The sequence below is a fragment of the Canis lupus genome, chromosome 5 (genome assembly GCF_011100685.1).
Source record: "Canis lupus familiaris isolate Mischka breed German Shepherd chromosome 5, alternate assembly UU_Cfam_GSD_1.0, whole genome shotgun sequence".
NCBI lineage: Eukaryota > Metazoa > Chordata > Mammalia > Carnivora > Canidae > Canis > Canis lupus.
Genome location: NC_049226.1, coordinates 9,016,275 through 9,072,500, shown reverse-complemented (window position 1 = coordinate 9,072,500; position 56,226 = coordinate 9,016,275). Strand labels below are relative to the sequence as shown.

Sequence of the window (56,226 nt, the reverse complement as noted above, 5' to 3'; positions counted from 1 at the left end):
ACCTCCCTCAAAGGCCTTTGCCTTTCCTGGGGCCGCATCCTAGGCTCCAAAGGGTCTTCATCCTCAAAGCTGGTGGCACCACTGCCACCCCCCCACCATCGCCAGCCCTCGGAGACCCCAGGTCCCAGGAATCGGGAAGGAGAGCGAATCTTGACCGCCGCATTTAATCCTGGAGCTGTGTCCAGAGAGGAGCCTGCCCTCTGAACCCCAGGGCTCAGCACTCTATTCCCTGGGGCGAGTGGGAATTTAGGCACAGCTTCTCCCCACCCCATCCCGCACCTCCCCAGGAAGCAGGTTTCTTGTTCCTTTCAGCCCAGTTTCCCTTCCTGGGCACCCGGTGAGATGTACGTGTCCCTCCCACCCCCACCGCCAGGCTGCAGGCAGGGAGGGGAGTGCGCGCAGGCTGCATGGGCCCGCAGGCAGCTCGAGGGGTACTCCCTAGGTCCCCGCTCTCATGGAGCCCGAGCCTCCCTCAATCCCAGAGCATCCACAGACAGAGACCCCACCTCTGGGCGGTGAGGAGTCTCGAGCCCCGCAAGCCCCGCAAGTATATGACACCTTAGAGCCTCACCTCCCAGAGCCCGGAAACCAGGAGGCTTTCAAAGAAGTGGTTTCCAAGGAAGACACTGTTCAAAGCCATGCTATCAAAAAAAAAAAAAAAAAATCCGTGGCCAAATTAATCTAGGATGAACTGCATATTCTATTCTGCTGGTGGGGTTCCAGAAGGCACAGGAGTAAAGGAAAGGCTCTGAGAAACCTGTTTATCCTGTTCCCCAGATTTATTTGCCTTCCCCCCCCCCAAGTAGTATCTATTCGAGTTTTGCTAATATTCCACAAAACACACTGTAGGCGACCCTATTGGGAGAAACCAGAGTAGCCTGCCCCAGCCTCTCCCACCTCTTGCTCAGTTTTTCTATCAGGTTCTGACAGCTTTTCAACCATGCCACCAATGATAAAGGGGTTTCCCAAATCATTTGAGATGCAGCTGGCAGTGTTATGAGGAGGAGCAACCTCTGTCCAAGCCCTCTCCGGGCCCAGGAGAAGATGTGCCTCGATCCCTGTGGAGGTACGGGACAGTGCAGGGTGGGACCGGGGTGCTGGCGTCGGGGCCCTGGAAGCCGTTCCAGACAATGTCTGGCCCCAACCCCTATCCCAGCGGGGACAGACCTTCCAGGTTGGAAGGTTCCGGCTCACAGGAGCCGAGGGCCAGAGCTACGTTCCCTTGACGGGAGACCCCTGGGCCAGTTGGGGGCAACGGCTCCGGCACACCCCAACCCGCTCAGACTCACTCATCCAGCTGATGTGTATTTATAGAGCCCCACCTCGGTCTCCCACCTCCGTCTCCAGCAGCTTCAGGTGCAGGGGATACACCTGCGGGCATCAAAGCTCTGGCCCCCAGGAGTTTACGTTCTAGGAGAACAGGCAACTGAATGTGTGCTGGTGACATCACCCTCACGGTGAAAATACGACCTCCTCCTGGGACCCTGACCTCAGACGTCATCATTCAGAGCTGCAAACAAGACTTTCGAGTCCGATGTGGCACTCAGGTCAAATTGAGCTCCCAGACGTGTTTTGTTTGGACCACATACTGTTTCTAAAAAAAATTTTGTGCCAACATTTGAAAGACAGAGAACTGCCACCCAGGACCTATATTCCTAACACGGCCACGGGGTGTAATCCTGTCATCGCTACCCCTTACGACGCGCTCTCCAGGTTATCACAACACTGGCCATAAGCGTGCTCCCCCCAACACTGACACTTGTTACCAGGCTGTCACTGTCGGGTTGACTCGTTGGTTAGTTATCCTCCCCGCCCCCGCCTTTTTTTTTTTTTTTTTGCCTTTTTTTGACTTTCCTTCCAATATTTGCATTCTTGCTTCTTAAGAAGGAGCTATTCCCTCTACTCACTGCTCCATCAAGCATGAGAAAACAAGACAGTTCAGGAGGCTTGGCCTTTGACAAAAAGGGAAAAAAAAATATCCAAGAGAACGTATCTGTGGAAGTGAAGATATTCCGACGTTTCATTGCAAAGCGTTCCTTGTGTCCTACATCCAGACATCTTCGCTCCGGCTACCTGCCTCTCTGGCCTCAATAGGGAAACCGGAATCTTGGGACATAAAACCCACCAGGGCTGCTTGTTATATATGCAGATCTGGTCCCATGACCAACTGTTTCCCAGATTCCAAGGCAAGATGCCTGAGGACTTTGGGAAGCGTTGCTCTCAGAAAATAATTTTCAGGGCACCTGGGCAGCTCAGTCGGGTAAGCATCCGACTCCGGATTTCAGCTCAGGTTATGACCTCAGGGTCGAGGGATCGAGCCCTGCACCAGGCTCTACACTGGGTATGGAGCCTATTTAAGATCATCTCTCTCCCTCCCTCGGCCCCTTCCTTCCTGCTGTCCTCTCTCTCTCAAAAAAAGAAAAGAAGGTAGTTTTATTTTGCCTTTTAGAAGTTACTTGTTTATAGCTGCTCCCTTTACCTTCCTTTTGCTATAGAGACAACAACCCCGTCATTCAGCCAGTAGGATTCGCAGGTGCCTATTGTGGTGTGCCTGGCACCATACAGGGGACAGAGGATAATTCAACTTTGCAGAGCGTCGCAGGGCGAGGGACCACCAAGGACTGGCCGAGAGAACGCTGATCGATCGCATCATACTCTGTGCATTTCCACTTTGGCATCTTATTTCCACCCCACGGATGAGGCAGATTTTATTATACCACTTTCGATTGTACAGATCTTATAGTTTTATATTTCTCAGCCTCTCTCTGGGCCAATCTCATTTAGCCCCCTTGCAAATTAAATGCATCTCATTAAAGCGAACCCATTTAGGACAATGCCCTTCAGGTGTGTGCATCTTTGTACATCTTTCATTTTAAGACAAGTGTTTGATTTATTTTTCATCTCATTACACTCTTTAAAATTATGTGCATCTCATTACACTCAGCGCGGTGAGACGACTTATTTCAGGTGTAGACATTACACCCAGTATTATCAGGCAAGGATTTTTTTTTTTTTCATTTCATTACAAGCCTTACAATTTATGTACATCTCATTACAATCAGCCATTTAAGACAATTCCCTTCAGTTGTGTATATCTCATTATACCTTTTCATTTTCAGGGTTTTTTTTTTCTCATCTTATTACACCCAAGCATTATTCAGAGAACTCATGTCAGGTGTGCATATCTCACACCCACCTGTTATTTCATGAAATTCAGGGTGGTGGTTTCCCCCGTAGTATCACAAATTTTTATTACGGGGACCTCAGTTAAGGCTGGCTCTGCCCTCCCGGGGGCCTCCCAAGCTCCTTTGTAGGGAGAGGACGAGCCCTGGGTTCTCCTAGATCTGGTCAAGACTGCTAACAATTCCCTCTCACCAACCATCTAAATTAACTTCCTCACCTGCACACTGAGAGGTTAGAAGAGATGGTTGCTAAGCTGCCCTCGGCTGATGCTCCATGAAACTAGTCCTGTGGAAGATGACATGGGTCCCCAGCTTCTCCTGGTGGGGGGACTCCTCCCATCTTGGGACAGCCCCCACCCCTGCTGGAGAAGCTGAGACTGACATCACTATCCAGGCTTCCACAGGCCAGTGGGCTGCATGCTTCTTGCTGCCCTTCTGACGGGTCTCACTGTGTCACACGGGGTCACATTTTGGAAGGAGATGCAATAACTCGGCTCCCAGACTCTGCCTCAGCACTTCAGGGCCCAGTGGCATCTCTGCCTCTCATGCAGCGTCCCCACCACCACCCCTGCAACACCCCCAGGAGGTCAGCCTGGAATGCCTAGAATTGCTGGGCAGCTGTCTGGAGCTGCAGGTGCCCAATTCTGTTCTCTGCTAAATCAGAGTCTCCTGGGCTGGGCCCAAGGTAGGTGCATCGTAGACAGCCCCCCAGCTGTCCAACCCCTGCCCCATCCAGGACCAATCTCAGAAAGGGATCTGCGGTAGCCCTGAGCAGAAAATGCTTGATGCTCTGATTATTGCCCCTTTTGGGGTTGTTTGCCCAGAGCAGGGATCCAAGCGCAGGAGCAAAAAAATCATTTCTTGGCCCCCAGAATGGGTCAGGAAACCCAACCTGCTCACCCCATACGGGAATCCCACCCACGGCCCACCATCTATTGTTACCTGCCTTTACCGCCCACCCCCAGCCTTGGGGAGCCCCATGCCTCCCGGGCAGAAAGGCTGCATCGCACACAGAGCCACCCCATCCCTCCAATTTCCACCATGGTCCGAGATCTGCCTTCTGAAGACACCCCTCCAGAGTGTTCAAAGGTGGTCCTCAAGGCCTAGTCAATGTGTGGGAACAGCACTTTAGAAGACCCTGCAATGCCCTTCTCGAACCTCTTGAAAGAGTCCGCACGCCTCCCACCTGTCTGGCCTAGTCACAGGGCACGTGAGGCTTCTCTGTGTCTGGGGTGCTCTGCGTGTTCTCTCTTCCGTCTCTCTACCTGTCTCCTTAGCAGTAAAAATAGAATCTTTCCGCTAAGTGCAATAGTACATTGGACTTTTCACCCTCCCTCCTGCATCACTCCCCTTGAATGAACCTGCTGAGAAATCAGAATATGATCCAGCTCCAGCCTCTTTGCTTTGTCTCCTGGTCCCGGGGCTGCTGGCACCCGGAGACCTCTGGCCGTAGAATCGGCAGGTGCCAGCGCTCCCCGGGCCACCGGCGGGCAGGATTTGGTGAGGACAGAGGGCACGGCTGACTCGAGGGGAGTAGCCCACACCTTCTCTTGCCTTGTCTTGTGTTTTCAGGCCTCTGCACCTACTGGATTGAGAACATGATCACGTCCCCAACAACAGAGAGAACATAGCACCTGGCCCTTTCTCTTTGTTCCTCAAAGTTTACTAGTAAAAAGTCACGATGTATTGAGTACTTAGCATCTATGCAAGACACTGCATTCAGAATAACCCTGGGGGAATTACTGATATTAATATTCCCATTTTTAAAATGAGGAAACTGGGGCTCAGAGAAATTATTTTCTCAAAAATAATTTAGAGGACGCCTGGGTGGCTCAGTGGTTGAGCGTATTCTCAGATGCTCAGGGCGTGATCCCAGGGTCCTGGGATCGGGTCTCACATCAGGCTCCCTGCAGGGAGCCTGCTTCTCCCTCTGCCTGTGTCTCTGCCTCTCTCTGTGTGTCTCTCATGAATACATAAAATCTAAGAAAAATAGAATTATTTAGCTAATGTGGGGGCGCCTGGGTGGTGCAGACGGTTGAGCATCCGCCCTCAGTTTTGGCTCACTCAGGTCACGACCTCAGGCTTGTGGGATTGAACCCTGTGTCGGGCCCCACGCACAGTGTGGAGTCTGCTTTACTCTCTCTCTCTCTCTGCTCCTCCCTCTGCTCTCAAGTGCGGTCTCTATCTTTCAAATAAATAAATCTTTTTTAAAAATTATTTAGTTGATATGTAGTTGAGCTGGGATTTGAACCCAAGGGCAAAACCCATGCTCCTCCTGTGAGGTAACCTGTCTCTCTAAGCCCCAGCTTGACCAGGGCTGGCCTTCAGGGTCAAAGGCAGAGGACCCCCTGGTCCCTGAAATCTGGGAGGTGCCTGCAGCCCTGCACCTGCCTCCACTTCTCTCCTCCAAGGACCCGCATGCAGCAGCATTCACCGCCCGGCTCCGAGCCTTAGCCCGCCTGCCCCGCAGCAGGGCACCCACCCTGTAGCCCACCAGCGCCTCACTGGAACCGGCTACCCTGGGGCGAGCAGGGACCCCACCTCTGCACGCTTCTCTAGGGGCTGCGCTAAGGCAGGATGCACCCCCGGGGCTCATCTTCGGGAAGAGGCCGCTGTTGACCATCCACAAACTGAGATAAAGAAGTGGGCAATGCCAAGGCCACACAGCCTGTCACTGACGGCCGCCCGGATGTGCCATCGAGACCTCGGGGTGAAGTCAGGAACTCCTGGGGCCCCCCGATCTGTTGGTGATGGGGGCGACACCCAAGCCTCCTCTCCTATCTGTGGGTGACTCCTTCCCTGCTCTCAGGGAAGGCGAGGCTCTTGGGTTTTCAGACTTGACTGCCCAGAGTAAGGGCAAGACCAGGATGGAGGAGGAGGAAGGACCAAGGAAAGGGGGGAATGGCCTCGGAGACCGCGTCCCCACACAGCATGGACAGGCCCAGGATCCCGGGACCCCTCCACAGGGAGAAAACCCAAGCGACGCCGCTGGAGGAGGAGGGAGGAGAGGACCAGGTGGGAAGGGAGATGCTCCGCCTGGAGCCAGACCCCCGCCCCGGGCTCTTCCCCTGGCTTCTGGGGTCCTGGTTCTGCAGTGCACTTGCCTGCTCCCCGTGCAGAGCGGGAGAGCGAGCGAGGAGGGGCTTCAGGGAGGGGAAAGAGGGCGAGGGAGAGAGGACCTGGATGTGCAAGTGTCTCTGGGGCTTTTCAGACAAAGCTATTATCAAAATGCCAACCAGCTCCTGCCTGGCCAATTTGCATATTCCATGCTGTGCTCTTTGAAGCGGGATGAATATGCATGAGGGCTTGGGCGGGGTGCGGAGCTGCGGGGCTGCGTGCTAAGGTGGCTCATTGTTCTTCTGAAAGAAAGGCAGCGAGAGGAAGCCAAGGCACCTTGGGGTCCACAGAGGGGCACGGCGCTCCCCCCAGCTCGGGCAGGAAGCCGAGCGACAGGCCTCAGCCTCTCCAGGAACTCAGCAGGCGCCAGCAGGACCACTGCCCTGCCCCGAGGGCAGCATGTCATCGCTCTGCCCCCACGCGTGCCCATCTCGGAGGCCTGCGCGGCGACTGGGGCCACCTCTCCGGGCTCCCGGGGGGCGAGGCGGCCCCTCCCCATTAGTGCTCCGCTGCAAGGCAGGCTGGGCGCCCCGGGGTGCCCCGGCCCTCGGCCTTTGGTCAGACCCCCAACGCGGCCCGCCGCGCCTAGGTGCCGTGGGTGCCACGGTCCCAGGGTGCCCACGGAGGGGCACTGGGTGCACGTCGGACCTGATCTGTCCTTCGTCCTGAGAGCCCTGCAGGGCACACCTCCTCTCTGACCATCCACCCCCCTTCTTCCCTGGCCACCGGCTGGACAAAGTCACCCTCCCGACCATCCAGCGAGGCAGGAAAAAGCTCTCCTGAATTTTTAGAAGCCAATTTGTCCCACAAGCATCAGGGGCGCCACCCTCCCTGTTAGCTCTTCCTGCTGGGTTGTATCTGCCTCCCTCCCGAAATAGAGACAAGACACACAGAGGCTGTGTCTGGCTCCCCAGCGGAGTTTCCTTACCGGGACCTGATCACGGGGCACTGGGCAACACCTCGTGGGGACCTTTAACTGGCAGGAGGTTAGAGCCCACCTGCCCGAGGCCCGGGCGCCCCATTCCCCTCGCCGTGTCCCGCGCCCATTCCCCTGACTGGTCCCGCGCCCGGCCATCAAGGCTGACTGCAGTCGTAGGTGTCACGGCACCTGGGGGCACCTTGGCCGCGTCACTGCACCCCAAGCATGAGCAGAGGGGCGTGTGGGGGGTGGAGAATCGCGTTCTCCTGCTGACCACGCTGCACACTCGCTCTTGCAAGGCTTCTCCAGACCTTGGATGCCAATAACGATTGCCTGGAGAGCCTGTTAAAAATGCAGATTCCGATTCGGGAGGTTTGGGGCGAGATGTTTCTAACAGCAATTCGATGCTGTCCGTGCTGGGCGCCACATGTTGAAGAGCAAGGAATTGAGGGAAGGGCAATGCAAAATCGTGGCGATTCGACTGAACCGTCCCACTAAGGCTGCCGATGTGGACAAAAGGCGAGAAAAGAGGACCCCCGGTCACCAGCTTTCCCTACTCACCTCCCCTAGCTTGAGTGGATCCCTGACACTTGAGATTTATTTTTAACTGCCAGCAGCTTTGATTAGCTTGTCTCTGCTGCCTCAGACACCTGCTGGCAGGATACGTTCGGGGGGAAAGGAGTGGCTGACCCAGATCTGACAAATCCAAGCCAGGAAGGAAAGCTCTGGAGGATTCTCTGCTTCCCTTTAGCTGAGGCAGGTGAAAAACCCCACAGCTGGCAAGTGACCTCCCGTCACCGATGACCCTTTGCATCCTTAACCACGGTGCCACTGAATGCAGAACTGAAGTCACCCCTTTCTGGCAAAGCACCAAGACTTAGGTCAGGGTGTCAGCCCCTAAGTATTTACATGGGCACCTATGGTTGCTTCGACCTCCTCCCAGCAGCCAGGGCTCGGCCTGTGTAGTTCTGCATGAGGTAGATGCCTGAGTTAGGCCTGCAGGGACGGGGGCAGCTTCCCTGGAGGGGTGGGCCCCCCTCACCCCAAGGTCGGATGGCTACTGCTCAGCAACAAGGCTGCCAGAAAAGCACAGGCCCAACAAGTGAGAGGCAAGGCACCCAGAAGGCCTTCTATTGTCGCCCACGTCGACCCACAGCCTTCTGCCGACGTGATAAAGTATGGCTTTCTGTTTGTTGTATGCGGTTAAGGCAAACCCTACCAAGAGCAAGTGGAGGGTGACAGTCTGACTCCACCACTTGTGAACGTCTCTCCTCCCAGGTCTCCTCTCATCTGTAAAATCTGGGTGACGCCATGGCCTACTTACCATGGAGGGTCGCCACGATGTGAGACTAGCTTATGAAGCCATAAGGTCAGTGGCAGGCACAGGGCAAGGGCTCCATAAAGCTTTTTGCTTTAAGACGGGGCTGTGGGAACTCACAGGGCTATGATCCCTGTAGGAGGGACACCTGGGTGGCTCGGGGGTTGAGCGGCTGCCTTTGGCTCAGGGCGTGATCCCAGGGTCCGGGGATCGAGCCTGCTTCTCCCTCTGCCTTGTCCCTGCCTCTCTCTGTGTCTCTCAGGAATAAATAAGCATAATCTTAAAAAAAAAAAAAAAAAAAAAAAACGACGGGGCTGTGGGAACTCACAGGGCTATGATCATTCAAGCCAGAAGACGGAAGCCAAGCGAGTTCAAGGTGTGGTGAAATCACGCCAGCACCCCAGCAAGGGGACAGCGCCCACCTGCGGGGCAGCCCAGGCCAGCAGCTGCCTGCCACCGAGGCTGGGACACCAAGTGGGGTCGGGGACACCAAGTGGGGTCGGGGCCGCCGGCCCCCTGGGGCTGCGGGAAGGGCAGACGGAGGGCACGCACGGCCGCAGGATACCGTTCCCAGGGCCCTGGGGGCGTTCGGGCGGCAGCCGCAGCCCCCCAAGCCAGGATCACCCAGCAGAGCTGACTCCCTCCGCGCCCCGGGTCCCTGTGGAGGGGCTGGCAAGGGCCAGCGTGGCCACCTCACCAGGAGGCACATGCTACTCGAGACTCACTCCCCACCTGCTGACTCCCCCATCGCCCCACTGCTCTGACACCCCCCACCCATAGATCCTACAAGACATCGTGCAGCTCCCTTGACAGCTGCCAAGCAGCCGGATCTTGGGGCTCCGGGGGTGGCCTCCTCCCTCTGTGCCTCGTGCAGCCCGAGTCTGGCCCACGGCAGGGCCTCGCTCTGACCCCCCAACACCCGGTCGTCCGCCGTAGGCCCCGGGACACCATGCAAAGGCAACGAGGCGGCCTGCCCCTGCGGGTTTGAAACACCACACTCCAAAGCACATGAAGAATATTAATTAAATGAAGGTTTATTTCAAAATTAGTCTTAGAGTGTAAGCTGTGTTCGAGGGCTGGAGCCAGACTACATAATGCGCGGTGAGAGCGGCCGCCTTCCTCCGACGGCGGAGAGGCCCCCACCGGCCCTGCCCCTCGGTCATGCATCCAATGATCACTAGGACTAGAAGCCAACAGCAAAGGACCCCGCGCGCTTGCTCATGTTTAATCCAGGTTAAGGTATACACGTTTAAATACACGTCGGAGGTTACGTGGTGTCATGCAGTCCCTGTGATAGAATGACTCTTGCTCCGTGACCTCCGCAGCAAGGCTGCCCCCGAGGGCAGGGTTAGGTGGGACAGAGCACTGCAAAGAGAAGGGGAGAGGAGAGAGGTCAAAGCACGCGTGGGGCAGGCCCTGCCAGCGCAGGATGCCCCTGGCCCAGAGGCAGAGAGCCGCCCCCAGGAACCAGGGGACACCTGGGATCACGTGTCTTCCTTCCAGAAGAAGGTATAGATGATCAGGTCTCCGGTGCTCGTCTGCCTGGGTTCAAACCGCGGATCCGGCCTGTGCTAATCCCACGACCTTGGGGAAGTGGCTCCCACCCCTCTGTGCTCTGCCTCTGCCTACCTCACAGGGTGGTTCAGAAGCAAATAGAGAGTGCTCAGTAAATGTTAACTAGTTTTATGAATTCACTGACATTTCCGTGGATCACGGTGGGGAAAGGGGTCCAGCCCTCGGGCTCCCAGACTTTCCAAACCCATTTCCACAAAACTCCTTTGAGAAATTTGCTTTGAAAGCCCTTAAGAGCCAGAAGTTCTTCCCAATGCTGAGCCTGCCATCCTCCTGCAGAAATTCAAGACTAATCTTTCTGATCCTTATGGAAACAATACAACTCTGAGATCCTTAACTGAGATCCGTGAGCCTACTGGAACCGTACCCAGCGTTGTGTGTGTGTGTGGAGCAAAGCTAAATGAAATAAAGGATCCAGACAGCGGATGACTATCAGCGGTGGATACTGTTACGGCCTGAATGTCCGGGTGCCCCCCCAAATTCCCATGTTGAAGCCCTAACCGCCCCATATTTGGAGATGGAGCCTCCAAGGAGGTGAGTTATAGGATGGGGCTCTGCTCTGATAATATTAGTGTCCTTCTAAGAGGAGACACCAGAGAGCTCTAGCGTTCTCCACATGCACACAACGGAGGCCACCTGTGGACACAGCAAGACGGTGGCTCCCCGCAAGCCAAGAAGGGAGCCCTTGCTGGCAACTGGATTTGCTGGCACCTCGATCGTGGACTTCTAGCCTCTGTAACTGTGAGAAAATACATTTCTGTTGTTGAAGCCACCCCATGGTATTTTGTTTTAGCAGCCTGAGCAAACTAATATGATATAAATGTCACACAAAGAACGACAACTGGAGAATATGTGTCTCTTAATGGAAGTTTAGCTCCACCGATAATGTAATGCTTACTGGAGACTGAGTGTGATCAAGCCTCTAGCTCTGCCAGCTAACAGGAAATAAAAAAAAAAATTAAAAAAAAAAGGAAGAATGTATTAAATTAAACCATGAGGACACGACTAACTAGCAGAAGCCAAAACCAGGAAATTCTATGGGGCAAACAGCCTGGTTTCCCCCAAGAAATAAATTTCAAGGGACAAGAGGAAAGGAAGGGGAATACATATATATAAAGAGACTTAGGGGACACCTGGGTGGCTCAGCGGTTAAGCATCTGCCTTCTGCTCAGGGCGTGATCCTGGAGACTGGGGATCGAGTCCCACGTCGGGTTCCATGCAGGGAGCCTGCTTCTCCCTCTGCCTGTTTCTCTGCCTCTCTCTCTCTCTCTCTCTCTCTCTCTGTGTCTCTCATGAATAAATAAATAAAATCTTTTTTTTTAAATAATAATAATATGGAGGGGAGAAGCTGGGTAGGGGTGTAAGTGAACAGAGATCAGCCATGAGTCAATGATCACTGAAGCAGGATGTTGAGCACATGAGAGTTCATTATTCTGGGTACTTGACTCCTACATATGTTAAAAGTTTCCTTAATAAAACAAGTGTTAGGAAAGGATGTAGACTTCAAGCAGCTGAGACTAGTAAAGGCAGCCCCAGGCTCTGTTTCTCCCCACGAAATAGCCTGAACTCCACAGAGCTTTCACAATCAGCCTTGTGCTGGTTTGGCTGCTGCAATGCGGAGTCGCTCTGGTGACTCCAGGGTGAAGGACTCTCCCCTGGCCTCCCGGCAACAAGCAAAGACAAAAACCCGTCCCTGTGAGGGCCTCACAAGCGCCTACTGGTGGCCCCCAGCCCTGCGTGGTCTGGGCGAGCAGGAGGCTTTGAGAAGCCTGCAGAAGGGCAGGTTCCAGGCCTCTGGTGGGAGGCCTGGGCGAGGGGTTGCCAGGGAGCCCTGCACCAGGGGGGCCAGGGGCTGCTCTCACCTTTTAAAATGTAGTCCGTTAGCAAAGTGGGCACCTTCTCATTATCCTCCTTCATGGCAAAGAGAACTAAGGAAGGAGAGAGAGAGAGAGAGAAAGAAAGAAAGAGAGATGAGCTGAGATGCCAGCAGAGCAGAAAGCTCACTTCTAGGCAGACAACCCACCAACCCAGAGTGGGAAATGATTCAAGGAAACCAGACATTCGCTGAGTAAGGAGCAAACGCCTAGAAGCTTCTGTCAAGAAGCATGTCAGCATGCTGGTGGAGTAAAATACATCCAAAAAGTCACAGTGGCTTGTTGGTGACTTTTTCTTTTATCTTTTACTTTTTTTTTTTTTTTTTTTTGCTCATCTATAACCTCCACATGATTTCCTAAGTATATATCTTTAATAAGCATGAAAAGAAATAAAGCAATTTAAAAAAGAATCAGCTTTCAGATGCAATCTAAATATTAAGAATGACAGTCATCACATTACTGAATCACCAGTAAAACTCTCTCTCTCTCTTTTTTCTAAAAATTGTATTTATTTATTCATGAGAGACACAGAGACACAGGCAGAAGGAGAGGCAGGCTCCCTGTGGGGAGCCCGATGTGGGACTTGATCCCAGGACCCCAGGATCACACCCTGAGCTGAAGGCAGATGCTCAACCGCTGAGCCATCCAGGTGCCCCAAAACTCTCTTTAAAGACATTCTATTCATGTAAAGAGACATTAGAAAAATTTCTCTAATTATTATAATATTAAATTATTATTCAAATTTATTCAAAACAAATGAACTTACTTTAACAAATTTTTTTTTTCTATTTTGTGCCCAGTACAGGGCCAGACTTTGTGGAAATGCAAAAGAATTATGGACTCTTAAGGAGCTCGTAGATTTCTCATTGAGACGCTTCATGATTTACACACATATAAGGCAAACAGGAGGGAAGTTACTGAAGCATAAAGGCTTTTTTTATAGAGGTTTTGAAAATAGCTTTTTCTGTTACTAAACGAGGTAGCACTTTCTCATGTTCATAATTCACATTGTGGAAGTCAGCTTTGTGGGATATCCTTTAAGAACGTTTTTGGACTTTACAATATTAAAAAAAAAAAAAAAAAACGAGGGGAGGAGAAAGCCCACCATATAGGATTCTTCATCACAGATTCTTTAAACACGGTGTGTCTATCCCAGGTGGTCTTACCTAGCTCTATGAAAAATGAAGAGAGGGATCTGTGGGCACAAGACATATTTATCAGTAAAGCAAGAAGACTATAGAACATGATGCATTAACTTTTAAATGAATAAATAAATGCTAATATTCATGAAGAAATGCCTGGAAGAATGTGCATGAAACTGTTAAGGGTGGTCACCCCTGGGTGTGAGACCACAGGGGATGTTCCTTTCTACATCATACTTCTGCAGGGTCTGGCTCTCTTCAATGAGCACGAAATGCTTTTTCTGCAAGCAGAGAAAGCAATACAGGTGGGCCGACACAGATAACTGGGGGGAGGCAACCTCAGCCTGGACAGTACCGGGTTCCCCCAGGGGTTTCCATGGCCTAGGTCTCCACTGATCACCCTGTCTCGCTTCAAATCAGGATCATGAAACTTGACTCCAAAGATTGGGAGTGGGTGATGAATGGAGCCTGGGGGGCGTGAGGCAGTGACCAGGTCCAGAGAAAAGCAAGAGCCTGAACCTGAGGCCCTCCAGGTGGTAGTTTTTTTATTTCTACCGTAGTTTCAGATGTGTATTCAAGTCAACCTAACAGGCTGGAAATACCTGATGACTGAACGTGGGCAACACAAAATGCCCAACAAGGAGACCCCAGCAGGGAGCCTGGGGGTGTTCAGTGGGTTAAGCGTCTGCCTTCTGCTCAGGTCATGATCTCAGGGGCCCTGCTCATCGGGGAGTCTGCTTCTGCTCCTTGCCCTGCTCAAGTGTGCTCTCTCCCCCTCTCAAAAAAATAAATCAATAAAATAAAAAGTACGGGGAAACGCCTGGATGGCTCAATGGTTGAGCATCTGCCTTCGGCTCAGGGCATGATCCTGGGGTCCTGGGATCGAGTTCCACATTGGGTTCCCTGCAGGGAAACTGCCTCTCCCTCTACCTGTGTCTCTTCCTCTCTCTCTGTGTCTCTCCTGAATAAATAAATAAATCTTTAAAAAACAGAAGAGGAAGAAAAAGAAGACAGCTGTAAAAATGCAATCCTTGCATTCAGCCAACATGTGTCTTAAGTTCACTCCCCAAATCCAAAAGGTATAGGAGTTGTCCGGTCCCAAGACCTGGTCTGGGGCCTATGTCCTTAGTTCAGGAGTCAAGAGGAGACATTCACAAATCCATACGACGATTTGCCCAGAAAAAAAAAAGAGAGAGAGAGAGAGCTTTTATAACCTGCAGCTGAATTCACATGCAGGAAAGACCCTTCTTTCTTTTAAAAGGAATAAAATATTGGATTGTGGTGTACCCACATGATAGAAGAGAGAGCCATAAAAAGAATGTTAACCAAATGTTAACTGATAGGAGTAAAATCATGATACAAAATTTTATAGCCAGTATAATCCCGAGTATGTGGAGAAGACATAAAACATTATGGCTGAAAACACCAAAATAGTAACCACTGTGGAGGGGACAATGAATTATTTATTTTCTTTTGTTCACTGTTCTGTATTTCCAAACTATTCTAAATGATGGATACACTCCAATTAAAATTTTTTAAAACGAACTGGGAAACATGTAAATAAACCCACTGTTTCTTAATTAAAATGAAAGGATTTTGCGCTGAATTCCTGAATGGGTATCTGTACTAAATTTATAGCTCTTCTTTTAAAAAAAAAAAAAAACATGATAGAGTACTTTATATGTATCAACCTCCATAATCTGTCCAAATTATTTTCCAACTGCTTACTACTTGTGAAAACACAAACACCTATAAATGTCAGTTCGCTTCTGGCTGTTCCCTTGGACAAAAAAAAAAAATCTGAGTGCATATTTATGCAAAGAAAGGAGTTGAAAATGAGTGACGAGGAAGCCAATGTACTTTGAATTTAAAATTCCAGATTCTCAAGGACGCGGTATCCCTGGATGTAGGCAGGGTTTGTTTACCAGAACCGCCTGCTTTGGTTCTTCAAATTGATAAAAATGAAAATGTTTGGTCACCTTTATAGCACGGGGGGGGGGGGGGGGGGGGGGGCGGGGAGCTTGGGGACACTTGCAGGTATCTATCCTCAGCTGAACAGAAGAAACTCCTCTTGCCCCTCCTCCCCCCGGGGTATCCAGTGGCCCTGCGCTGGCCCCCAGCTCAAGCCACTGCCTCCGAGGCAGGGTGACGCTGGGCTGGGTGGCCCGGTTACTATGTCACTCAGTGAGGCACTCGGTTGCCAGGGAGATGGGCGTTCTTGGGATTCACTGAGCTGCCACGCCACCTCGCCACCTCGGCCTAGGATTTTTCTCTTCCTAAAAGATGCAGGCTGACACTGATGGCTAATACCATGTGCCCCGAGCCCTTGGGGCGTTGTTGTGTTTGATGTATGTAAAGAGATTTTGCCTACAAAAGGCTCTTTATCACACATTGGTTCCTCCCGTAGCTCAGGGTGTTGATTAATATTTGACAATAGAGCAGAGAAGAGGAGGCAGTCAGTTCCTGGAAGGAAGACTGTTCTTTCCAATCAGGCTCACTCACCCGCCACCGCCACTGCCACTGAAGAAGAAACCTTGCTTCTCCTTAAAAATGCAGACCAAGCCCCCTGCTGCGGGGCCATGAGGTGGGACAAAGCAAACCTCAAGTTGCCGCCAGAAGGACAGACAAGGCAGAGAAGGCGAGGCTTTGAGGCCTGCTGGGGAGCCAGGGCCTGCACACCAGTCCTGCCCCCACCTGCCGCCGACCCCTCTCCCCAGCTCATTCCTTCCTGGCAAAGCTCTGCCCTTTACAGGGAACCAGGGAGCAAACAAGACAGCTCTGGGTGCCACTACAGAGGACTTTGGCTTTGTCCCCTGTAGGGGAACGTGATGCACAGGCTGACCCAGCTAACGCTGCTCTTGGGGAAACCTGAGGCCTCAGACCCCAGGGGTACCTCTTGCAGCGGGGCAGGCAGGCAGGCAGGGAGGGAGGGAGGGAAACGAGCAGCCCATCTCGCTGGGGATGACAGGAACTCACTGTTTGTCAGCATCTGGAGATCTTCCACCGACGGGGGCAAGGCTTTCTTCTCGTAAGGGATGACCGTGTTCAGATACTACGAGACAAACACGGCACACAGGCCTTCAGACACAAGCACGGCCCCTCTGCGGTAAGATCCGTCGGCCATCCGCATGCGGACTGTGATTTTGCCTAACAAACATGCTCCCCGAAGGCGACACTCAGTGACACCCACGATCCTCTGCACAGCGCTGCTTCAGGACCCCTAGGACCCCTTCCCTGTCTCTGGGGGACATCTCTAAAACTAAGACTTAACCCTATTAGCCCTCCCTTCCATACAATACACTCTTCGGATGCTTAGAAGCTTGGGGATATTTAGGAGTCCTGGTGAGCTGTGCCTCCTTCAGGCTGAGCGCAGGGAACATTTCAAGGGGAGATGGTACTTCCTTATCCTGTGCCGGGTGATACGAAATCCAAGGGTCTCCCTTTTGTCAAAAATGACAGGGGAGAGAACCTCGACCCCGCCCTCGGTCTTGGACGTTGGGTTTGCTCCCTCTGCTGGATATGAGGTGCTTATACAAATAGATCATCCCCCCCAGAACAGGGTACCAGAGAGATCCTGGAGGTTGTGGGGGACCCTGGGGGGCTGAGGGTGAAGAGCCCCAGACCCAAAGGCCAAAGACATATGTTTGGCCCCTCGAGGTGTGGCCTTGAGAGGAGACCTAATCCCTCTGGGGTCTTAGCTCTCACCCCTGCAAAATGTGGCAATTGGGCCAGATGTTCCCCAAATCACTTCCCATGTTGCGGTGCTAGAATGCCAGCCCTTAGGATCCAGCTATGAATGTGTCTAACACACGCATACAACCAGGTAACTTAGTCCACGATCTCAAACGCATCCATTTATGCACATGCCTGTTCTATCAGGTTACGCCCTTTGGTGAGGGCAGGGCCAGGACCCACTCATCTTTGAACCTGAGGGCTTGGCAGCCGCTCAAAAAAGAAATTAAAAAAAGAAAAAAGTTCACCCTTTAAAAGACACTGTGTGTCCCTCCCTAAGAGTGCAAGAAGGTGCTAAGACCTCTCTGCCCGAGGGCTGGGATAATCCCAGGGGATCGCCACGTCCCGTTCTGCGGGGGAAGCCAGGTGGCAAGGGGCCCAGAGGGTTTCTGGGAGCCGGGGAACTGCTCATACCTGTTTGTCCGTTCCTGAGGAGCCGAAGGTCTGGCGGATGCCGCTCTGCAGAATGTTGGAGATGCCTTCCACGCTGAAGCGCTGCGGAGAGTGGGGGGTGCTCAAGAACAAGTGCTTCCCGCCCCATCGTCATCACCCCCTGGGGACTTCGGTGTCCTCCCTAAGCTACCCAGACCCACGGCTACCACCGGGTCCCAGATAACACCCGGTCTAAAACATAGGCCAACACGGAAGCCTGAGCTTTGCAAGAACCAGCTGTTGAGTCTCAAAGACTCTTTAACTCCGTCATCCCTCAGGGCAGCGGGTGGCCCCTGCACATCCCTGGTTTCCTCATTCCAGCTTCCAGGTGTACAGAGAATAAAGCAGGATGGTCCACCTGGGGCAGATGACGCCACAAGCATCTTAGGGAGGAGAACACAACGTCCGCAGAGCTACTGTCCTTATCCGGGAAGCCTTTCCCAGAATGCACAAGCCTCGGCCTGAATCAGTAGGTCTGGGACAGGGCCCAGGCCAAGGTATTTTGCAAAAGCTCCTTGGATGATTCCCCTGAGCCTCCCTGACCGAGAACCGCTGGTTGGAACCCTGTCAACATACCAGTAAGGCGTCAGAGTTTTCAATCCTGAGACACCCCACCGACACCTGGAGGAGGTGAGGCAGGACTGGGAGCAGGGGGATTCTGACCCCGAGTCTCAGGGCTCATCACCCCTCTTTCCAAGGGCTTGCCTCGGGAGCACATGCCACAGGCAAGGATTTTCCGATGTCCGCGACCCGTCTCCCCAGCTAGACCGAGGTCCTCGAGGGGAGTAAAGGAGACGGGGTGCCTTCTCCGTCGTCAGGGCCCTAGTGCGTGCCCGGGTCCTGCTTGCAGTCACCGCTCGGTCCCCGTCTTGCCAGTGCCGGGCCCCACGCGCCCCCTCTCCCCGCTGGGGGCTCACGTACCTTGAGAGGCATCTGGCTTCCCTTCTCTATCCGGCTGCTCTGCAGGCTCAGACCTTTCTCTTTCCGCCTCTTCTTCATCAGCTCCCGCTGCTCCTTCTGCTTGTTCTGAACCTCGATGAGCACCGTGATGAAGGAGTTCTTCACCTCCTTCTCAAACTCCAGCTCGTCCCGGCGGGCCAGCTGCTGCACCAGCTCCTCCGAGAAGTCCCGGATGGCGCCCTCCACCTGGTCCAGCAGCTCGGTCAGCTCCGACCCCGACAGGTGCCTCAGGCCTGCGGGGGCAGACGGCCCGCGGGTGACGGCTGCGTCCCAGCCACGGCCCACGCCCACCCAGCGGCTCCCGGGCGCTGCCCAGGGCTCCCTGCACCCCAGCTCCTTACGGGGCGGGAATTCAGGGCCGTGCCGGGAAGGAAGGGGCCCGTGTGCCAGCAGCAAAGTGAACACTGCTCTTGGGGAAACAAAGAGGGAAAAGGAAACAGCCCCCAGGGGGGCCCGTGGACCCTGTTCACAAAACTGTGCATAGACAGACGTGTGGCTTTGTGATCCCGGAGTCCTCCTCCTATTTTTCCCCTGTTCCTATGAGATCCCTAGTGCGAAGCAGGTGAAGGATCAGGGGGAGAAAACATTAAGAGGAGGTTTCTGGCATGTGTGCTGAGAGCAGTAGAAAGGTGGTGTGTGTCCCAAGAACAGAGCAAGATACACCCGGCCAGCAAAACAAGCACAGGGATCCAAGGCCCTCTGCACCCCTGTGGCCCTGGGTGGCGGGTGCAGATATTAGGGAATATAGGAAACATGTGGCCGGCTGGCTACAAATATTAAAAAATGCAAAAAAAAAAAAAAAAAAAAAAAAAAAAAAAAAAAAAAACAAATATTAAAAAATGCACCCCAGGGCAGCCCCGGTGGGTCAGTGGTTGAGCGCCACCTTCAGCCCAGGGCCTGATCCTGGAGAACGGGGATCAAGTACCTCGTCGGGCTCCCTGCATGGAGCCTGCTTCATCCTGCACCATTATCCCTCCAGACTGATGGCTTTTGTACTCAATTTTGCCCTCACTGTGTCACATCTTTTCCTATGTCTCTGCTTGTGTCTCTGCCTCTCTCTCTCTCTCTTTCTCTCTCATGAATAAATAAATAAAAATCTTTTTTTAAAAAATGCAATAAATAAATAAATAAATGCACCCTGGAGGAACCCCTGGATGGCTCAGTGGTTGAGCGTCTGCTTTGGCTCAGGTTGTGATCCTGGGACTGAGTCCCATATCGGGTTCCCTGCAGGGAGCCTGCTCCACCCTCTGCCTATGTCTCTGTATCTCTCATGAATAAATAAATAAAATCTTAAAAAAAAATGCACCATGGCTAGTTGGTACAGAGTCTGCCATTAGAGAAAAGGAAAGGGAACCTGAGATGCTGCAATACAGAGGACTGTATCTTAAGTTTTTGTCCCTTAAGATTTCTTCACTGAAAATAGATCAGGGTGGGGGGAGTGTGTCCTGTTGGCTCTGTTTGTAGAGCATGCAACTCTCGGTCCCAAGATTCGGAGTTCAAGCCCCAGGCTGGGCAGAGAGCCTACTTACAAAAAAAAAAAAAAAAAAATTGACTGGAATGGGGGTTTGGGTGGAACATCTTTTCAAATTGGTCCCTAACATCTTTTGTTTTTGCCCCAGAATCCGTTTTGCTTTTCTGTTCTGTTTCTGCTGTGGCCTGTGGATGTGCTGACTCGGTTCGACCTCCTCCTTTATTCTGCTCTTTGGAGCTGTCCTCCTCCTTCTGCGTTTGCCATTTCACTGTACACTTCAGCTGTTTTCCGGAGTCTTCCGCCGAGCGCAGCTATGTTTGGGGCCTTTGTGTGGCTGAGAACGGCCTGAATGCAGCTCCGCAGCCAAATCTGCCCCATCATTCCGAGCACATTCCTTCTGCTTTTGCCCTCGCCCAGCCTCTACTCCCTTAGGGCCACAGGGTCTCATTTTCAGGACACATTTCCTCAGATCAGGCCTCGATTTTTACCACCACTCTATCTGGACCTTGACACCTACCCAGCCCTCCTTCCCTTGGCGGCGAGCGCGGGCCCCTCCTGCAGCATGGGCACCATTATCCCTCCAGACTGATGGCTTTTGTACTCAATTTTGCCTTTACCGTGTCACATCTTTTCATTTCACGCCTCATCCACCTCTTTCTTTGCGTGATCATAATTACCATGAACCTGTGTCAGAGAGCTAACACGACACAGATCAGGAGTGTGGGATTCTGGAGTGAACCTGCCCCGCTTCACATGTGGGCTCCACCCCTCACCACCTGGATGTGGTGTCAGGGCAGATACAAAAAAAAATAGGAGGCTTGGCTCTCCCTGCTGAAAATAAGGACAGCAAGTTTCTCTCCCCTTCACCTGCCTGTTCTTTGTGAACACCCTCCTCTGTCCTTTGCAGATGGACGCCAATCATTTTAATGGCAAAATAAGCCTCTTGTCAGCCTCGGGACTCAGGAATGTTTCCTCAAGCACCCGGGAGTCACAGCTTGGAAAAGTAATCATCGAGGAAGATGACAGGCCCCTAACTAGTCCCCCTTCTCCAGATTGCTAAACCGATTTAATGAAATGGGTTGTATCCACTTAGCTGCAGACGAGAGTAGGATTTCTTTCTGGCTTTGCAATCCCTTTAGCGACTTGCCTGTGATGGGCGCTCGGTTCTGGCTTAATGCTTATTCAATAGTAAAATTGTTCTCTTTCTCTTCTCCTTCTGTGGAGAGGTTTTCTGGGTGGGGAGGAGATTTTGTTTTTTGTTTGTTTGTTTTATTTTTTTAAGATTTTATTTATTTATTCATGAAAGACACAGAGAGAGAGAGAGAGAGAGAGAGAGACACAGGCAGAGGGAGAAGTAGGCTCCATGCAGGAAGCCCAACCCAGGACTCTATCCCGGGTCCCTGGGATCATGCCCTGGGCTGAAGGCAGTGCTAAACTGCTAAGCCACTCAGGCTGCCCTAGATTTTGTTTTTAATTATATTTCCCCTAATAGTGGCATCGAACAAGTCACTTAGCCTCTCAGCATACTCAATTACCCCAATCCTAATGGAGTTGGTGTGGGGATGAAATGAGATTATGCACAGAAATTCTTTGAACAGGGTCTGGCACGTAGCAGGCATTCCAAAAATATCAGCTCTCGTGATTATTACCTTTTTTGTTGATTTTATGGTAGTATCATTTTGGACAGCGGGTTTCCGATTTCTTCTACTTAATCTGCTTTAGTCTTGTTCTTTGGTTAGTTTTACCATTTTGATTTTGCTCGATTGCCTTTCCCCCATCCCACCCCCCAAAATTGCTAACTTCTGTCCTGACACCCAGTTGGAAAGGCATTGCCAACTCCCTGGATTTGAGGTCCTATTAGCTACATGGGAAGCCTGTGCCCACGGCCTGGCCTGCAGGCAGCAGTGTTCATCGTTGGCACACCCACCTGCCAGGCCCCTCACCTTCGTAGGACCAGTTGTTGTTGAAGGTCTGGGTCAAGGCCTGCATCTCCTGCAGGAGGACCGAGTCTGCCTGGGAGGAGGTTTCTCCCTCATCCTCCTCTTCTAGAACCTCCTCTTCTTCCTCAGGGTCTGGGGAGTTCTGCATCATTTCTTCAATCTCCTCAATCACCTGAAGAAGGTACGCAAGAGAATGCTAACTCTGTTCTCTGCTGGAGGAACATTCCAGCTCGAATTTTGATCAGTTAAGGGTGTTTCTACATTGCTGCCTGTAAAATTCCTAAAGCAATATTGTTATTTAATACATATTGAACAATAATAAAAATAGATCTGACCAAAGGCTTCCATACACTCTTTCGTTAATGTAAGGTACTCTTTCATGTGCAATCTCTTCCAAGAACACCATTTAGACGAGTGCTTTATAGAAAATAAACTCCTCTTTCGGGAAACAAAGCAGAGCTGCCTAGAAGGGAACATTTACTTCAATCTGCTGAGCACTTCATTTCTAAGTGGGAAAGTACTTTATCCACCCAATTTTAACACAAAACCCAGTCCATTAATTGCTCACAGTGCTTACGCTGTTCCTAGAACAACTCAAAATGGGGAGACTTTTTTATGTAGAGGAAATTTCTCCAGAAGTCACCTAGATAGAAACTAAAGCTGCCCAGCCACCAGAGCAAACCAGGATGAGAAAATAACAAAAGGATAGGTAGGGTCTGGAGAGCAGGAAAGAGCTGAGAAACCCAGCCATAATCTAGACTCTTAATACAGATCAGCCCCTAGAAGAGAGAGCTAAATCAGAGGACTGCCAGAGGAATATGGGCAAGCTGCTCCGTTCATTAATTGTTTACACATAAAGAAAATGGAAGAGGCAAAGATAGCATGAAAGGCATCCGCAGATGGGTCTGGTCACGACCGGGCACGCATACATTTGTCTGTCCTCGATTCTGTGATGGATTCAGGCTCCAGACCAATGGGCTGTGCTCTCCCTGAGGCAGCCTTTTCTTCCCGTTAGCTGGACCAAGGACGAGCGGACTGAGGGTAACCACCTCGAGAATTTCTCTTTTAATCCCACCCCGTCTCACCTCCACTCAGCAAATTTAGGGGATATTTAGTCTTTGCTTACCGACAGCCTTTATAAAATGCAAGCCAATGACAAACCCCCTTTACAATTTTATGGTTGAGTTTCTCCTTCTCCCAGAGTACTTATCACTGACTTTGAATTACTGAATTGTTTCTTTACAATTCACAAGAATAACTGTTAGCCCCAATTCTCTTCCTATCTGGTGCCCTCCAATCTCTTGATCCTTACCTGTTTACATCTATCTGCATTTTTATCACAGATAGGAAAGAGTTCCTTTTGCTGAAAAGCACTTTCTGGCACCAAAGGCTCCTGGTGGAGCTTTTTCAGAACTACTTTGTCAACAGTGTGTATGGTGCCTGTCCCCCAAGTAATAAATGACTCAAGCCAAAATATAACTAATTCAATCAAATGTCAAACACTACCTTTTTTTTTTTAAACAAAGACACAACTGTCTGTTAAGACTCCTTCTAGAAGGCTCGACATTTTAGGTGTTCTACGAAATATGAGAAAATACTCATCATACAACAGTCACTTCTATTTTTGCAAGAATATGTGTTTGGGATCTTTTATTTAAGCGTCTTGACTCTTAATGAGATTGTACTCAGAGGCTTAGCAAGAAGCAAAGCCAGTCAACACTGGGCCTCTTTCTGGCTGTAATCAAACACAAACCCCACCCAACCCAAGGGTCAGGAATTATGTTCCCTATTTACTGCAGGTGGGTAAACTGAGACAGAGAGAGAAATGAAATCCCTGCTCAAAGACACTAGGAGTCATCGACACAGCCACGGCGAGACCATGTATTTTTCTTCTGCTTTAAATGGACATGACAAGTATGTACTTAAACTTTTTCTTGATCCAAAGAACAAAAAGTCCCAAGAACCAAGAGAAATATTCATACCTGATCTGCTGTGAGTAGAGGCTCCTCATTGATACCAGAATCATGTTCACTCTTCTCATTGAACTCTTCCTCTTCTTTCTCATGGATCTGAAGGGGGGGTGGGGGGTGGAATTCTGATTGATCATCAGCAGAACTAGGGTTCTGTTTACTGTCTGGTCTCTAGAACAGAGGACGCAGACTGAGAGGCCCCTCCGGCCATCCACTGTGTGACGAGGGAATCTGAAGAGATGCCCAGAGTTTCATCAAATTTCAAACACACCCTTTCTGTGCAACATGCATCCCTGAGTCCAGCGCCGTCGAAAAGGACAATGAGGGATGTCTGACTCAAAGGGAGGAGCACTGCTCTTTAACCCACAGGTAGATTGTCCCTGCATGAACAAGGAGCCTTGTCAAGGTGAGTGATGCCACAACCACTTCCTGCAGCAAAGGCACTCTTATTTATACAAGGAGTTTCAATCCGGGCTCCCCCAGATTGAAACAACTTCCTCTGGGGGTTGTTTCCAGAGTTAGTTGTCTGAGGCATTTTAAGGGGTACGCTGTTCTGGTTCAGAAAGTTAAGCTTTTAGAACTTGATGCAATGCCATCCTGTGACTGGAATCTAGGCAGGGTGTCACAGCTGCTAAGGATGCAGTGAATCCACACGGGACGTGCCACAGAACCACCTGACCACACGAATAGAAGCACACACCAAACAACAAAAAACATAGAAACATGTGCCCTGTTCCTCCAAAATTCCACAATACCAAGTAAAATTCTGAAAGTTCACAACCACTAAGAGTCTAGATGTTGAAATCCACCAAGATAGTCACAGCATATCTGGCTTTACTAATCACATCCCTAACGGCCACAGTCTGGCATTTATGTTCAAATCCGGCACAAAATAAACCACTAAACCACCTAACCCTTTGCCTATGTCCAGAAGTCTACTTAGAAAGTCCTCTGGGGGCTGGCAAAGAGTGCCTCCAGGAAATCTTGCTGCAGAGACACCTCTCATCCAGGAATCAAGTTTTACGTGCTCCTCGATAGCTGGCATGCTGATCTGCCTCCTTCCCGGAGATTACACTTCCCCTGCTCCAATAGAAAACACCCAGTTTCATCCCAAGCAATCATGTCAGAGATAATCTGTCCTCAGAAACATCTCCCCTATTCCTTGAGCCCCACCTTGGCAAACTCCCCTGACGAAACACATCACCTTCTATCTACGTTTGCTTAAAACCAGGACTATGTCATTAAAAAATTAATCAAATGTATCTCAAATGCCATCTGCGCTCACCCTGGATAAGGGGTAGGGCAGGGAGGTAAGGGGATCATTTGAGGGGCTTGTGTGCCAGATGGCGACATCTATTTCTGCTGGCGAACCCATATGCTCCTCTCTCCGCCAAGTCTACCACCTGTGGTAGCAGCCTGGCTTCCGCACATCCCGCTCTACAGAGTGAAGCTCTTGAAGCCACAGTTTGTTCACAACCACACTCCTAGGGCAAACCTTCTCAGGGCCAGAAAGGCCTGTGCTGGAAGTTAGGCTCACCCTGGGAAACAGAGTTGTTTTCTGTTTGGATTCTTTTTTATAAGCGAGTGTTAAGTCTATAACCAGATTTTTTTTTTTTTTTGACAGTAAGTCTATTCTAAAAATGGAAGGTTTACGTTTTCTGAGATATGGCTAATTTTCACTGGCTGTTAATAGTGCATCGTTGAGCTAAGCCATCTCCCTTCACGAGGACTTCCGTCTGAGTTCCAGGCTGAAGGTGGAGAGGGAGGTTCTAGTTTAAATGTTAGTGCACCTGAGTAGTGGCATGGATGTCTCTTGGAGGGAGCTTTCTCTTGTCTCCCCGTCTCTGGCACAAAGCTGACAGGTCTCATTTGTCAGGCTTAGGTAAAAAGAGATCTGAAAATCAACTATAATCAATGACAAGTGGGCAGCCGGGGTGGCTCAGCGGTTTAGTGCCACCTGCAGCCCAGGGTGTGATCCTGGAGACCCAGGATCGAGTCTCACATCGGGCTCCCTGCCTGGAGCCTGCTTCTCCCTCTGCCTATGTCTTTGCCTCTCTCTCTATGTTTCTCATGAATAAATAAATAAAATCTTTAAAAAAAAAAAATGACAAGTTACTCTGAGTTCCTAGTATTGTGGGAAGTGCACCTACGCCACATTTTCTCAGACCTCAGAAGTCTGCCATTAAAAAGTAAAATGAAAGGAGAAGCAAACACAAAAGTATCTGCAGAAAGCCCTGGCTCCTCCGCTCTCCCGTGTGTGAATGATTCCCTGCCTCTGCTTCCACGACATCGGCCTCCTCCCTGGCCTTCCTCCTCCCTTTTGGCTCTCATGCTCCCATCCTTCCCCACCCTCTCTAGGGCTTGTCCCCCATTTTCCCCCAGTCCTAGCAGATTCTGTTCCACTCTAATAGTTTCTGTCACTTCTCAATGAGCCCTCTTTCCTTGCAAATTTACAGAATCCCTACCTGCCCTTCGTTACGAGGACAATATCTTGTGCAGAGGGTAAAGCAGGGTGAGGACTAACAGGACAAAAAAAAAGAGTTTTGAGAAATGATGGCACTTATGTATACGGGTAGGATCACGTGAGTTCCACACACACATGCACATGGAGGAGTACATTACACTTTTATTCTTAACATAGGACAGAGACCTAGAAATCGCTATGGGGAGTTCCTTTAGCCTCTGGTGTAACAATGGGAAGGCCAAAGCCACAAACAACCCTCAGGCCAGGTCATCTGGGGCTGAGTTTCTGCAGAGACTAAAACTCAAGTTGTTTCCATACTGTAGAAGTTGAACTATGGCTCTTCCAAGAAAAATCACTCTTCCAAGTGACTTCTTTCCAGAACGGAGAAAAGAAGACCTCAAGCCAGGAAAGGTCTGGCCATCCTTCTCAGCAAGCTGTTTCTTCCTCCTGCTCTCAGTAAAGGCTGTGCCCTTAAAGCCATAATGTGGTAGCTTAAAGCCTGACAGTTAATGCAGGGAACCTTCCCTGGAGCCTAGAATGCTGCTAAATCTTGCCGCACAGTAGTCTGAGCGAGGACTCCAATGACACTGAGTCCTTGTGCTCAATAGTGACTATTAGCCAGTGTCTCTTGGCAGAGCAATCCAGATGATTCTATTCACAATAAAGGGAGTCTCTACTGCATTATATTTCCCTGCCCTTATCACAATTGTTCCACATAGGTGGTTGCCTTTCGACCAGAATTAGAGAACAAAGATCTATTTTCACCTTCCGTGAAAAAAAAAATCAACATGCACCAGCCCAAGGAAAGGACAGCTACATCCTTTCATGCTTGTGAACAACCAGGAAACATCTGTGTGGGGTTAAGTCAATGCCTCTGAATCCCCACGGTGAGATGCACCAGAGCACAGCAAACAGCATGTAGACAACAGACGTTTCTTGAAAGAATTAATGAACAAGGAGGAATGGTAACACTATCACCTCATATAGTCAATCCACCACCAAATACAACTTAGCTGCTTCATTACCTGGAAAACAGAAGGGCGGAATGCACTGTCCTGAACTGTCTTTCCTCTTGTCCAAGACAACCACCACCTGCTATTAATTACAGTCATAGGGACGAAAGAGACCATCTTTTATATCAGTCAGGAACAGAATACTTATTAGTTGAAAAACCCAATAAATGTGGAGAACTGTAAATAATGATACTACTATATAGCTTAAGCATATTATTTTGACCTAAAAATGTAAACATATACTTATTTTTTCCCCAAGCTCCTAAAGTAAGGCCAACACCTTATTCTCCATGATAGGTCTTTGAGTAGAGGTTCCACATTGTCTTTCTTCTTTCATCAACACTAGAACACAATTTTATTTTTAATTAATTTATTTATTTGAGGAAAGAGACAAAGAGAGCATGAGCAGGAGGGGCAAAGGGAGAAACTCAAGCAGACTCCATGCTGTGTAGCCCAACCCTGGGCTCAATCTCACAACCCTGAGATCATGACCTGAGCCGAAATCAAGATTTAGAAACGTAACTGACTGCAGCACCCAGGCACCCTAGAACACATTTTTTTTTAATGGTCTCCCGTTTCCTTTTATTTTTTTTTTTAATAGCAGAAGGAAGACACATAGGAGATTGAGCACACACATTTATCTCCTCTTCCTCCTGATACCCTACTAAAGTGAGTGCAAAAGGGCCAAAAGGGAATATTGCACAGGTACAAAATGAACCCAAGGAAAGACAACAGCAAACAAGATGCTAGAAAGCAGATGTTTAGCTAGTAGCCTAGAGGGTTTAAGCCCAATGAGAGGAAGCTTCCCAAAGTATGTGCTTTCACTCCAAAAATGATGAAAGGCTCTGGAATTGGAGACTTCGAGGGGCACGGGGAAGTGGGGCTGTAAAAGGAAGGATCTGCCAGGATTCTTCATAAGAGCAGTGAAACCCCAGGTTTCTTCTCCTGTCCCACGTAGAGAGGCAACTACTGCCCTCTCACCATCAAAAGAAGTGGAGATTTCACTCTTGAGCTAAGGAAGACCTGGACTCAAGAGACACCAGGCCACCTGTAAGCTGGGGAAAGGGATCTTACCCAAAACAGAGGGATTAAGTGTAAGTCTACATACTCACCAGAGACCCTCAGCCTCCTGCCCTGATTAGGCTCCAAGGATGCTGGCAGTCAGGCTTATGCTCCTCAAGCAAAACACTGGAGGAATTCACTTAGTGGTCAGTACATTTCTGTTACACACCCAAGAAAAAAGATCTATAGATACATGCTAATATTTGGAGTCTCCAAACAAATGACCAGGTCCTTACTGATTGCTACAGTGGAGACTAGCAAGAGACAAGCCCTGCCCTCACAGGAAAAGCTCTGGGAGTCTAGTCTCACTTTTAAATATGCCCAAGGATTGCCAAATATTTGCAGATAATCCCCAACATGAAAACAGGGACTAAAACAAATACAAAGGAAAGGTAAATCAAAAGCAATACAGAGGGCAGAAGAAACTCCTTCCTATCACTGCTGCCCTCACAGGAACACCAAGAAAATATTACTTCCTTAAAACAGGCTTATTGGGGCACCTGGGTGGCTCAAGTGCTTAAGCAATCTGCCTTCACATTCAGGGCATGATCCTGGGGTCCTGGGATCAAGTCCCACATCGGGCTCCCTGCATGGATGGAGCCTGCTCCTCCCTCTGCCTATATCTCTGCCTCTCTCTCTGCATCTCTCATGAATAAATAAAATCTTTAAAAAAAATAGCTTGTTTAGTAGAATTAATTTTTTTAAACAATTTTTTAAAACAAGAAAGAGTTCTTACAAATTAAAATTATGGGGACTCCTGAATAGCTCAATCAGTTAAGCATCTGCCTTCAGTTAGGGTCAGATCATGATCCCAGGGTCCTGGGATCCAGCCCCATATTGGGCTCTCTGCTCAGTGAGGAGCCTGCTTCTCCCTCTCCCTCTGCCTGCCACTCCTCCTGCTTGTTCACTCGCTCTCTCTTCCTCTCTCTTAAATAAATAAATTATTTTTAAAAACAAAAAAAGAAATTTAAATTATGGTAGCAAAACCTATTTTCAATAGAAGAATTGAAGATAAGGCTGAGAAAATCACCTAAAGAGCAAAACAAAGTAAGTCAATAGAGGGGAGAAAAAGCAAAAGACGGGTTTAAGTCCAACACTTGAATAAAAGGAATTCCAAAGGCAAAAACAGAAGAGACAGTCTCTTTCGGCCACAAAAGAGTAGCTAGTACTGAACTTACCCTGCCACATACAACTATAAATCTGGACAAAAATCTAAGAGCTGATTGTTTTGAGGCACTGGGCACAGACAGTACAAGGCTGTGATCATTGAAACAAGGGAAAACATGAAATAAATGAAAGCTGAGAATCTGTCACCTGTGAACTAACACTACAAGAAATACTACAGAAAGTTTTTTGGCCTGAAAGGAAATGATTAAAAATCAGATCTACAGGAAAAAATAAATAACACCAGAAATGGTAAATATTTTTTTTTTTGGTAAATATTTTTAAATTGTGGTTTTTACTTCCATTTAATTTCTTAACTGTCTAAAACAAAAATAATAACTTGTGTTGTGGGGTACATAATGTGGATTGTAGTAAAATGTATGACAACAATAACACAAAGGATGACAGGGATACATTTATACTGTTAAGAGTGTGTTATATTTTATGTGAAGTAGCATAATATTAACCCTAAATTGACTATGATAACTTAATAATGCAGAATGTAATCCTTAGAATAGTCAGTAAAAAGCCAAAAATAAAACAAACAAACAAAAAAACCACACACACACAGAGGTATAGCTAAAATCCAATGGAAGAAAGAAAATGGAATACCAAAAAGTTTGATTAACCCAAAATAAGGCAGGGAAGGTGGAACAGAGGAAAATCAACAACAATAAAAAACCCAGATAGGACAAATAGAAATGCAAGATCATACCCCTAAACACAAACTATTAAAGTTACTTTAAGGCAGCCGGGTGGCTCAGCGGTTTAGCACCACCTTCAGCTCAGGGCATGATCCTGGAGACCCGGGATCGAGTCCCACGTCGGGCTCCCTGCATGGAGCCTGCTTCTCCCTCTGCTTGTGTCTCTGCCTCTCTCTCTCTCCCTGTGTCTCTCATGAATAAATAAATAAATACAAATTTCAAAAAATAAAGTTACTCTAAATGTTAATGAACTAAATGATATGCAAATTAACTAAACTCAATAAACCAAAAAGCATAGATATGCAATCTATGAAAGATACACTTTAAACGTAAAGATACAGACAGGTGAAAAGTAAAAGGATTGATAGAAACATGATACCATCTAGTAACTACCACTAGTAATTATGCTACTTGGGGTATTTACCCAAAGAAAATAAAAACACTAATTCAAAATGATAAATGCACTATGTTTATTGCCGCATTATTTACAATAGTCAAGGTATGGCAGCAGTCCAAGTGTCTATTGATAGATGAACGGATAAAGATGTGGTGTGTGTGTGCATGTGTGTGTGTGATGAAATATTACTCAACCACAAAAAAGAATGAGATCTTGTCATTTGTGACAACATACATGGACCCAGAGGGAATTATGCTAAGTGAAATAAGTCACACAGAAAAAGGCAAATACCATGGTTTCACTTATATGTTTAGTAATCTAAAAGCCAAAACAAAAATAGAAACACTCATAAATACAGAGAACAAACTGGTGGCTGCCAGAGGGAAGGCTGGCAGGTAGGAGGGCATGGGCAAAAAAGCTGAAGAAGGTTAAGAGGTACAGACTTCCAGTTATAAAATAAATAAATCATGGGGAGCCTGGCTGGCTCAGTTGGTAGAGCACATGACTCTTGATCTTGGGGTTGTGAGTTCAAGCTCCATGTTGGGTGTAGAGCTTACTTAAAATTAATCAGTCAGTCATGAAAATTAAAAGTACAGCAAAGGGAATATAGTCCATAATATTGTAATAACGTTAATGACACCAGATGGTAACTACACTCATCACAGTAAGGATTGTGTAATGTATAGAATTGTCAACTCACTATGCTGTGCACCTAAAAAGAGAACTAATTTAACATTGTACATCAACTATACTTCAATAATAAAACTTAAAACACAAAAATAAATTATAATGGATAAACAGACCAAAAAAATCAGCTAAGATCTAGAAAATTTTGACAATACTATAAACCAACTTAATCTAGTTGACCTTTGCAGAACAGTACAAATAATTACAATAATTACAGAATATACATTCTTTTCAATGGAACATAGTGCATTCCTAATAGGATACAACATAAGCGGGGCTGCATATCAATCCTAATATATTTTAAAATATTGAATTGGTATATATTGTGTTCTCTGACAGATTAAATAAGAAATCAATATGAAATGATAACTATAAAATCCTCAAATATTTTGAAGTTAAGCAACATACACCTAAACAACCCATAGGTCAAAGAAATCACAAGAGAAATTAGAAAATATTTCAAACAGAAGTCTGAAACACAGCAGAAGTAAAAACACACCATATCAAAATTGTGAAATACAGGTAAAGCAATGCTTAAAGGAAACACTTTTTTTAATTTTAAGATGCTTATGTCACTGCTGGTCTGAATTTTTGTGTCTTCCCAAAATTCAATTGTTGGAATCTTAATGCCCAATGTGATGGTATTAAAAGGTGGGACCTCAAGCATTTGCTTAGTTCATGACAGTGGAGCCCTCATGAATGGGACTGGTACCTTAGAAAAGAGGCTCCACAGAGATCCTGAGAACCCCTGTACCTGGTGAGGACACAGCTGGAAATTGGCAGGCTGCAAGCCAGATGAGGGCCTTTACCAGAACCTAATCATGCTGGCACCCTGATCTTGGATGTCCAGACTCCTTAACTGTGAGAAATAAATTTCTGTTGTTTATAAGCCACCCTGTCTGTGGTATTTTATTATAGCAGCCTGGGTGGACTAAGACCGTTATTTTTAAAGTTTAAAATCTGCCCTAAACTCTCATGCTGGCACCCTGATCTTGGATGTCCAGACTCCTTAACTGTAAGAAATAAATTTCCGTTGTTTATAAGCCACCCTGTCTGTGGTATTTTGTTATAGCGGCCTCGGTGGACTAAGACAGTTATTTTTAAAGTTTAAAATCTGCCCTAAACTCTCACCTTAAGAGGTTTAGTAAAACCCTAGTAAATGTAAGGAAGGAAGCAAGCAAATAATAAAGTTAAGGGAATAAATCAACAAACCAGAAAAAATGAACAAGCAACAGAGAAAAAAGGAAACCAAGAGTGGTTTCCTGGAAAGATTAATAAAAGTGATAAGCCCCCCACCCCAAAAAAAAGTGATAAACCCATAACCAGACTGAAAAGAGAGGAGGGGAAGGAGTGGGAGAGAAGGAGAAAGAAAACACAAATTAGCAGATCAGAAATAAAAAGGAGAACATCCTATAGATCTTATTGACATTAAAATAATAAGCACATATCATAAACAACTTTGTGGTCAATACTTCAATTACTTAGATTCAATGAAAAAATTCCTTGAAAAACACTATTTACCAAAATCAACTCAGGAAGAAATAGAAAATCTGAACACTCCTATATTTATTAAAGAAATTGAATGCATCATCAAAAACCTTCCACAGAGAAAACTGGTCCAGATGGTTTCGCTGGTGTAGTCTACTAAACATGTAAGGAAGAAGTAATACCAATCTAAGACAAACTCTTTTGGAAACTAGAGAAAGCAAAATTCCCATTTCATGTTATGACATTAAAGAAAAGAGGGATCCCTGGGTGGCGCAGCGGTTTAGCGCCTGCCTTTAGCCCAGGGCTTGATCCTAGAGACCCCGGATCAAGTCCCACATCTGGCTCCCTGCGTGGAGCCTGCTTCTCCCTCTGCCTGTGTCTCTGTCTCTCTCTGTCTCTCATGAATAAATAAATAAAATCTTTTAAAAAAATAAAATAAAGAAAAGAAAATTACAGAAAAAGATTCCTTGTGAACATATATGCAAAAATCTTTAATAAAGGGGCAGCCCCAGTGGCACAGGAGTTTAGCACCGCCTGCAGCCTAGGGCGTGATCCTGGAGACCCTGGATGGAGTTCCACGTCAGGCTCTCTGCATGGTGCCTGCTTCTCCCTCTGCCTGTGTCTCTGCCTCTCTCTCTCTCTCTCTGTGTCTCTATGAATGAATAAATAAATAAATAATCTTTTAAAAAATATTTAATAGAATATTAGCAAATCAAAACCCACATTATATAAAATGGATATTATATCATGACTAAGTGGGGTTTATCTTAAGAATGAAAGGTTGGTTTAAGATTTGAAAATCAATTAGTGTAATTCACATTAACATAACAAATTGATCTAATATATAAATTGATCTATGGATTTAATATAATACAGTCACAGTTGAATTTCCAGCAACTTATAGAAATTAATTAGCTGACTCCAAAATTTATATGGAAATGCAAAGGACCTAAAATAGCCAAATAATTTCAAAAAAAAAGAACAAAGTTGAAAGACTTATACAGTTTACCCTTGAACAATGCAGGGGTTAGGGGTGCAGATGCCCTGCACTGTCAAAAATCCACATATAATTTTGACTCCCCCAAAACTTAACTACTGGTAGCCCACTGTTGATGGAAGCCTTACTGATAATATAGACGGTTGATTAATACATATTTGGGATTTTAAATGTATTATATATTGTATTTTCACAATAAAATAAGTTTGAGAGAAGATAATGTTATGAAGAAAACCATAAGGAAGAGAAAATATATTTACAGTACTATATTTCCCCAAAAAAATCTACATGTAAGAGGTCTCATGCAGTTCAAACCCATGTTGTTCAAGGGTCAGCAACTGTACTACTTTATGTTGAGACTTATTACAAAGCTACAGTAATTAATACACCATGGTATTGGCCTAAGATAGACACACATCAATGAAGCAGAATAAAGAATTCAGAAATAGATCCACACATATATGGTCAATTGATTTTCGACAAAGGTGCCAAGACAATATAATAGGGAAAGAATACTACCTCCAATTAGTAGTACCAGAACAAGTGGATAGTCATACACAAACACACACATACACACACACACACACACACACACACGAACTTTGATCCTTACCTCACACCATATACAGAAACTAACTTGAAAGGAATCATAAGCCACAGAACAGCTAAAACTATAAAACTTCTAGAAGACTTAAGAAAAAAACTCTCAGTGACTACCTAAATACCGCCTAAGAAGCACAAACTATAAAAAGAAAAAGAAAAAAAGAAAAAAAAATCAGTAAACTGCGCTTCATCACATTTAAAAAACATTTGACCTTCAAAATATGTTAGGAAAGTTAAAAGGCAATCCGGAGAATCCATAGACAAAAAGATGTGCATAAACCAAGTATCAGACAAAGGACTATGTCTAGAATGTATATGTTAGATTAATTAAACAAGGAGGCCATTGGACTGAGGTGGTTTCAGTGCCTTAGTAGCCTACCAAGCAAACCCAAACCAAAGCCTCTAATGCCTCAAGGTTAAGAATTCAAACCAAAGAACAACCAATCACAAACAGCCAACTGGGCTTTCCCAAATAATTACAATCCTTTAGGCTATAGTCAACCAAATATCATCCTTCCTTTGCTTTCACCTTTTCTATACAAAAGTCTGTCCCTCTTGTTCCTGCTGAAGTAACTCCTTACCACTTTGGGCTTGGTGCCATCCTATTTGACTTTACTCACATAAACTCTTAAAATTTTAGTATGCCTCATTTTATCTTTTAATATAAGGAACCATAAAAACTTAATAAGAACACATACAACCCATTAAGAAAGTGGGCGAAGGATTTGAACACACTGAAGAGGATACACAGATTATTAATAAGTACATGAAAAGATGTTCAATACCATATGTTACTAAGGAAATGTAAATTTAACCAAAATAAGATACCTACTCAAATGTCTAAAATTTAAGAGGCTGTCCATAACAAGTGTTAGGATGTGGAGTAATTGGAGCTCTCACACTGGAAAATAGTTTGGCAGTTTCTTAAAAAGCATATCATACCCAACATTCCACTTGTAAATTTTTTACCCAAGAGAAATGGAGACGTATGTCCACAAAGAGACTTAGGCAAGAATATTCATAATAGCTTTATTTACAATATTCAAAAACTGGAAACAACCCAAATGCCCATCAACAGACGAATGAATAAGCAAATTACAGTATATCTCTAAAATGGAACACCTCTTAGCAATAAAAGGAATGAACTGTTGATAGAAACAACAAAATGGATGAATATCTAAATAATTATACTAAGCTTTTAAAAGCCAGACCAAAAAAAAAAAAGAGAGAGAAAGAGAGTACATGCTGCATGATTCCATTTATACAAAATTCTAGAAAACACAAACTAATCTATAGTGACAGAAATGGATTGCCTAGAGACTGGGGGGTGCAAGGGAACAGTGATGGATATGCTCAATATCTTGATTGTGGTGACTGTTTCATGAATGTATACCTACGTCAAAACTTATCCAATTGAACACTTTAATATGTGCCATTTACTGTATGCCGATCATCCTTCAGTAAAGCTATCAGAAGAAAAGAAAACCACACAATGAAATAAAAGGAAAGAAAAGAATAATACACCATGACCAAGTTGGGTTTATCTCAAGAATGCAAGGTTGACTCAATATTTGAGAATCAATTCATGTAATTTATCACATTAACATAATAAAGGAAAGAACTACCCACATAATCATCTCAATAGAGGCAGAAAACAGAAATAATTCATCTTCAGAGAAATAACACAAGAAAACATGCCGCAACTTAGTCATGAGCTTCCAGGTTGAAAGGGCCCACTAAGTATAATGCAGAATGAATGGGAGGGGAAAAAAAAAAAAAACCCTCACTATAAGGCACACCACAATGGAATATTTCAAATGAGAAAGAAAAAAGAATACCCTAAATGCTTTTAGAAAGAACCAAAAGACAGTCACATATAAAAGGAGAATCAGAATGGATTTGAGGGCTTCTCAACAGCAAGGGAAAGCTGGAAGATAAGAGAACATTGCCTTCAGAATCCCGAGTAAAAAAAAATTTTTTTGCAATCTAAAATAACTATCAAGTCAAACTCTCGAATCAAGTATATGACAGGAGAATAGAGACATTCTAGTAAATTCTAAAAAATATATTCCTCTGTACCCTTTCTCAAAAATATACTGAATTTATTTCCCACCAAAACAACGGAATGTACCTAGAAAGATAAAAAATACAGCAATCCAAGGACAGGAGAGAGAAGCAGGAAGAATTATTGGGATGAAAGTGAAGGCAAGTCCAAGGACAACAGCTGTGCACCAGATGTAGAATACAACCAGACTAGTTTACAGCAGAAAGACGGAGGTACTCATTTGGACATTTTCAGGACCTCCCCCCCCCCCCCAAAAAAAATTGAGAGAATGTCTAATTTTTTTTACCATATTGTGAGATTTAAATTTCACTCAGAGTTTGGGGTTGAACTATATTGATAGATAGATCTACAGAAAACTAAGCAAATACAAAAACAAGGTTATTTTTTATATCAGATCCAACAAAAGGCTGTATAAGAGAGGAAATATCCTTACATAACTACATGATTCAGTAAGAAATAGTATTTACACAGTTACAATAGTGTATATATTTAATATTGATTTCACTATATATAAATTGGTGACTATCCCATATTAGAAGGGGGGAAGGCTAAGTGTAAATATTTGAGGTGGTGTGAAAGCATTTGATCTTATCTTCCATAGAATAAAGTTAATAGATAACCGCCCAGACTGTTGATTTTAACCATCAAACAAATAGCAATATAAATGTGTTACTTAGAAATTTCGGGATATAGGCCAAAAGAAATAAAAGTGGTTGCCTCTATGGAGTAGTCAGACAAGTCAGGAACTGCTGGGGAAGCGGGTTTTTTAGGTCTTATAATATTTTTTAAGTCTTATTTGACTTTTAAGACTATGTACATGTGTTACTCTGATTCTCAAAAAGCGAAATATGACTCTCTTTGCCATCATAATCCAACAGTTTCTATAATGTTTGATTACATCACTCAGAAGGACAAGCATCAAGAGGTTTGGATACAAACAACAGATTCTTGGCAATGAACCACATAAGCGGAAGAAGAGCTATGAGGGCTTGCTCGAAGAAGCCTACCGGCTGTGTGCATTCAGCAAGCCAAGGGCACTGGGTCGGTCATTCTTTTACAGGAGTACAGAGCGCTGGTTAATCTAGCAAATCATTTAAACTGAGGTCAGTTAAAAGAGCTTCTACTGTAATGAATCCCGATAATAAAGGAGATGAAATAAAACAGCCTCAATCCATCCACTTTGGCTACCCTGTCATTTTCCCATGGGTTAGATGGAAGAAATTTCACAAGGAGTGGAACTCAAGATCATCCTTCTCAGGGTCACTCAATTTGCCCTGAAATATTAACCCTCTTGAGGGAAATCTGCAAATGAGGATAAATTAGAGACCTTTTGAAGGGCAGGATATCTTATACATCCTTTGGCTTAATCCACAAAATGAGTTGGAAAGGTGGCAAAAGAGATAACAAAGTAAAATCTGCCTTTTCCACCATGATGGACCTGATTTAATTTCAGTAGCTACATTTATTCCACGGTTGCCTCCTTGTCCTTTGCATTTGGGGTGAGGATACATGTAAGTATGTCAAGAGAAAACAAAATGGGACTTGGGACTCAGCCTCCTATATCCATGCTTAGTAGGCTTGTCGCACATCTCCTGATCTCAACGTCACCGTCTTACCATCAATGAAACCTTGCAGTTTTGAGAATTTTGGATTGCTAATTATTAAAAGAATTAAAGATATACAGCTACCTTTTCAACAAATCAGTCAACTGCTGATCCCTTTGCTGTGCTATTTGGGCAACAATCCGCAGAAATGTCGCCCAGGAAGGGAAATCTGTCTCTTGGTCTTTCACTTGGACTCAATTCTGGAGGACCTATGAAGATGAGATTCACCTCCTTTTCCCTCATTTGCTGAGCCCACGGGGTTGCGACAGCCCTTCCTGATAAGAAATTGGCAAATTTCCTTTACAGCGGAAATTAGGAGAGGCAAGGCAGAAATTGGCTTTTAGCAAGGGCAGAGTCATTAAATGATTTTACTTTTCTATATGTAGATTCAGCTAGGAAGGGCCATTTGGATCTTCTTGAAAGGTCACTCCTCATGCAAATCTACTCAAAATAAGTATTCTCTTTATTCAGAAGCCTTTAGGCTACTTTCTTCTTTGGCATGAGTAAGCACAGAGTGTAATTCAGGTTCAGCCACATAAGCATCTTCTTGGTTGAGTCCATGAACGGCTCATTTGGCCACCCCTCACTCAGTGGCCACTTCACTAATGTGTAAGCCCCAGCGTTAGCCATTAGCCAGGCTTTGACCTTGCCACAAATCTGTCGGTATTTGGTATCTTGTTTTTGGTGGGACTGAACTGTTCATCGTAGACAGGAAAACCTGATTTTTTTTTCAACCATCATTATTTGAACACAAGAGAAGCCTGTTAGAGTTGCTCTCCTCCTCTTACTTCAGACCACCTTATTTTGCATGTTGTAAGACACAGATCAACAACAGGGTAATTTGCATTCACACTTCTTACAGAGAGCCATTAGAATCACCTCGTATACACTGGATGTCCCCTAAGCTTATTCTTAACCTCCTCCACAACTCCTGCCTTCCCAGCAATGTTTTGGAGCTACTGCTGAGCTTCATTACCTAATGGGGAAGCCTACTGAATTCCTAAATGTTTTTCTAACTGGAATCCACATCTACTCAAGCCTTAAGTAAGGGGCCCCAGAGAGGTACCTCAGTGTCAGAGCTGTTGCCATTCAGAGCCTCCATGTTTGGGTCCCTCCAGTCTTCTGAGAGTGAAGGGATGTAATTGTCTGTCAGAGCATCCCAAACCCTGTAAACAAAGAGAAGCTCTCATTAGCACACATCTGTGGCCTGGCCCCGCCTGGAGGAAGGAAGAGCTGGGCCAGGGGAGGAGAGAGGCTTCTGTGTGTGCCAGGCTGAGATCATCTGCCTTCCAGCATGCAAGAGCAAAGCAGCTTAAAAACTGAATTAGGAGCACTATCTGGAGAGAAAGAGCCAAGAGAATGGAGCCCAGCCAGGGGCTTCGGCATGAAAGGTGTTTGCTTAAGAGAGGAGGGATTTCTCACCATTGAGATACAAATGGTAGAGTCCAATCAAACCACCTCTGGCAAAAAATTAATTGCCCCTGAAAATAAATCTGCCCCTCAACCAAATAGTTCCTGTCTCATGAACCTAAGAAATGCCCATGTTTCCCTTCCGTTCCTATGGGCAAAGAAGATTGAGAAAGAGGAAGATCATGAGATAGATAGATAGATAGATAGATAGATAGATAGATAGATACAGATGGATATGGGGCAGATTTTCTGGCTGAATCTCATTAAGATCAGGGCCATCCTAGAGTTTAGATGCATTTCAATTCAGAGGCCTGCAATCCAAATGGGTCAAGAATTAATTACTTGGCCTCTAATGTAGCTAAGGGGGATATATCAATGCTGTTAATGCTTACTTATTAGCCAAAATGTTCTAGCAAGCCCACGGGTAGCATAATTCCCCCCCTCTACCAATGCAGAGTATGAGTGTGCCCCGTTTCCATCATGGACACTCTAAGGCAAATATATGAAAGGAACCAATCAGTACACCTCTAACAACTGGTCTTTAGTGAGGAAAGATGGGGCTCTCTTTATTACATGTCTTTTTAGAATTCCAATATGTACATTATAAGAAACCCTTTTCTACAATTTGTGTCATTTAATTCACTTAGGAAGGTTTCTTTGAGGGGGAAAAAAAAGGAAGAAGTTAGGGGAAATTACCTAAAGTCACAAACTCTCACACACAGAAAAATAAACACATGAGTTAACACTGAGAGATTAATATAAATCAGTAAACCAAGCTCCTAAAATAATGCCATCCATGGCAGCCATGGCACTTGAGTTGATATTAGCTAATGATAAATGAGGGCTCTAAGCAATCTCCCTCAGGTGCCTACACATGTCAAACCTGAGTGATATCTACGAAAACAAGGTATAAGGATGTACATTTTATTTAGATAGACTGATATAAAGAAATGGCCATTTAAAAATAAGCAGCCAAGGACACCTGGGTGGCTCAGTGGTTGAGCATCTGCCTTCAGCTCAGGGCATGATCCCAGGGTTCTGGGATCAAGTCCCACATCGGGCTCTCCACAGGGAGCCTGCTTCTGCCTCTGCCTATGTGTCTGTGTCTCTCATGAATAAATAAATTAAATAATTTTTTAAAAACCACGCAGCTAAGTGTCCATATGGATCAAATTCAAAAGATGACAAAATATGGGTTAAGATGCTGAAAAGGTTAAGTGCAGGATGGACAAGAGCACAGGCACTTGAAATCTGGAGAGGCGAGTGCTCTTAATATACGTAAAATCCAGAATGACATACGATTTATGGGCACAGAGGCAAAGAGGTATTCCTAGGGCACAAGGTATACAATCGGTCATGAAGCAAACTGAAGGAACTCAAGAAAACAAGCTCATAGCCATTATTGGGGTGATCCGCTTATTCGTTATTTTCCTACAATTACAAGAAAGCACTTTGAGAGGACTCATCAAGTGTTCATTAGACATCCATTGAGCAGGATTTCAGCGTCTGCTTCTTAAACATGGGTGATAATCCAATCTCCATCAGGCACCATTAGAGCTTCATTAATCCAGCCTAATGCTAACAATGCAAGTCTCAGTAGCATTCTAAAGCCAAGAGGCAAATATGATTTGCTGTCTCCAAGACAAAATTCCAAGCACCACACCCACCAGGAAGGCCAGCTATTCATTCGACTCCTCCTTGCATCGTTTGTGGTACACTCTCTGCTGCAAGAATCAACAACAAGTGTGCGGGCACTGGCCTTCAGGTTTGTCCCTGCAACAAGTGCCTGGAAAAACGAGATTCAGCAAAGCCCAAAATAGGCAGGAGCCTTTTGTGTCTCTCTCAGTCTGGACAGAAGCTTGGGACCTTTAACGAACTGCACACTTGCCAATGACCTTGAAACTGTGTGCATCCTTAAAACGACAACTGGGGACCCTGTCAAATCATGTAGGGCAAGAGTGGCAGCTTTTCTCTTGTGAGCCTTTACCCGACATACTGCGGCTTTCATCTTCTTATTCTAGATTTTTAGTGATGATTCCCATACATCCTCGTCTCCTTGGGGTTTCAAACCATCCTCATTCTTTCCTGCTTTGTCCAAATTTTCTTCTTCTTTTCTAAAGTACTCTTTGCCCCTTTGAGGTTCATAAACAACCTTTAAGATGGAGCAACTCTCAGCTCTCTGTAATGGCTTGCATACCCTATCCTCCCACACGTATTCAGTGCCCACGTAACAGTAACAACACTAGCAGCCATCACTTAATGGGCACTGACTAGAAGGCAGCTACTCTTCTAGACCTTCGTGTGGATCAATTCACTCTCTCCTCACAACTTTATAAGGCAGGTCCTAAGGAGGAAAAAAAAAAAAAAACTGAACCAGAGAAGTCAGTTAACTTGTCTAAGTTCACCCAGCCAGTAATGACAGAGGTGGGATTTGAATCCAGGCCACACGGCTACAGAGCCTACATTCCCAACCACGTAATTCTTCCAATGCTTTATCATTTTATGATTGGTACTGGCACGGGCATCAGAATAATATTCCAAGTTCCCAATCACAAGCTTGAACAGCAGTTCAGAAACCAGCTCTGCGTGAACGGTCTCTAACTACATTATCCTCGGACACGGTGCTTTCATGAGTCTACAAAGGGAGGAATGGCAGGGGCAGCGGGGTGCGTGACTGCTTCCTGTCTGGCTCTCCTGCCCCAGCGAAGGTTAAATGGAAGGCAGGGCCCTGGCGGCAGGCCGCAGCCACAGGAGGGAAGAGCCAGTGGTGGGAGGGCAAAACACAAAGCTTTCTGTGAGGAAGAGAAGGGAAGGCCTTTCCTCCCCGGAGAGGCCATCTATCCTACCACAGGCAGGAACCTTGGGGAGGAATCTGTTCCCTCTTCGGGGCGCCCTGAGGTGGACCGTGGAATTCCACCTCCCTGAGAAGCCCCTGCTGCTTACTTTTATCTGGGGGAAGGGAGACTCTGAATGTCAACTCCTTGATTTTGTCATCAAAGGGCCAAGATTAAACAGGTTGCCTCCATTCCTGTCATGATGCTGCCATGGCACTGGCAATTCCCCGTAATGACAGAAAAGGCTCTTGGTGTGTGTGCCTCACGGCCTGGGCTCAGGTGCCCGTGGAACTGGCTAAACTATCTTTCCCTATATAACACCAGGGACTTGGAAAAGGAGGCCAGCAAGGGGGGAACAGACTGCACAGGACGGGGTGGGAGAAACCCCATATACAAAGATCTGGGTCTACTGGCAACACGGCCATCAGGGCTCTGTGAATTCTGACACACACACACACACACACACACACACACACACACACCTCTGGGTACCTATTCTTGACACTAAGGCAGACAACTAGCCTAAAGGGCTTATTAGAATTCCAATCTGATAACATCTCCCTAAACACCCTCTCGGCTGGCTACTGCCCTTGTCCAGTGTTTTGCGTCCAATCAAACCGACAGCCACATTCTGCTGTGTGTTCACATGAGTGTGCTTTCACAGTTAATACTTAGGAATTATTATTAGTACAGATGGCTTTGGACAACTTTTTAGATTCTTTCAAGGACTTAAACAGAATCAATAATACCTCTGCCCTCTGGGGAAACTGAACCTCTGAGAAGAGAAATAACTTTGCTGAAAATCAGTTACTTTGGCTTTCTCTGTCCTGAGTATTTGGTATTTACTTGTCTTCACCTTCAAGTCTGGCTGACTACGAGGTTATTTGTTTACTGTATGGACTTTATTTTATTTTAAATTTTTATTTCTTTAAGTAAACTCTACATCCAGCGTGGGGCTCGAACTCACAGACCAATACTCGCATGCTCTTCTGGCTGAGCCAGATAGGAGCCTCCCTGTGTGGACTTTATTTTTTACACCTTTAACCCAATAGTTTATCTGAAGAACAGGAAAAAGTGATTGTTCTCGCATGTTTGGCTGGTGTGTCCAGGGTGCCTATAAGAGGGCCAGTTGCAGCCCCAGTGAGGCAAGCAATGGGCTGAGGACCATCCATTCCCCTTTCACTTATAACCAAAAAAAAAAAGGATGATCACACATATGCAAAGAATAGATTCTGGAAGTTTCTAAACTTAAAACTAGGAAGTAGCTATTCAAATTTGACTCTCCCGTAATTCCCAAAACTTCCATGCCCTGACATGGAGTTAAGCTGACATCTCAGCCAATTCCCTATTAGCAAATAGTTCCACGTGAGAATGAAAGAAATCCAAACTTTAAAGGGAATTACTGCGATCGCTTTATGACTTGTGCTATCTTTAAGGAGGTTTGAGATTTTCACAGCTTTTTGTTTTATGGTTCCATTATCTAGCTCTAACCCAACCAAAACACGGTCAATCCGTTTGTGGATGAAATACCCATCCCAATACCAAACCTAAGCAAGTTTATTACAAGCTATGCTCAAGAGACTCATAACCAGATTAGATAGTAAATTACCTTTTTGCTTCATCATAATTTTATAATTGAGGAATCTGGATAGGTATCTATAGGCACAATGTACAATTTAACTCTGATTTTTATTTTAAGTTGAAAAGATTGGGCAGCCCTGGTGGCTTAGCGGTTTAGTGCCGCCTTCAGCCCAGGGCGTGATCCTGGGGACCTGGGATCGAGTCCCACGTCGGGCTCCCTGCAGGGAGCTTGCTTCTCCCTCTGCCTGTGTCTCTGTCCCTCTCTCTCTCTCTCTCTCTCTGTCTCTCATGAATAAATAAATAAAATCTTTTTTAAAAAAAAGTTGGAAAGGTCTAGATGCACTGGTTAGAAAGCGCAGTGTTAATTTCTCTACTCCTGGCTTCGTCCCTCTACACTACCCCCAAATTGTACTTTATCTCTAAGGAACTATTCAACCTTTGGTCTTTTAGCTGAGGCAGTCAATGAGGCAGGCAAGTCAGAAAAATCAGGGTGAGCAGACCAATAACCCCATGTGACGGTAATTAACATTGAGTGGCCTCTGCTAATGCGCTAGAAGAGAGTAAGAACCTGCTCACTGGGCCTTCATCCTTAATGAGGCGCAGGGTAGGGAGGGTTAGATAAGGGAAGAAATGATTTGTTGGAAGCAAAAGGAATGGGACGCATCTTAAAATGTCATTTTCAGAGCACAGCCTGGGTGAGGTAAGGAATTAGGTTCTTTCCAAGTCCTTAGCCTCGCTTCATCAGGATTGAGCTCTGGAGGTTTCAAAGATGAGGACCCACGCAGTCGACTGAGTTAAGTGACTAGCCCAAGGTCACACAGTGAGTTAGCAAAGAGTATGAAAATTATAATTCATAGTCTTTGTATTTCTAGTTCATTGCACCAGGCAGTGGGGAAAAAAAAAAAAAAACCCTGTATAATGAAGCCCCAGAGCCATTCTTTTGAGACTTAAAGTAGTCGAACAAATCATAACAGGCTCTGAATTTAAGAAGAATCAGCTTGAAACTTAAAATTGAATTAAAACACCGAGCCCACAGTTACAGTACTGGTCACCAGAGTAAAAATGTTCTCTCTGGTCATGACTGCAGGCCAACATTAATTAAAAAGGAGAGAAGGAAATGGTGTGGCTCTGGGAATGCATTACCTTCACCTACAAGGCCAGCTATTAGTGCTCACCCAATTCCTTTGACATTCAGTATTTCATTCAAAAAATATTACTTTGATTCCTTACGACACACCAAGCCCTGTATTAGGCACGGGGATATAATGGTGCGTGAGACAGACAGGGAGGTCCTGTACACTCACAGGCTCATCCAGTAACCAGCTACCTCTCACCCAGGTCAGGCTCCCTTGTCCTAGGACATGTCCTTTTACCCCACTTATTTATGGGCAACTCCCCCCGCCCTGCCCCCACTCAAGTTCATAAAAAGAGAAAAGGAAGCCCAGTTGTTCCAAGGTTCCATTACAACTACTTGACATTTCTTGTGTGATGCCTTAAGAACAATCGATGCATATTTTACCTCTACAGGGAATTCAGGCCTATTTTTACTAAGTGCCCAAAGCACCCTTCCTTAATTTATGCACCGAATTATACCCTTCTTTTTTTCTACGATTTTGTTTATTTATTCATGAGAGACACAGAGAGAGAAGCAGAGACATGGGCAGAGGGAGAAGCAAGCTCCCTGCTGGGAGCCTGATGAGGGCCTTGATCCCATGATCCCGGGATCACGACCTAAGCCCAAGGCAGACGCTCAACCACTGAGCCACCCAGCGGTCCCCCTCTTTTTCTTTTTCTAGTCACTCCTCAAACAGCGCTTTACTCAAAGCCCTTTTCTTGACTCATGTGAAGACCCCAGAAGGTGGCTGGTGAGCGACACAGGAAATCCGCATACTCAAAACCCATGTCACCTAATTACCACCCTTTATTGTGCCCAAGGTAATTCCCTGGGCTCTCAGTTCACTTTGCATGCTTTCTTATTTGGACATATCTTAACATTTATAGATGACTTTGGAGTCCTGAGGGGGGGTTGTAAGCAGGTGATTTTCACAATTCTGCTGTTTCTTGAAGCAAATTATTCAGGTGACAAGATTCCTCTGTCACAGTTAATTACTTTTTTTCCCCCATGGTCCTTATTTCTAATACCTGGGTGGATTACTACTGATATAAAAAAAAAACTGAGGGCAGCCCGGGTGGCTCAGCGGTTTAGCGCCACCTTCAGCCCAGGGTGGGATCCTGGGGACCTGAGATCTGAGTCCCACATCCGGCTCCCTGCAGGGAGCCTGCTTCTCTCTTTGCCTGTGTCTCTGCCTCTCTCTCTCTCTCTCTCTCTCTCCCTCTGTCTCTCACGAATAAATAAATAAAATCTTTAAAAAAATAAAAAATAAAAATAAAGTTAAGTGTCTGCCTTTGGCTCAGGTCATGATCTTGGGGTTCTAGGTTTGAACCCCTCATCGGGCTCCCTGCTCAGTAGGGAGTCTGCTTCTCCCTCTCCCTCTACCTCTCCCCACTGATTGTGGGCTCCCCCCACTCTCTCAAGTAAATAAAATCTTAAAAAAAAAAAAAAAAAGAATACTGAAGACAGACACTAAAATGGATCATGCTCCTAAAATTCCATTTCATATCTAAGAAAACCTATATTCTAAAAATCTGTCATTCTTTTAAGGTTTTAATTTTAGGAAGTTCTACAGGTCGCTGTAAAGGAACACAGCAGAATAATGTCAGCAATTACCAGGACCCTGCCCCACTACAGAAAAAGGTAAGTGATGGGCTGTGAACCCACAGACAAAAACCAGTTCTACGTCAAGGAGCCCCAGTCTACGGGCTTGTGTCTGAAGCAACAGAGGGCAATTAAGACTTCTTACTCCTCATCCTGCAGGGTCTCCTCCTCCTCTTGGATCTGGAACTGGTTCTTCACGGGAGCTAGGGTCTCCGTCTTGGCATTGTAGTTCCGAAAGCAGACATTGAGCTTCTCATCAAATTCATTCACGAGGTCCTCCATGGACTTGAAGCTGATTATTTCAGAAGAAAAATTCTCAAGCTCAGAGAGGGAGGGGTCCTCTAGATGGTGGGGCGATGAGCCATAGAAACTCGGCGGTTTCTCCTCCTGGCCCTCTGAGCAGCAGGGCCGAAGATCCTCAAACTCTTCATCCAAACTCACCAGTGGGGCCTCCATTCTTGCACAGCAATGGGACAATTGCCACTTTCAGGATTCGTTTACCTAGGAGAAAAAAACAAGGTGACGTGAGCTTGGACTGGGCTACTGCGCCAGCTCTGCCGAGGAACCATCGCCATGTATCCCACGACTCTATCCCTCTGAAAACGAAGATTCTAACTTCCCAGGTACCCAATGCTGCCGCACTTCCTCACTATCATACATGTGAGGCTTTCAAATGGTGTCATCAGTGTGAAGAACCTACGTGGAGTAAACTTTGAAGACGTACCAGCTTCTGGTTCCCTGCTCCAAAAGACAGAGTGGTTAAGTATGTAGCTCTGGGACCAGCCTGCCCAGGTTTGCACCCTGGTCCCACCCCTACCGGTTGCAGCCTCATGAGTGACTTAATTCTCTGTGCTTCCTTTTATTTTTCTCAAGACAGAAATAATCATCTTAAAGCAACTGTCTTAAGGTTAAAAGAGTAAACTCGTGTAAGTGCTTAGAACAGTGTCTGGAAGATAGTAAACATCGTTGTCCCATATGTTCTCCATTTATTATTGTTGTTGTTATTATTATTACCATAGGTCCACATTATTATTATTATTATTATTACCACCATAGGTCCACCTCCTTAACCACATGCTCTGAAAACCAGAAGTCTTTCATAACCTATTTGGTGGCAAAACCTGACCTGACCTCGCTTGGCAACCAAACCTGATCTATGTGAATATAAAGTTGCTTATGGTTTTAATTTATCCCATTTAGTGTGTTTTTGCTGCAGAAATATTACTTTTTTTTAAATTATGGTGATTGCTGCCCCAGTCCCCAGGAGATGTTATGCAGAATGCACACTCTATTACTGGCTTCTAAAATGCCTGGCCCCAAGGCTTTTGGATAGGGATTCACAGACCTGGATATTACTACCCTCATCAACAAATAATAGACTAAGATACAGAGCTTATGTCTAAGGCTAGAGGACTGGACCAAACGATTGGTTATCCTGAAGGAGAGAGGATAAGGCCACGAGCTCCAAGGTCAGCCTCCAAAACCATCTCGGGCACTGCATGCTGGAAAGCTGCACACTCAGGCCTGCTTTCCTTTCCACATCTCCGGGTCCTCCTCATACACTGCCTTCGACTGTGGTTTATCCAACTGTGTGGCTATTCAAGCCCTTCCCCAATTTTAATTTAAATTCCTCGAGGGCACAGAAGTCCCCTGGAAATCATGCATGGCTCTGAGCATACACTGCTCTGCGGCTAAGGCAATCAATCAATGTGCACTCACTGAAAAATGATCATCTGTCCCCCACATACAGTTTCTCATTTGTTTTTTAAATTTATTTGAGAAAGAGAGAGCACACAGAGGAGAGTGAGAGCTGAGCAGGGAGCCCCATGTGGGTCTCAATTCCAGGGCCCTGGGATCATGACCTGAACCAAAGGCAGATGCTTAATCGACTGAGCCACACAGGTACCCCCAGTTTCTCATCTTCAATTTTAGACAGCGCAGCATTATTATCTACCTTTCTCTATATACTCAACGTTCTTCCCTGTAACATGGAAAGGTAACCAAACTTTTTTCTTCTCTCTGCATGAGTAGTGATCCAGTTAGATGCTGAAATTGGAACTACCAGCTGAGGAGAACCAGACAGGCATTAAAAACCATGGGTTTTGCCCGGCAAGTACCAGTCTCCATCTCTGCCTATAAAACTTAAACTCTAAATAAGTGAGGCAAAGTTCATGCCAGGCAAGGACCTGGCTACCTCTTACTGGGATTATACTAGGTTTAAGCCAATTACCGTCGCATCACGTCAAAACATATTCTACATATTTACAGTTTGCAAAGGCCACATGATAAGATGTAAAGATAAAGAGATATATAAAAACAGTATGATATCTTAGAAAGAACATATGCTCAAGAGCCAAACAGACCTGCCAAAGTGTAGCTAAGTGACAAGCATCCCAGTCCTGATTTTCCGATCTGTTAAAATATGAAGATGTTGGTGTACAGCTAACAGCTTTGGAAGTTAATTTTAATAACTTATTAACTTAGTTAATCTTAATTATACAAATCTATATTAATAATGCATTTTATTTAATTCACTATATCCAAAAGATTGCATTCCAACATGTAATCTACATTTTAAAATATTAGTGAAACATTTTACATTCTTTTTTCATGCCATGTCTTTGAAATCCAGTGTATTTTCACTGTACATTTCCATTTGGACTAGCCACAGGTGGCTTGTGGCTACCATATTGGACAACACAGCTATAAAGCAATACACAACTAACTGCCAGTCAAGAATTCATCATCTAGGGTCTACAGACCCCTAAAAGGGCTCTTTAAATATAACTATATTTTGTGTACTTAAAAATATTTTGAAGGGGATGCCTGGGTGGCTCAACGGTTAAAGCATCTGCCTTTGATTCAGGGTGTGATCCTGGAGTCCTGGGATCAAGTCCCACATCAGGCTCCCTGCAGGGAGCCTGCTTCTCCCTCTGCCTGTGTCTCTGCCTCTCTCTCTCTCTCTCTCTCTCTCTCTCTGTCTCTCATGAATAAATAAATAAAATCTTTAAAAAAAAAAAACATATTTGAACGAGGGATGCCTGGGTGACTCAGCGGTTGAGCACCTGCCTTCAGCTCAGGGCCTGATCCCACGGTCCTGGGATGGAGTCCCACATCAGGCTCCTCACAGGGAGGAGCTTCTCCCTCTGTCTATGTCTCTGGCTTTCTCTCTGTGTCTCTCATGAATAAATAAAATCTTTAAAAAAAAAAAAAAAAACATATTTGAAGGAGAACACCATAGGCTCTACTTTGCCAAATGGGCCAAAGCACAAAAAAGATTGAGAATCCGTGAGTGCCAAAGTAAGTTGAGAAAAGATCGCAGAGCACAATAGGGAGCAAGGAAGGCTTTACAGATGAAGGATTTGTGTGGACTAGAGCTGGAATCTGTGATAGCTAAGAGTCTGGACTCCAGGAGAGTCTGGACTCCAGGTTCTCATGCTGATCCTATCCCTTCCTAGCTGTGAGACTTCCATCAAATTATCAGCCTCTGATAGATTTGTGCCTAGGGGACACCTGAGTGGCTTAGTGGTTGAGCATCTGCCTTTGGCTGCCTTTGGATCAGGATCCTGGGATCGAGTCCTGCATCGGGCTCCCCACAGGGAGCCTGCTTTTCCCTCTATGTCTCTGCCTCTCTCTGTGTGTCTCTCATGAATAAATAAAATCTTTTTAAAAAGTCTGTGCCTCAGTCTCCTCATCCATAAAAGGAGGTTTAAAATAATATTTAGGGGTACTTGGGTGGCTCTGTCGGTTAAGCGTGGTTTGGGCCCAGGTCATGATCTCAGGGTCATGAAATGGAGCCCCACATCGGGTTCCACGTTCGTGGGGAGTTTGCTTAAGATTCTCTCTCTCCCTTTCCCTTTGCCCCTCCCCTTGCTCATGCCCTCTCTCTCTCTCTCTCAAATAAATAAACAAATCCCTAAAAAAATAAAATAGTACTTAACTTGAAGGTTATTTTGTAGAGTAATGAAGATAATCTTTGAAAGTGCTAAGCACAATGTATGGCATATGTGATGTCCAATAAATGATCAAATGGGAGAACTATCGCCAAGTAAATTTTATTACCTTTTTTTCAATATATTTGGTCAAAACTTCTTGGAACACTGGCCCCATTTCAGAAAGACATGAAAGCTAACCAGCTGATGTTCCAGATACTTACACTCCCTTTGGATGTATACTCTTCTCTAAGAGAGAAGAGGGAGCCGGAATGAGTAAACTAGCAATGGCACAATCTATACTATTAACCAGCAACAAGAGGGTAATCCAACCAGAATCTAAGACAAAGATTGAGTTTTGGGTGTGGGCAACAGGAAGATTATGCTGAAAGCACCTATCCTCAGCCCAGGCAGCCTCCAGAGAAAATGAATTCACCTAGACAATTATAAAAAAAGAACTGGATATCACAGCTCTAGAGTTCAGAAACGTGGCCATCAGAACAATCCATAATGTAGCCTGTTTTCTTTTCATCAGCTCACTACCCAGAAGCCAAGAAGCTCTGCATGAATGGCCACCTGGAGACGAAACAAAACCAGAAAGCCTGCTCTGGAAATTGGAAGTCACTCAACACCCAAACTGAGCCAGGTATTTATAGAAAGACCCCGGGCTGTGGCAGAGGCCATGAGAGCTTGGCTCCGGGAGGGGTCTCTGGGTTGGCGCTGGCAGCCCTTCCTGAACCGGTGCCCCTTCTGTCCTTTCTGTAGCTCACTTTCTTTTTGCTCTTCTCTCTTGGTGGGGCGCCTTTGCACTCCCACAGAAACGTCCCACTCTTGCAGCCTGGCAAGCTCACCCCTCGTCTTCATTCACAGCTCATCCCGGAGGCCTTCTCCCTGAAAAGCTAGGGTTAATACAATTCATAGCTTATCCTCTTTTCTCTACACTTCCAAAATCAATGTGAAAAAAAAAAAAAAATGCAGGAAGAATGGCAGAAAAAGGGAACCACAGAAGGGTCACCTTGTCTTTTTTTCTCTTTATCCTAGAACAAGCTACAGGGCTATAGTTTATGTCCTATAATCTATTCCGTTTATTTTGGCTCCCAATAGGTGGTGTAATTTGGAAAAGAAAAGACGGCTCCGAGCTTAACAGAGACCCAGTAGGAAACACATGAGCCTCTCCCTTGCAGCATCATGATGCAGCTTGGGGCCGCAGTAACAAATTTTCACTCCCTGCTTTGCGGAGCTGAGCGGAGCGGGAGCCGGGAGCCGTGGAGACTTCAGGGCCTCCCCGCCGCTGGGCCTCTGCACCTCCTAGGAGGCCCCGGTCCATCTCCCCCTTCGTCCTATTACCTGCCCCGCAGTTCAGCTGATTGCCATCCTCACCCGCCTCACCCCTGAAATCTGCCCTGCTGGAGCCACGCAGCTGTCCCACCGCTACTCAGCAAAACCGGTCCGTAGAGACGATCGTGCCAGCTTCCCATTTTCACAGAAACAGAGTGTCTGCTTGCAAAGAAGTCAGCAACCCCTGAGCGGTGCCGCTTCCCCCCTCCCTCCTCCCGCGGCTCCGCTCACCCTCCTTGCACATCGCCCTCCCCGCCGCCCCGCCCCGGGGCCGTGGGGGGAGAGGAAGGCTTCTCCCGGCTGCACAATGGCCTGCGGCCGCACGCACACCCCGCGGGCCTCGGCCAAACGGCAGCGGGACGCGGGAGCGGCGGGGAGCTCCGCGGGGGTCGAGCGGCGAGAGGGCGGGCGGGGGTGGCGCGGCCGCCCGGGGGCTCCGTCGCGCCCCGCGCCCCGCGGCCCACCCGAGGGCAGCGCCCGCGCCCCGCCCGCCCCGCCCCGCCCCGCCCCCGCCCGCGTCCTCCCTCCGACCTGCTCCGTGGTGAGACAATCGCTCCCGCGGCGTGCGCGGCGGCTGCCAGCGGTTCTGACACTGCAGGAATGCACGGTCCCGGGGACCGGCCCGGCACCCCGCCGAGGGGCGCGCGCGGGAGCGGGCTCCGGCTCCGGGGGCACAGGTGACCCCGCGGCGCTGGAGAGCGGCCGGGCAGGCGGCGGTCCTGGCAGGAGGCGCAGACCCACTGCCCCACACCAGCCGGCAGCGTTCCCGGTGCCCCGGCCCCCGGCCCCCGGCCCCCAGCGCTCCCTCCGCTCTCCCTCTCTTACACACACACACTCGCACGCACACGCACGCCAGGCCTGGCTGGGGGGCCGAGGCTCTGATCTGATGATGCTGGAAGCGCCCGTCCTCCCAGGCTCCCGGCCCGGGCGCCGCGCTCCCGCGAAGGGCTGGGCAGCAGGGCGACCGCCGCGGGGCTCTCGGGGTCCGAGTCCAGCTTGGGACGGGCTGGGGTGCGGGGCGGCGGCGCCCCTGGACCCGCCGGCGGAGAAGCCCGGGCGCCGGGCCTCCCTCACCCCCCCCCGTGCAACCCCCACCCGCGGCAGTGGGTCGGTCGGGCTAAGGTCGCCCCCGCGACGGCACCTGTGCGGGTCCTGGCGGAGGGAGGCGGGTCGCGGGGCTCAGCGGGACACCCCCATCCAGGGCCGCGGGGAGCGGCCGGAGCAGAGCGCGGCGGCGGCGGCGGCGGCGGCAGCGGCGAGCCAGCGAGCGCTCCCCCCGCAGCTCGGCCGGCGCCCGGCTCGGCGCCCCTCCTCCACCCGCCCCCTCCGCCCCCTCCCCGCGCTCGCGCCCGGGGCCTCGGGGGCGCGCCCGCGCTCCGGCAGCCGCCCGCAGGCACGCGCAGGCCCGACGTCATCGACTCGTTAGCATTCAGAGCCTTCCAGGCGGCATGTGGCCTGCCTTTATTAATATTTATGAATTACTATTTCTCCCCCCTCTAACATTGGACTTTCGGCTTCCCTCATGAATATGCAGAAGCCCCAAGATGTGTGCGCGCAGGAACCCCCAAGCCGGCTGCCTCCCAGCGCCTGGCACTGCAGATTCCCCCTGAAAACCCGGGCAGGGGGCCGAGTGCATGGGCAGGCGGATGCCCCCAAACACACCAAGGCTCCCTTGGACTGTTGGGGCTCCGACTCATTCTACTATACTGGAGACCGAGGTGGGCAAGCGGAGCAGCGCCTCCCAGCCCAAACCCGGTTCAGACCTCGAGCCAACAGGGATACATGCGTTCACCGCCCAAAGATGCAGGAGGAGAGCTCGATCCGGGCTGATTAAGCTGAGTAAGGTTTCTGGCACAGGTAACAGAGGATGCTTCACCGGGGGATATAAGGAAGGACCCTGGGGTATTATGAAAATTTCCTCCTCATTCATTTATCTTGTCCTCTATGCATGTCTGTGCTTCTAGATGCTGCCAATAATTCATGAAAGCCGGTAACTAAGAACACAAGACCTTCAGGTATCAATGAAAGGCACCTGAAGAGCATGTCTGCTTGGAGAACCCAAAATACTTTCATCAAGTTAGAGATAAGTCAAGGCAGCCCAGGTGGCTCAGTGGTTTAGCGCTGCCTTAGGCCCAGGTTGTGACACTAGAGACCTGAGATCGAGTCCCACATTGGGCTTCCTGCATGGAGCCTGCTTCTCCCTCTGCCTGTGTCTCTCATGAATAAATAAATAATCTCTTTTTAAAAAGTTAGAGATAAGTCAGATAACTGGCGGAAGCATGGTGAAGCTGAGAGCTTCTGCTGAAAGCAGCAGGGAGCCCTTTTTTTGCTCATTTATGCATTTATTCCACAGACACTGGAATTATCAGACAAAGGTGGAGCAAGTGAATAAGGTCCCATCCAGATGCTAGGCAGAGTTGATCACTTTGCCCTTCAGGTGGCATCAACCAGATTGAGTGGAAAAGAAAGAGGTTGTTAAAAGGTCTGAGTCAGAGCGCCTGAGTGGCTCAGTCATTTAAGGGTGAGACACTTGATTTCAGCTCAAGTCATGATCTCGGGGTCATGAGATGGAACGCCATGCTCGGCAGGGAATTTACTTGAGATTCTCTTTCTCCCTCTGCCCTTCCCACACTCCTGCTCTTTCTCTCTCTAAAATAAATAAATCTTGGGGATCCCTGGGTGGCTCAGCGATTTAGTGCCTGCCTTCGGCCCAGGGTATGGTCCTGGAGTTCAGGGATCGAGTCCCACGTTAGGCTCCCTGCATGGAGCCTGCTTCTCCCTCTTCCTGTGTCTGTCTCTGTCTCTCTCATGAATAAATAAATAAAATACTTAAAAATTTTTAAATAAATAAATCTTAAAAATTGGAGGGTGGGGGAGAGCCTGAGTTACTTTGTTGCGATGATAACCCAGTTCTATGACTTAGGTAAATTAACCTCCTTGTGCCTCATTTCCTCTTCAGTAAAATGAGGATAAAGAGCACCCACCTCTGAGGCCTGCTGTAGAATTAGAGGAGTTAATATATGTAAAGTACTGTCAGGCACACTAGAAGGCACTATGTAAGTCTTGGCCATCATCCTCTTTAAGAAAAGCTTGAGGACACTGTATCAGAGGGCACCTTCTGTCCTGATCTTCAAAGCATGGGATTCACAGGTTTGAGAGAGGTTTTCAGGGAAGCACAGCAAAGTGATAAACAGCCTGGGCTCTGCAGAAAATTTCTCAGTGTTCCATTTCTCAGCTGGTGATTCTGCACAAGTTACTTACCAGCTTTGATCCTCAATTTCCTCATCTGTAAAGTGGGGATTCCAATATCTCCTACAAGGTGGTTGTGCAGATTAAATAAAATAATACACACAAAATGCTTAGCATAGTGCCTGGCATATATTAAGTATTCAATAAGGGAATACTGCTGTTGTTCTTGTTTTTGTGAGGATTTGAAGGAACTAGAAGTTGATGACTGATATTCTAGGCATCTGGAATTAGAATGTCCCAAAATACAAAGTTATTCTTCCAGCAAACATTTCTTTCATTTGATTGTGGCAAAATACACACAACATAAAATTTACCATTTTAGCCATTTTTAAATGTACAATCCAGCGGCATATAGTACATTCACATTATTATAGCAACCATCACCTCTATCATCCCAAACTGAAACTCTATTAACTAAACAATAAATCTCCATTCCTTCTTCCCTGCACACCCTGTAACCACCACTCCACTTTCTATCTCTATAAATTTGACTATTCCAAGTTTGTCCTTTTGTGTCTGGATTATCTCACTTAGCATATGCTTTCACGGTTCAGTATGTTGTAGCATGGGTCAGAATTTCATTCTTTTTTAAGATGGAATGATGTTCTATGGTGTGGATGTACCACATTCTGTTGTTTTTTTTTTTTAAGATTTATTTACTTAGAGAAAATGAGAGCATGTGAGCAGGGAGAGGGGCAGAGGAGGAGAGAATCTCAAGCCAACTCCCACCAGAGGGGGGATCCTGACTCGGGGCACAATCCCAGGATGCTGAGATCATGAGCAGAGCCAAAATCAAAAGTCAGGTGCTGAACTGACTGAGCCACCCAGGCGCCCCTAGCTGAGGAGACGTTTAAAGGGTGAAAAATGGGGCAGCCCAGGTGGCTCAGCAGTTTAGCGCTGCCTTCAGCCCAAAGCATGATCCTGGAGACCCGGGATCGAGTTCCAAGTCAGGCTCCCTGCATGGAGCCTGCTTCTCGCTCTGCCTGTGTCTCTGCCTCTCTGTGTGTGTGTATCTCTCATGAATAAAATAAATAAAACATTTTTTTAAAAAAGTCTTTAAAGGGTGAAAAATGTGGCCTGGCATCTCCTTGCTGCTTAGGGCAAAATGCAATGAGGAATGATGGCCTGCACCCCCTGCACTCCTATGCATGCAAGGTTTCTGAGAATTCTATCCCAACAGAAACACTGCCAACCTGGGCCAAAAGGATCAGAAATGGGATGAGATGAAGGAAGACTACCCGACTTTTGAAATCCATGGTCAGAAAACAGGCTGATAGAAGCACTCAGCT

At 46.9% G+C, this 56,226-nt stretch overlaps 1 protein-coding gene across 6 annotated transcripts; it reads right to left on the bottom strand.

Annotated features, from left to right (window-relative positions):
- Positions 1-9,549: 9,549 nt before the first annotated feature.
- Positions 9,550-52,972, bottom strand: FEZ1 (fasciculation and elongation protein zeta 1). 6 transcript variants are annotated; one of them, XM_038535738.1, is made up of 10 exons: positions 52,830-52,972; positions 46,564-46,919; positions 38,944-39,043; positions 23,642-23,728; positions 21,663-21,831; positions 18,210-18,481; positions 17,271-17,351; positions 16,101-16,176; positions 11,971-12,036; positions 9,550-9,901 (listed from the first exon to the last, which is right to left on the bottom strand). In XM_038535738.1, exons 2-10 carry the CDS (start codon positions 46,872-46,874, stop codon positions 9,885-9,887), a joined length of 1,179 nt encoding a protein of 392 aa, XP_038391666.1. In that variant the 5' UTR covers positions 46,875-46,919; positions 52,830-52,972; the 3' UTR covers positions 9,550-9,884. The 6 variants fall into 6 exon arrangements, with proteins under 6 accessions (XP_038391666.1, XP_038391668.1, XP_038391669.1 ...); XM_038535740.1 differs by lacking the exon at positions 52,830-52,972 and adding an exon at positions 51,698-51,904; XM_038535741.1 differs by lacking the exon at positions 52,830-52,972 and adding an exon at positions 51,731-51,904.
- Positions 52,973-56,226: the final 3,254 nt, after the last annotated feature.

Coding starts and splice junctions, on each gene's coding strand:
- FEZ1 (XM_038535738.1), bottom strand. CDS start 46,874: ATGGAGGCCCCACTGGTGAGTTTGGATGAAGAGTTTGAGGATCTTCGG. Junction 21,832..23,641: donor CTCTACTCACAGCAGATCAG/GTATGAATATTT, acceptor TACCTTCTTCAG/GTGATTGAGGAGATTGAAGA. Junction 18,482..21,662: donor CAACAACTGGTCCTACGAAG/GTGAGGGGCCTG, acceptor CTGCCCCCGCAG/GCCTGAGGCACCTGTCGGGG.